This window comes from Eurytemora carolleeae, unplaced genomic scaffold (genome assembly GCF_000591075.1).
Source record: "Eurytemora carolleeae unplaced genomic scaffold, Eaff_2.0 scaffold356, whole genome shotgun sequence".
In the NCBI taxonomy this organism is placed as follows: Eukaryota; Metazoa; Arthropoda; class Copepoda; order Calanoida; family Temoridae; genus Eurytemora; species Eurytemora carolleeae.
This window is the reverse complement of record NW_019396250.1, coordinates 261,877-316,354: the sequence shown is the minus strand read 5'-3', so window position 1 is coordinate 316,354 and position 54,478 is coordinate 261,877. Positions and strand designations below refer to the sequence as shown.

At 33.3% G+C, this 54,478-nt stretch overlaps 1 protein-coding gene across 1 annotated transcript; it reads left to right on the top strand.

The window, feature by feature from the left end:
* The first annotated feature begins 450 nt into the window (after positions 1–450).
* On the top strand, positions 451–33,557 carry LOC111699377 (uncharacterized). Its single transcript, XM_023470049.1, has 43 exons — positions 451–516; positions 900–1,029; positions 1,326–1,420; positions 2,021–2,084; positions 2,303–2,478; positions 2,781–2,896; positions 3,092–3,173; positions 3,255–3,710; positions 3,778–4,134; positions 4,228–4,297; positions 4,685–4,767; positions 5,838–6,188; positions 6,333–6,743; positions 7,017–7,368; positions 8,059–8,132; positions 8,806–8,956; positions 9,473–9,691; positions 9,908–9,979; positions 10,430–10,594; positions 11,215–11,302; positions 11,507–11,595; positions 12,339–12,399; positions 14,579–14,669; positions 15,202–15,446; positions 15,682–15,868; positions 17,068–19,024; positions 19,214–19,259; positions 19,478–19,558; positions 19,867–20,014; positions 21,230–21,309; positions 21,568–21,631; positions 22,583–22,692; positions 24,064–24,158; positions 24,596–24,730; positions 25,306–25,483; positions 25,658–25,755; positions 26,640–26,655; positions 27,004–27,080; positions 27,976–28,087; positions 30,008–30,065; positions 30,441–30,475; positions 31,199–31,693; positions 32,863–33,557. Exons 1-43 carry the CDS (start codon positions 474–476, stop codon positions 33,343–33,345), a joined length of 8,496 nt encoding a protein of 2,831 aa, XP_023325817.1. The 5' UTR covers positions 451–473; the 3' UTR covers positions 33,346–33,557.
* Positions 33,558–54,478: the final 20,921 nt, after the last annotated feature.

Below are 54,478 nucleotides of genomic sequence, written 5' to 3'. Positions count from 1 at the left end.
GGAGTAGAGGGGCAGGTAGTCCTGGTTTGGTTTGGTGTAAAACCGGTTTCAAGGCTGGAAACATTTAAACATTAAAAACGCAATTTTAAATTTATTCTAAAAATTATTATCCATTTTCTTATATATCGCACTTTTTTTTCATTTAATAATTTGATTTAACTTTATTAAAAAGTTTATTTGTGTAATGTCGAAGACGACATATTTGTCTGTTAAAGAATTTAACGGGGTGTTCCAACGCGTACAAGTGAAATCAGACAAAATTCACGAAACCAAAATAAACTTGCTTTTTTTGTGCGTTTTATGATGGAAGTTCCTCTTTTTGAGACAAGTTAAACCCTTTAGACCATGCAATCATGATAACTTAATTCTATGGATGGTTGGTGTCCATTTTCTTTTTTATTTATCGTTCAAAATGTCTGTACAATTGTGTATAATTGTAATTAATTTTTCAGATGTTCAAGTTATTTTAAACGATGGATGGAGACAGGGAATCTCCGACCTCTTCACCAGCGCCAGGTTTTCTATTTTTTTTTTTTCAAATACCAGGTTTAATTTCTCAACCTAATGATGTTCGCAGATTACTTTTTAATTCAGCCATTAAATGAATAAAAGTTTTCCACTGTTAAGGTGTTTAAAAGATGATCGGCCCAGCTACATTTTAAAACGTATTTTAGGTTTCCTTAACTAATATGGAAATCGCTTGGGTCCGTCCTGGAGAGCGATTTTTGGACTCCCCCTCCTTTCAATTTTGTACATGACTATTTATTTTTCAGCAAATTTATTATTATTTATTTTTTTTGATAAATAATGGGTTGTCCCAAAAGTTGACAATTATGTTTAAAAGATATCTGTTATTATTAAAAAAATATGTATATTTATTATATCATAAATGAATATAGGGGTTGCTGAAGAAATGGATGACGCTGAAGAATCTGATATTACTGATGGAATAGACGAAGCTGATGGACGGTTTGATGAACTTGACGCTGCTGAAGCTCTCCCTGCTTCAATTCAAGAATATGATTACAGGGAACAGTCTTCTCAATTCAGATTCTTATTATTATTATTATTCTTTTAATTATATTTGCACTATTTTATAATTTACAATCAATTGTGGATGGTATAAAAGCTTTAAATAAACATTGCTTGGCAGCAACAGATATTCATGTTTTCGTAGATTCTTTGTAGCTTTTGATGGAAAGTTTGAGAATGGGACTTAAATTTCCTTTAACAATGCTTTTCGAGCTATTTATCAAATATGGCCCCCAGAAAGTTTTATCTAAATAACTTGCCAAAAACCAAACCCAAAAGACTGACTTAAATAGATATTCGGGAGAGAGAAGCACTGGTCCATCCTTCTCCTTCAGTAGGTCACGGAGATCAGGGTCTCCAGATCTGGTATCAGAGTCCCTCTCATCAGGTATCCACTATTCACAAGATCTATGTCAGATCTGGTATCAGAATCCCTCTTAATAGGTATCTAATATTTAGTATATCAATGTCAGATCTGGTATCAGAATCCCTCTTATCAGGTATCCACTATTCAGTAGATCAATGTCAGATCTGGTATCGGAATCCCTCTTATCAGGTATCCACTATTCAGTAGATCAATGTCAGATTTTGTATCAAGATTATCTATTAAACAAAGGTATCCCTATGGACTGAATATGAACCAATATATAAAAACCTGAAGAGAATGAGAAATGGTCCCATTCCTGGCAGACTGCCCAGCAGTAAATCTCCTTCCAAAAAAACGGGGCCATTATCTTCAGATAAGTTTCGAGCGTATGGGGATCCCCATCCCAACTTCATAGGATGAAGGGTTGACATTTATTAATAAGAAAAAATAATTGATTTAAGCGAAAGCACGGTCCTAATGTATGTAAAGGATATTCTTAATTCAGACAAGGTACTGGTATAAACTTATTTAAATACCACCTACAGGATGAAAACAATAAAGTACTAGACCTATACATTGCCTCCTATTTTATATCAGATCCAACCATTATTTATTTATGAGGTTCATCCTTTCAATATCTGGAGAGAGATCCTGAACCTGTTTCTGCATCTTTATCCCCTTATAGGTAAGTAGTATATCTTTCTTCGTCCTGGCATTAATATACTTCCTTTTCTTATATATTTTGAAGTTGAAGATACAAACAAGGCAATAAATTCCTGAAAGGTTGTTGATGAAATCACTTTATTCATCATTAATTTTTTTAAATTGGCATATTATTAAGAGGGTAGTTCACAAATGAATGGCATTTCCGCTGAAACTGATTAACTTGAGGAATTATTTAAGATTGCGTAGAAGGTCCCCAGAAAGGGGAACAGTCTCTGCATCCTATGTTAACATAAACGTGGATTCACCAGAAGGAATGGAGTGTGTATCTGCCTCATTGTCTGAACCAAGCTTAAGATTCTCTGAAGAGAGAGAGGCAGTGGAAGATTGTCCCTCTCCAGCCCCTTCTAACTCAGGTAGTAAGTTCAGAAGAGAGCACAATAATTTATTGGACTAACTTTGTTCTGTTGGGGGCTAAGAGGATTTGAAATTAAGGAATTAGAAAATCTGCCTTATTTTACTGAAAAGAAAAAAATGCTAATGCATATTTATTATATTAACTTCTATAACTTCTCTTACACCTCCTTAGTGGTCCTAGGAGTAATCCAAAAACGAAACAAAAAAATTCAAAATAGTTGAAATTATTAATGCTCTTTTAAATGCTGTTTTGAATTTATAATTCTATTTAATTAGTTTTAATTTCCAGAAATAAATTTAGGGTTAGATGTCACGTTTGAAAATGGTCCTGTCCTTAGACATCAACTTTCAACCTGCACCCCATCCAGTTCTGGATCAATCTTATCCGCATCCCTTTCCAACCTTCAGGAACCACAGGTTAGTCTCTTCCATCAATCTTATCCTCATCCCTATTCAACCTTCAGGAAATCTTATCTTTTCTGTCCTTTGGGAGATGGAAGGTTTGTGAAAATGGTTTAACTGGTTTAGGAAAAGTTGATGCCCCCTTGTTGTATTATTCCTCTTATCATATTGTTTTGGCATTCACACCCAATTACCTGTTACTATTTTTAGACATCAGATCTGGGAATGGATCCTATATTTCCTCTTGATAGTGGAGAATCTGCTTCTCCTTTCTCATCTCAGGCCCCACCAGGTATACTCTAACCAAGAACACCTTCTTTTTGTCTATAATATTTTAAGATTTTAAAGCATCTTTTTAAGTTTTGTTGTTTAGTTTCATCATGGCCTGGGAATCAGGATCTTCCAATATCGTCAAGTTGGGCTGAAAACACCTCAGAATGGCCTGGATCACATTATGGGCGAAGAGCAGATCATTCGCAGAACAAACAAGAGGAAAGTCAATCTCTGTTTAGGAATGGAGTTGGTCAGTCTCAGTTAAGAAGTGGAAGTAGCCAATCACAGTTCAGAAATGGAGTGAACAAATCACTGCAAAGGAATAGTGCAGAGCAATCTCAATATAGAAATGGAGTGGAACAACAGCAATATAGAAATCAAGAGGATCAATCACAATTTAGTGCAGACCAATCAAACTACAGAAATGAAATGAACCAATCACAGTACAGAAATGAAATGAACCAATCAAACTACAGAAATGGGATAGACCAGTACAGAACTACTACATCAGGATGGAACTCAGTTACAGATTGGGAAACATTGCCAGGAACTTCAGGTGAAGAATGCGGAATGGTTTTATTAAAACCTTTTTTTAAATGAAATCAATGATATCTAATTTTTAGGAGCCGCTTCAATATCTTTGCGATATGGAGCAGAAGCAGCACCTGTAGTAGCTTCTAGATCTAGACCTGTAGGAGCAGGAAGAGTTGAAGGTTGGGAAACAGCAGGAAGTACTAGTTCTAGAAATAGCTTTAATCCTTCTGAAGCAGGACCTTCAATCAATAGATCTTCTGGTGGTGCCCACATTTTGAACACAAACTCATCTAGCAGAGGAGCCAGTGGTTCAGTAAATTCAAAACCTGTAATGGTTTCCAGCATGAAGGTTTTAGACACTGTACGGTCTGCTCTTGGTCTACCAGGACAAGTTAACTACTCCAGAAGTTTACCTCAGCAAACTTGCTCTATTTCATCTGCTTCAGGTTCATTAGCCATTGAACTAAGAGAAAAATTATACTTTCGAAAAACAAAGATGCTAAAACTAAAAAAAAAATTTCACACTTGTAAACTTTTAGATTCCTTGTTATATCAACAATCTGATGCAGGAGAATCAAATCACTTATTTTCATCCCTTACTTTCTCCAGGTATTTCAATAAGGGGCTCCAAGAAGTGTTACTTTTACTGTAGGTTGAATAATGATAATAATAATAATAATAAGACCTAGACTGTTTGGCTTGAACTAGTATCTTTGGAGGTTGAGCTTTAATTCTTTGATTTTGGATTTTATATCTAGGTCTGATATAGTGTTTTGCATACAAACTCTTATTTAAAGGACCTAAGACACCAGTTCAATGATACCCTTTCGATTACAATAATGATTGTTAAGATTTTAGTTTTAGTTAGGACAAGTTACAGGTGTATTTCTATTTGTGGTTTGAGCATTTGTATTTTAAGTGAGGGAGTTCATGTTACAGTTTTGCAATGGTTTTCCATTTAAATTTTAGATGAGTTTACCTTTATTGTTTGTTCAGGATGAGTAGCAGGATTGGAAGTAGTGAGATATCTCAGTATTCGCCTGGATTTGGTTCAATGAATAATGAACCAGCCCAAACAGGTTTCATGCATTTATAATTGAAATCTATACATTGATTAATTCTTTTATTTTATCAAATTGTCTTAACTAATCAAACTATTTTGTAAAAATTATGACCAGAGGGTCATGAACAAAGATAAAACTAGCTGTCATGTAGCCTATACTTCTAATTCAACTAGGAAAGCTCAGCTTTAAACGACCATTTTGAATATTATAGAATAGGTTTACACAAAGTTTAAAGTCTTCAATTTCTGTAAGGATATTCAGTGGTATTAATGCTAGGATTTTGACCTTTTTTACAAGTGATGTCATAATGTCTTATTTCGGCAATTGCATCTTGTTTGATGGGAAACTGCAATTGGTTGATCTAACTGATCTCAATGGTTTCAGGACTCACTGGTTCATCGTACAGTGAAAAAAAATAGAACTCAATTTACAATCCTTAGAAAGTCAAAGACTCCGCTATGATTTAATTGAAACCTACAAAATTATTCGTGGTGTTAATAATGTTGATAAATGTTCGTGGTTTTTAATGTTAGCAGATACATCAAAAAGAATTACAAGAATGTCAGAAAATCCTCTTTCACTTTGTGCCAATTTTTGTAGAACTAATATTCGTAAACATATTTCTTTAGTCTAAAAGTTGTTTGTAACCGTGTGATATAAAAGCTGCGCCAACGTCGTTCACTTTTAAATCTAGATATAATAAATATTTCTAAAATTCTAATCTGCTCAAGTTTCTATTGTTGGGACAAAAAGAACCAAAAAAAGATTACATAAATCGAAAACAGAAACACAAATTTTCAAAAAGGAGCAAAGTCAAAAAATAAAAAAATTTGAAAAAAATGTACCAAAGAAGAAAAAATGACTGATATTTTTAATCTTCATTCACTAGATATTCGTAAATATTGAATATAATAATTTTTGCATATTAATGGGATTTATTCATCCTTATGAATAGCATGACAACAATCTCAAATTTTAATATATACTCCGCCAAGAGTCCTGAAAACAATCATAACATGAACAATTAATCTTTTTTACTTTTTTTTGGTTGAAATTTGCTTGCTATAATGATTTTTTTTCCTAAGGTGGATCTGTTTATGGATCTGGAGTTGAGAATATAGATTCAAGATTGGGTGAAAGAGGAAGACATGAAGGAGCAGCTGGATCTGTAGAGGATCTCGGAGGTGTAAGAGGATATGTTGAGAGTCAAGGAGGTTCTGATAGAAATCATGTAAGTGGAAGTCAAGCAGGAGCTTCAGGGAGTCAAAGAGTAGCAGGTGGAAGTTCTGTCCAGGCTAGTGGAGGTCTAGTCATATCAGATTTAAGTAGAAATGAGTGTTATGGAGAATTGGGAGGAGCTAGTGGAAGTCAAATGTGTGCTAGTGAAAAAGGCGAGGATGGCGAGCAACAACCTGGTCCCAATTCAAGTGTGGCAGGTATGATATACTTCTTTTGAGGATGGATGCTCATTTTATTGTTTAAATTTTGTTCTTTCATCTTATTGATACCCTAAACTAAACAAAAAATTCATTCTTGTTTTTTCTGATTTAAATTCTTCTGCTGAAGTTTAATTTTTCAAGGCTCAAGTCGAAAGAATTCTCCTTCCACAACCTCTAACTCCTCAAGAGCATCAGCTAGATCAACTGTTACTACAAGATCAACACCAGCCAAAAGATCAATAAATTTCCCGGATTCCCCAGCTCCGGAGCCTAAACGATCAAGGCTGATGCAGGAACAGGTTAGACCGGATTCTCCCAGTGTTAACCCAGATTCTCATCCCTCCAGGGATGAGGGAGAGGCAGGAGGCAGTGGTATTAATCTGGATGTTCCTGATGATGACAGGTGTCTAGGAGGTGCTGATGGGAACTCTATTGATGGTGGTGGTGGTGGGGCTAGAGAAGAGTTAACTGGAGTGAATAGTAGTGAACCTGCTGCCTCCTATTCTTCACATTTATGGCGGAGTCTGGATAGATTTGCAGAAACTGAACCAGGTAATTGTGTAAAACTGTTGAAGGAAGTTGAAGGAAGCAAAGGTATGGTCTTTATTTGTTTGAACATTTGATTATGTTGATTATTAGATACTATGATTATTTAAACTGTGATAAGCTGGAAGCTGCCGACTATGGCAGTGTCCTAGGTAATACTATCCATCTTTAGGACTTAGACCTGGTAACTATTTACTTATAGTAATAGTATTCATTTAAAAAATTTATCAAGATCTGTTTTCATTTTTCTGATTAATTGATTAATTAAAAATCCTTAAGGTCCAAGTGAAGCAAGATCTGTCTCAAGTCCTAGCAGTGAATCTCGAGGAACCAGATCTAAAGCTGACCCTGCCTCCAGGCCAGGTCATAGTAGTGGCCCCAGCTCAATACAGGACCAGGGACCTAGTCCCAGTAATGATTATGGACCAAGTCCGAGTAATGAGCTTGGTCCAAGTCCAAGCAGTGAACTGGGACCAAGTCCAGGGGATCGGAGCAGGGTTGGTAGTACAGATTCAATAGTTGCAAGTCCAAGGTATGAGGAGGACTGGGACGGACCTAATCTTGTCTCTGGGTCAGAACTCAGCTCAGGACAAAGTAATCCTATCTCACGAAGAACATATTCAGAATCAAGGAAACTTTGGAATAATTTTTTTTCAGTTCTAACCACACCCCCCCCCCCTTATGAATAAAAAACTCGTAAAAGGGACTGTAAAGGAAAAATGAAAGTGGGTATAGGCGGAAACCTAAGCATTTTAGGAGTTGATCAAGACCATGAGAGTTCTATCTGATGTTCTTGTCAAGAGAAATTGATATAAAACTGTGTCAAAATGAAATGAAAATCTACATATTTAAAATTTTGTATAAAAATAGTAGGCTTGAATGGATCATATTCAGCAAATACACAACCATGCTGAAAATGACGATATCCCAGAGAAGCCTAATAAGAGCAAACCTAAGTTTATTAGGCTCCTCTGATATATCGTTGTTTTCATATTGGTTGTGTATTTGCTGAATAGGATCCGTTTAAATCTACTATTTGTATACAAAATTATGTATATTTATAGATTTTCGTATACATTTTACGCAGTTTTATATCAATTTCTCGAGAACATCAGATGTCTCATGGGTCTCGTTAAACTCCTAAAATGCGTAGGGTTTAGTCTATACCACATGTCATTATTCCTTTACAGTCTCTTTAATAAATTTTTATTTCAAAAAATGATTTCTTTAATGTTTTTCTTTCATCATAATTTATTTCAATATGTTGATTTTTCTTAAAAATGCATTTTTATTAAAAATTGTATTCCTTTGTAATGAATAGTGAGGCCGAGGGTACTGTTACCTATAATAGAGACGCGTACATGTTGCCGTTACATCTTCATATATCTAATCCAGGTGATTAATTGATTGTGCGGATTGATTGATATTTTGATATATTGGTCAATAATTGATTTGAGTGATTTTTGTCCAATTGATTGATTTGAAGATGATGGCGTGTTGGCAAGATATTAATTAATTAATTCATATTCATTCATTCATTTATGCTTTATCTTACCAAGGGTAAATGGGGCAATTATTTTATGAAAATGCGCAAATTCATCTTGCACCAGTTATAAAGTTTTACTTAGATACAATTAATTTTTTTAAAACTTTTTTTTGTGTTGATCAAAACACTAATGTAAAAGAGAGAAAAATTCGTGAAAATAAATCAAAATTGGTATTGAAAAAAACGGGTATTGAAACACTTCATTCAGAATCGTTAAAATTGTAAATAAAACCTTAAAAATGAAAATAAAACGGGGCTTGGAAAGAAAATAGTGTTAGCCTGAAAACAAGCAATTTTTTTAATTTAAAAATGTAAAATGTTAGCATTACCCTCCCTATTGAGTATTGATCCACGTTTTTCATTATTCGATAACTGAATGAGTTTTGTTGTTTTTCAATTGATTTTCTTAAATGAATATTGCTTTTAATTTGAGTATAAGTTTATCTCAGTGCATAAAAAGGATTTTACATTTCGAAGAAAAAGTTTTACCCTTAGTGAAACCATTTTATTTGTAAAATACAGAGGAGGGAGGTCATCATGATTCTGGAAGCGAGGTTAGTGAGTCTGGACCAGGTGAGGTTGGACCTGGACCTAGTCAAGCTCGCCACCATCAACCTCAACCTCCTTCACCCTCGGAGAGTGATGCTAGTGTTCCGGAATCCAGTCAATACAGGTTTATACTAAATATTGTTCTTGTTCATGTCTTTCGATGTAATCTCAAGTGTCCTTTAATTTAAATAATTACATTACATACACATTTCAGCAAGCATGGGTCACTTAAACCTTCATATATTATGTTTTAAAGACTAGGAAGAAAATGAATAGAATCGGTCTCTTTTCACGATATTTTTTATTCCTCTTTGCTACTCTGATACCGTTATTACCGTTCATTTACCTTCTTGTTAATCTCATTTTATGCAACTGAACACTTTTCATCAAAAATATTAATCATTGTTTTCAATTAAAGGTAAAATAATTGTTTATGTTGTTACTTACTTTTTTTTATTCAGAGCTGGGAACTTTTAATGTTTGGAAAAAGTTAACTCATTGTCATTTCTTTCTGGGAAATTTAATAGTTTGTCTTTGGTCAAATCCACGAATTTTTATCTTTTCACAAGGAGAGAATGAGTTTAGCTCATCCTGTCCAATTAAAAGTTCTCAACTCTAAATATATCTCTGACAAATGTAGGGAGCTTGATACGAGTCCTCCAAACTCCCCGTCTGGAAGTGAACTTGACGAACCCGGACCTAGCTTCAGTCCTCTTCACGTCTCACGCTCCCGTCCTGCTCTTCCTGGTTCAAACTTCAACAATCCGGCCTCCAGCTACCCGGCCTCGAGCCATCCGGCCTCTAGTTTTAGCAATCCGGCCTCGAGATATCATAATCCTGGGCCTAGTTACTACTCAAGGCAATAATTGTATCCAGCAATAGAAATGTTTTTTATTTGTAAAGGGATATATAATTATTAGAAAATCATTTTTCTCTGTCTCCCTCTTAAACTGCATTTTTTCCCATAGATGTTAATTAAGCCTGTATCCTGTAAATCCTTGATATGAGGTTTTATTCGCTGAAGTGCGTTAAAACTTCTTGTCTTTGTAGTTTGTTAACAATACAATGAGTGTAGGTGGGTTCAAAGAGCAGAGTTTGGTAGAGAAGCTGCACCTGCTCATAGAGCACCTTCCCCTGAACCTTACAGGTATACTTTGCCCATAGAACACTATATCCCCTGAACCTTGAAGGTATACTTAGCTCATTGAGCACCTTCCCCTGAACCTGATAAGTATACTTAGCTCATTGAGCACCTTCCCCTGAACCTTACAGGTATACTTAGCTCATTGAGCACCTTCCCCTGAACCTTTCAGGTATACTTGGCTCGTTGAACAATGAACACCTTCCGAACCTGATAAGTATATTTAACAGCAACAACTCAAGCTCTCTTAAACTTAAACGGAGGGAGCTCAAGCCTACAACCTAGATTAAAGGTTTGACAGCGATTATTATTATTATTATTATTATAACCCATAAATCATAATAATGAAAATAATAAGTTTGCAGAATACATTAGTTAGGTTTTATTTTAAATAATGTAAAATGTTTAGTTTTATTTGCAAAATAATACTTGCAGCTAAGCTAGTTTACTGTCTAGGTATAGATCCCGAAATCATTACTCTGATCAGTGCCTGATCAGTTCCTCCACGGGACCCTCCGATTCTAATCCTACGACGCCTCCGACCCCGGAGTATATCCAGTCTAGGGATATAGATAATGATATATCCTCTTCCCCTCGTCATATTCAACACAGAAACTATAGGTAAAAAAAACAGACTTTTAATTTAATCTGTCGCCTTAAAAGTAATTCCATATAGAGAGTGGCATGTACGATTTTCAACGGTACCATTAAATTTAAAGCTTTGTCTGATCAAGAGTGCACAAGATTTCAATTACCTTCTCTTTGAAAGTTGATTATTTTAAATTATGGTTGTTGCTCTACAACGTGACTTGCGCATTTCTGCTCCAGAGCTATAGGAGGAAATTGTCAGAATTAAACACAATATTTAATATAGGCGAATCGGACATTCCCCATATTTAAAGGAAGGGTCACCTGAATTTACAATGACAGTCCCTTCAAAGTCGCATTTGATTTAAATTGATATTATTTGATTTTTCATACGGAAGCGGAATTTCTTGACTATTGAGAAACGACTTGAAAAGCTAGAGATCCCATTCATCTAATAAAGGTCAAAACGGCTGAACCGATCAGGTCCACATTTTTTGTGGCAACTCACGTGACCTTTACTAATTTTCGAAAAGCATCAATCAAATATGAAAAAGTCACGAAAATGTGAAAACTATTTAAAATGGCAAATTTCAGAAAGCTGAATTGTTACCAGTCCTTTAGCTTGGTTCTTTATAATTATGTATCTATTGTAGAATGGACGAGGACAATGTAGTCGACAGTACAGTTGACAGTACAAGCGGAACTTTTATGATTCCTTCCCCTGTATTCCAGGGAAATGAGGTAGGATTTTTATGAGTCCATTTAGGTCCTTTAGGTTTTCTTTTAATAAGAATTTTTAAGCGAGGTCAATATAAGTTCTAACTTCTAACTATTTGTAAAAGAAACTTGCCGAATATCAGATTGAAAAATAAGTGTATCTTTATCCATATGGAACTTTTGAAACGGAGAGTGACTTGAAATTACGTTTAAAATATCTATTCCTAGGCTGAACATGACGGAGACAGTGATTCTGATATGAATGATTCTGAATCTATTGCTGGCAGTGAGGCCAGCAGTACAACAGCCAGCCTCAGGAAACTTATATTTTAGATTCCAACCAGTGCCATGTTTTAAAGAGATCTATATTTAACTTCTTAGAGGTGTATACATATATTTTGAAAAATTAACTCCTTCACCCTTCGAGAGATTTTTTTTTGGGGGGGGGGGATAAAAAGTGGACATTAATCCGCAAGTTTTTCCCCTGGTTAAGTCATTTTATCCAAAAATGCTTTTTACAAGTTACAAATAAATCACTGTTATTTAAATCTGGGAAGAAATCATCATCATTGGAGTATTATTGGAGACCCCCTGGCCGTCTCGTTGGAGACCCCCAGATTTTCATTGGAGACCCCCACATTTTTATTGGGGACCCCACATTTTCGTTGGAAACTCCAATATTTTCGTTGGAGACCCCCACATTTTTGTTGGAGACTCTAATATTTTTATTGGAGACCCCAATATTTTCATAGGAGACCCATATTTTCATTGGAAACCCCCATATTTTCATTGGAGACCCCCATATTTTCATAGGAGACCCCGTATTTTCATTGGAGACCCCACATTTTCATTGGAGTAGGGAGCGTATAACGGGAGGTAGGGGGAAGGGAGTTTGTAACGGGAGTGGTGGGGAGTAGGAAGCTTATATATAAGAAAATTTGTAGCTTATGGGGTGAAAATATAAGGAAAGGGAATGGTTTTCCATAAAAACTAAAAAAATCCTAGAAGTGTGAGTAGCGAGCAAAATGAAGAACTTGAAATAATATATTTGTTTTGTTAGTGAGCACACTTATAACATGCCGGGCTTGGACGATAACGAGGGAATCTCTACCAGTGGACAGGTAGATTTTAGACGCCATTTTATTTTTCATCATTATTTTTCTTCTTGACAGACCCGTCCCGTGTTTTAATGTAATAAGGGTCGACACTCGACACTCATTGTCACCGAAGTGTTTCCAAAATGGCTATTTCCCACATTCCAGTGATCGGCGTTTTTATCTATTGATATTGAAGACAACTTTTCTATTTAGGTTTTATTTTCTAACAAGCTTTACAGTTTACAAGTTATCAAAAAGGAACTGTTAATTGTCAGGTTCTCTTTAAAGGGCGGATACAAGGCGGAGGAAGGTGGGGGTACCTTCGTGGGGGATACCCTCGCACCACCCCCCTGACGGATCAAGGGGGGGGGGGGTGACGCCAACCCTCTGAGATTTTGAGGCAAAAAATGTTCCCAATTTGATAAAATAATGTTCTTAATTTGATTAATCGTATGTTTTTCAAGTTATTTGAAGGAATTATGATTAAATACAAAAACAAAAAAACTTGGTATGTCAAATCCTAGAAAAGAAGATACGTGCTTAGAATTAGGAACAAAACCAGGTAAGTTAAGCAATTTAGGATTTTAGGAACACGGTTCACAAAAAAAATTATGAACATTATAGGTTTTAAAAAGGAACAATACAATAACACAAATGTGAGGAACATTGACTATTGAGCCAGCTAGGAACAATAAAAAAACTAGGAGCTTAATGCATGCATTAAAAACATAATAACAATAAGTGAAATACATAATCTAAGGAACAATAAAAGATTGTTAAGAAATGAGGAACACAAATTAAGGATTTAAGACAGGGCTTTAGGGTCTAGGGACACAGTATTAGGAATAGGAACAATAATAGAAATATTAAGCAAGATACAAGTAAGGAACAACAAATTCAAGAACTAGGAATGTAAGTCGTAAAACATGAAATAATGATCAACAAATGAGATACATCTTACAGGTTTATTAATCAAGGAACAACAAATGCAAACATACATATGCGCATTGTGGTAAAAACGTCATTCAAACTGTACATGTATTTGGAACAGTAGTCAATAATATGAACATAAAACAAGTTAAGACTAAAAAGAAATTACTAGGAAAGATATTTGCGTGTAAATTAGGAACAATATTGCAATTTTGATTGAGTAGTAAGGCCGAAACATTACTATGCATGCAAGTTATATAGGAACAATATTATAATATAAGTCTTCTCCGGGCCCGTATCCAAGGAGGGGTGCAAGGGGTCAGGTGCAACCCCTTTCTCCTAAAATGTGGGTGCAACGGCGAATTTGGACCCCCCCCCCCCTTTAAATAAGTTGTTTGGTATATTCTTTTCTTCAAAAAAAATTTGATTATTTTGTATAGTATATTTACGATCCGAAAAAAATGTTTGATAAAGCTGTTTCCTCAGACCAACAAAGTAAAACCTTTTTTTTTTGAAAAATATTTGTCCTGAGTCAAGATTTTCTGATTGAACTGGTTTGTCGTTCTTTCGCTTATGTCGATAAAATGTAACAAATAAATAAATAAACTCTTCCAGTATGAATTAAAAATTCAATTCCTTGAATTTTGCAGAAACTTAAATTGCCTCAGTTTCAACATTTTGTCCGGACAATATAAAATCAGTGAACGTGAGTAGTAATATCAAAATTATCAACATTCAGTGTCATCCAACATTGTAAAATTTAAGATAACAATTATGAAAATTTTCTGTTTACAATACGAAAAACCAAATTCAGGGAAAATCGAATTTTCATTGTAACATTAAGTTCAAGCTAAAATTACTTATGTTTAAAAAAAAAAATAAGAATATTCTACATAACATTTAATTTAAGCTAAAACGACTAGTTTTCATACCAAAACTTTAAACAAAATTCTACGCAAGGTGCCCCCTTTCAACCTCCTGCCTTGCTCAGTACGTTTCACTCAGTGATCCTGGGCCCATATTAAAACACCTCAGAATTTGTTTTTCCTAAATAGAGATTTTTTTGTACCTAAAAAATTCAAGTACCTCCATCGCTGAACTCCTGTGTCCGCCCCTGTTCTCTTTGTTTCCATGTTTGTGTGTATGAATGCTGTTTGAAAGATTGGTAGAAATTTAATTTGAAATCGAAAGTCGTTTGATATATACGACAGCGACTCTAGTTCCCATGTTTTTACGGAATATGCCGGCTAGTTCTGAATCTTTAACTATTTAGGTGGATAACGGAACGTTCCGTCTTGTTCCGAATGACTATGAGGTTGAGGGTAGAGAGGGTAGAGTAGGGGATACGGTTCCGGATATTCAAGGTACAGTATTGTTCTACAAAGTAACGGAATTCAATGAGAGTAGAAGTAAGGAGAGGGCGGGTAGAGTAAAAAAGTAAGGAGAGGGCGGGTAGAGTAAAAAAGTAAGGAGAGGGGGAAGGGTTTGTCAATTAACTAGATTTGTTGTTTTCATTCAAACCTATTCTAATGTAAAATGTGAGAAACCAGGTAAGGGAGAGAATTTTAAGGGGAGGGAGGGTGAAGCTTGTATCAAGGGAAGGGGGAGAAGGGAGTTTATAGCGGGAGGTAGGGGGAAGGGAGTTTTTAACGAAAGTGCTTGGGAGTAGGAAGCATATAACGGGCGTGGTGGGGAAGAGGACGCTTATAACGGGAGTGGTGGGGAGTAGAACGCTTGTACCTGGGGACAGGGCAAAAAAAGCCATTAAGGGAGGGAGGGAGGGAGGTGAGAGTCGGGGCTAGTAAGGGGGCAAGGGGCGTAAAAAGATTGCAACAGGGTGGGGAGTTAGGCTTTGAAAACTTGCATCCCTGTAGTTTCTTTTATTTATAAATCTAGGAAGTATATCCTCCGATGACGGAATAGAATCCCTGGGTCAGTGCAGTGACCAGGAAACTAACCCCAACACCTTCAAGAGACCCTTCAACAGAAAGGGCAGGCTTATAGACAACTATGAAAACGAACATGATCCTGTTCCTGGACCTTCAGGTTCTCCGGGTCCCTACTCAGGGTCCTCCCCTGGACCATCCCCTTCTCCCTCTAGCAGAAGCTCAAGTTTAGACAAGATACCTGTCTACACACAGGTACTTAGATCAAATTTGTAAATTAACCTTTTAGATAATTTTCTTTTTCTGTAAATCTTTATTTTTTTTATAGTTTTTTAAGATTTTAAATATTAACTTCTTTATTTTTCAGTGGAAAAAAATTAGTTGGGGGGAAGAACTTTTAAAAAGAAAGTAAAAATGTCAATATTTTCCGTTTTCTTTTAATTCATAAAAATGATTTCAGAAGTTTATTGAATTTTTATGTTTAATTTAGGGATCATTATCTTTATCCTTGGTTAGCTCCGGGTCTGATTCATCAATATCTCCGCCGTCAGCACTTGGCTCCGCCAGGCCCAGTGTTTCCCTGTTCCCAGTAAAGTCTAGTTCTAAGGGAGGGCGGAGTGAAGGCGGAGCTCGTAGTTTAGAAGATGATATTGCAGGGAGGAGCTATGCTAGCTTAGGTAGGAGATAGTTATAGAAACTCATTCATTCACCACATCTTGACATTTACCACTCATTCACTCTCGCACGCATTCACTCCCCCACTCAGGCATTCGCCAATTCATTCACTCATTTACTAATTCACTCATTGACTCACTCTCTCATTAACATATTACTAATTTACTCATTACTTCCACACTCATTCAATCAACCACTTATTCAATCCCTTACCTATTCACTCCCTCACTTATTCACTCCCTCACTCATTCATTCATCATTCGCTCCAACAAATCTTTGAAAATCTTCATCCTTACTTTTAAGCACATTGTACAGTGTTCAGTGTCACTATGTACTGTACATTTTACAACCCTGTGTCTTTGTGTACATATTCCTGTGTAAGTTATTTACATTGTTTTGTACTGTCAGTACTTATTCATCTATTTTAAGGTGCACATTATGCATTACTACACGCATGATTCAAATATGAAAAGAATTTTATTTCTTAAAAAGAATTTCTTTTATAATCCCATTTTCTTAGAAAACAGATTTTATCAGATTTGTTTGAATCTAATCTTAATATCCTCCAACTGATAGTATATTTTTAGTTAAAATATGATGCGGGATAATTTTAATTACCTTTAACTCAGAATTTAAGAGTTGTCTCTTTCTGAGCTCAAGTTTAAGGTTGCAGTGAAAGTTAATAATAATTATATGCCTTAATTTATTAATAGGCAAAATCATTTTCCTTAGATTTTTGGATTTTCATGTAAAATAGTGTTTCATACAGTGGTAGGCGATTGTATCAAAACAATGAAGACGACTGTTTTAAAGTTTTGATCTAAGCTTTTTTCGAATTAAAAGTTTGTAAGTAATCAAAGAAAAGCTTTTTTTGATTTACAGCTTCTCTTGGCCTCTATGTTTATGTGTATCCAATAGCCATGCTGTTTAAAAGCTTAAATTAAATCAAAGTCGTCTTCTTTGTATTGATATATTCGCCTACCACTGTTTGAAAAAGGCTAAAATTTTAACTTTAATCTGAAAAAAAATCGTTTTTGGTTCAGTTTTTGGACGTTCCTTCTCTCCGGGATAAAATATGGCATATATAAGGAAAGCAAATTTTCAAAATTTTTGACATACTTTTTAATTGTTTTTTTTTTTTTCATAAAAAGATCAGAATTGGACTTTTTTATTTACAACATTTCTGACAATGTATTTTCAGGAATAGGTCTAGCATTTTCTGGTCTTCCAAGTAGTCTTGTGGTTAACAATCATACAGAAAATAAACCTGAGAAACAGATTTCTGGACCTCTCTCAAAGCGTCTTCGGACCCGGCACATGCAGGAGGTTGCCAACCAGGGTAAAGACGAGGAGGTTGATATACAACTTGTTGAGAAGGTTGAACCCAAACCTGAACCAAACCTTGAATCCCGTCCTTCTGTATCTGTGATACCCATCCCCAGTCAAGAACCTGAGCCTGGACGGTCAGGTCGGGATATTATACCTGTCAGGCCTTCTGAGAACCTTGAGGAGGTGATTATCCTTAACCCTAGTCCTGCTCAGGGTACACAGGAGGAAGGAGAACGGCAGGGTGATAACCAGGAACGGCGTGGAGAGAATCAACTTTTGCTCGGAGGAACTCAGCAAAGCTTCAATTTAATTATCCAATCCAACAACATCCCTTTAGCCGAACTTAAACCGAAAAAACTTTTACAGAAGAAGTCTGCCATGGAGCTTAGAGAGTTGTTTGATTTGGATTCTCTGAAAAATGATGCCTCTGATCTTCCTTTAAGTATCACAGATGCTATCAACGATGTTGAAATAGGCGGGGAGGAGAATCTAATGTTTAATAGTGACTCAAAGTTAATAAGATATGATTCTAGAATCAGCCAAGAACAGACAATGTTTACGAATGGTGGTAAAGGATTTGATAATGTTGTAACTAATCAATCTAGTACTATTATGCATGACAAGCCAAGTGCTAAGATTTCATCAGATTCAGAGCCTGCCCCAATCCAAGCAATCCTCTCAACAAACAAATCATTCCTGTTTAACAGTCAACAAGTTGCATTGTCCAACAAACCATCTTCTTCGTCAAGCCAAGTTACTAGACGGGAAAATCAACCAATGTACTCTACCAGTCAATCGTTTGCCCCATCAACACTCTCCAGTTCATCTTTGATGTCTACAAGTCAGTTTGTCACATCTTTAACAGAAGAAACACCATCTACTCCTGGATCCTCTTCTAGTTGTGACCATGCTGACAGTGACCTGCCAATAAGATCCGAGCATACTGACAGAAATCCAAAAGAGCAGTCAACTATTGGCAAACATATTGATTGCACGTCATATGATAGGCCACATAGAGTCAAGCACGTTAACAACTTTCCATTTGTTGATCCGATTAAATGTGAAGATGTTGACAGTAGGCAATACAATGAGCCAGTCAGAGGTGAGTCAATTAAAGGCGGTCAGGTTGATAGTAGCCCATATAGTCCGACAATAAGAGGAGTCAATGAGGATTGTGAACAGTATTATGAGTCAAACAAAGGTGAGCAATGCATGTTAGAGGAAAGTGTAGTTGATGAAAATGATGAGACAGAAAAAAATTTTACAATACAATCTGGGGAAGGGCTTATCACTCCTCCTGACTCTCGGATGCAATCCAGAGAATACGATACCATCCCACCTTTGTTGCGGATAAACTCCGGAGAAGAGCTTATCACCCCGGCTATGTCCTGGATACAATCTGGAGATGAGCTTAAAACCCCTTCTGTGTCTCGGATACAATCTGGAGAAGAGCATAATACACCTGATCCTGAACCTCAACTCCACCATGACCCTCAACCTGGTCCTAGCTCCTACAGAGATCACAGTGCAGAAGAATCTTGTTATCAAACCAGAGCTAAATCTTCCAAATCTTCAAAATGTCTTGTAAAAACTGACACTGAAGAGTCGGCCGTTAACGGGATACAACTGTTAGTTGCTCTCTCATATTCTTGTCACATCTGCGACAGAAAGTTTGAGCGGCAGTGCTCTCTATCCAGACATTTGACCTTGCATCAGTGTGACAAGAAGTTTAAATGTGATGAATGTGGGCAGAAATTTTCCCACACTTATAACCTTGAACGACATAAGAATAGAGCTCATAATCAGGATCCTACAGGAGCTAGTGTCAGGTATTACATTTAAACAATGTACTTAGTGTAACGCGCAGGCTCTTTCTTTTAAATAGAAGGACTGTTTATGCTTTTTCCTTTTTACATTCATAAGATATAATTGTTTCTCTTATTATTTATTTTAAGTTATTTTGTTACACAATGATGCTGACTTTGTTTTCTTGATTTTTCAATAATATTTTTTACTAGATGTACAAATTGTGGATTATGGTTCTCAAATAGGATGGTTCTAAAGGTAATTCATTTTTGTACCAACTTCTAAATCAGTTTTTTAATATCATCAGTTTTTGTGATCACATTCTTGTCAGCAATTCTTAAATTAATCCGGACCTTTATTCTTCAAAGAAATTTTTATAAGCTGGATCCGCATTAGAATTAAAAGAACTCTTAATTACCTATATCCGTCAGAAACTAGAAACATATTCCCGCATTTCAAGATATTTCTTTTGTTAGGTTCACATGTTCTCCCATAACCCTGAGAAGGATCAGCAAAATTGGACTGTACAGGACGCCATAGCACAAAGCAGCCAAAAGGTAACCTAAATATTCATCTCAGGTTGGGTTGATGGATTGATGGATTTATGAGTTGATGTATTGATGTAATAATGGATCGTTTTATTTATGGATTAAGGAATTTATGGACTGATGGATGAAGGATTAAATGATTGATGGATTTTTTGATTGTTTGATTTATGGATTTATGAATTTCTGGATAGTTGGGTCGATGGATTTATGGATTAAGAGATTGATTAATTGATCGATCGATTGATCGATTGATTGATTTACTGATTTACTGAATTATTGGTTCATTGGTTAATTGGTTGATTGATTGAATCTACTAGAATGGTGATGAGAGGGTTGAAGAGATGAAGTTTGAATGTCCCTGCTCCGGGTGTGGTTTACAGTACGACACCTGGCTGGAGTTGGTGGAACACACCCAGGAGCACGGAGCTCAAACAGTACCTGGAGATACTTCAACTCAACGCACAGGAAACTTAACAATACATACTTTAATATTCAAGGGAATACTTCCTTTGATGATATTTAAGGGGGGGATCTAAGTTAATGACCATCTTTTGGTTTAGAGGATTCACATCTACGAGGTATGTATGTTGTGCAAAAAAATAAAGGTACTGCTGGACATCTCAGCCCTGTAATTTTTGTATTTCTGTGTAATCCGCCTTTTCCCGGAGGTTGTTTAGCTCCGCTGTCGCAGCATGCTAATTTTTATAATACCAAGACTGTTTTGTTCTTAATATTTTTATTATTAATGTTTTTATGACTGGAGAAAACAAGGAATTCAATCTTCATAAACTCATAAATTCATAAACATCCAGAAGACGGCTATAAGAGATTGCTGTATTACTCCTTTTTTCACTCTTTAGAATTTAGTCCAACATTTCTAATGCTAACTTCAGACAAAAATGTTGATAAGATAGAATCACTGCAAAAGAAAGCTATTCGTCTTTTGATGGGGTTACCTAGAATAACTCGCACAGCGGAAGCTTTTTTGGGCTTTGAACATACTCCCCTTCAGAAAATTAGGAATTTTTAATGTTATTAGATTTTTATTTCAATTTAAATGAGACCAATTACCACCAACATTGAAAAAAGATTTCACATTATCAAAAAATATCAAAAACGCACAACCCACAAACAGTCGACACAATATTGAAGTTTCTCAAACCAATTTTACAAGGCCTCATAGTTGATGATTTTTGATAAGTTTGACATCTGCTATGGTGCTTCAAACAAAGTTGTAAAGCAAGATTTGGGAAATGGCAAATATTTGAACAATATTTGCTCCAAATAGGTCCCATGAAAAGATATTTATTTTTTTGCTCTAAAGTAGATTACAACTATAAAAACCTTTAAGGATCCTTACTACAATAAAGGCTTTTATGACTTTTAAGGTCTCAACCTTTAGACTTTAAGGACCTTTTTGGGGGAAACGGTGATTTTAAGATTTTAAGGGGAAGTTGATGCTTTGTAGGGGAAAATAAATGATTTTATTGGGAAATTAAATGATTATATTGGGAAATTTAAATGATTATATTGAGAAATATATGATTATATTGGGAAATAAATGATTTGTTGCGTTAAGAGGAAATAAGGGGTGGGGTTTCTCATACAAAAAAAAATATAAACCCCTGCTTCAGCTATATATGATTATTGATCAAGTATAGTTAAGGATTCTTTTACTAGGGTCCCATAAATGTGAGCTCTGCTGGAAAATATTTGCAACAGAAGAGCGATTAAAGAAGCACATGAGATGCCACATGAAGGTAAACCCACTCAATGGTGTATTAAAAGGACAGTACATGCCTGATTCACAACAGTGCCTTGTTAATTATTGAAATAACAAAGAGATATCGTCGATGGTTTTTTTGAAAAGAAAATGATCAACCATTGGTCCGTAGAAGTCAGGGTATATATGCCACGAAATATAACATGCAACTCTTTAACTAAATCAAAAGCCTAATTAGTTCTGAACCCCTTGGAAGTAAATAATTGTTAGATCCTAAGAATTGATTATTTTGCAGGATGAAAGAAAGCCCCTGGAGTGCCCAACATGTGGGAAACGTTTTATCAACAATAGTGCTCTAGGTAGGCTAGGAGCTTTGTAATTGGAAGGTCGAAGGGGGGGTGGAGATAGTGACAGATTGGAAAAGAAAGTGGCATTTGTGGAAACAAAGTGAAAGCTTGGGAAAGAAAGCTTGGGAAAGATAGGGACAGAATTGGACATGAGTAGATATGGAACAACAGGGGAGGATTATTGAAAATTTGGATAGATGAGATTGGATTGGGAGAGTGTGGAGTCGGTTAGGAGAGAAAGGATTGTTAAAGATAGGGGGAAGATTGTGATAAATTTGGAGAGATACGCTGATTGGCGGAGAAGGGAGTTGGGATAGGAGAAGCGAAGAAGGGAAATGGAATGGGAAGTGAAAGTTTGGTTACGGAGAAAGTGTTGAATTGGGAGAAATAGGGTTTGTCTGAAAAAGATCTAGTTGGCGGAGAGGGGGGGGGGGTAAGATTGAGATTTATTATCAGAGAGGACGACGGCGGGGTTTGGAGCTAATTTCAAAATATTTTTTTACTCTAAGCATAAATTGTGAAATTATTAAAATTCATGATGATAAAACAACCATTTATTGTAGAAAATTTCAAATTCATGTTAATAAAACAATAATTTATGTTTTTATTGTTTAAAGAGAAAATGGGTGGAATACTTTTAAACCTTCTAATCATAACCTAGACTCCATTTTATTTTGATGCGGATACAGATACGGAACTGGATCCGCCCTGAAAAAAAAGGATCTGGATCTAGGTCATTTATGCAATATTTTTAACGAAAGAAGAATTTTTAAATAAAATTTTCTTTTTTTCGCTTATTAATATGCTTGAACTTTCCTGATTCAATAATCGCTCTTCTTTGAACAGTTTAAGATTTGGGGTTTGAGAGTAAAGGTGTTTTACAGTTTTTTGTTGATATTTTGTTAATCCAATGTGCACGGATCCTAAGAGCTGCTTCTAATGATAAAAATTTGTTTCATCCAGGCGGTCACGTAAAGATCCACGCTGCTCCAAACCAAATGTATGACTGTCCTCTGTGTGGTGTAGAATTCGAGCATATATCAAGTCTCAAAGATCATGTTCCTTCTCATAAGGTTAGGACACATTCAGCTCGCAACTATTGAATGCTAACTATGTTCCTCAGAAGTTCAGTCGGTTCCCCACCAAGGATAGAACTTCAGAGACGATTGTATGGAATTTATTTAGTCCGTTTCCTTTCATTCAGGTTTCCTTGTAGGCCAAAACTGACTTATTTCTGTGCTTATTCATTTAGTAAACCATCAAAACAAATCAATTAAATGCAGAAACCAAAATTAGGCTTTAAATTGTCATATTTTAAGAGTTTTGAGTCGTTTTTACAGTATCATCCTTTGTGGGTAACCCTGTACAACTGATTAAATTAAGCCAATTTTTTATATAGTTTGCGAAGTTTACAATTACACAAATGAGAGCTCCATAAACTTAAAGTTAAAAGTATCTAGGGTGAAATTGGAGTTGTTGCAGACACGCAATATCTCAACCAAAGTGTTCCTACCTTTGGTTTTAAAACTAAAGATAAAAAATATTTGTACAGCTTAATCCAGAAAAATTGCGCTGTAAAAAATAGAATTTTTATAATTATATTCTCGATAGCAATAATTTATTTCTGTGCAACCTGATATTGTAAGCCATTTGTATTTCCATTTTTTACTAATTATAATTTATAATAATTTATAATAAAAATAAAAATATTTATAATAATAATAAATGGACTGTAAAGGAAAAATGAAAGATAGGATAAAATCTGAGAATCTCAGGCGTTGAACGATACCTATAAGACATCTATCTGATGTACCTGTCTCGAGAAATTGATATAAAACTGTGTCAAAATTATACGAAAATCTATATACATGAAATTTTGTATAAAAGTAGTAGCTTTAAACAGATCATATTCAGCAAATACGCAAACAATCTAAAAACGATTATATCCCACAGAAACCTGGAACTCTCAGGTGCGCTCCTATAATAATTTTTTTTGCTTTTTTTAAGAGATATAAATGATAATATTTAAAAGTCCTTATTACGTCACAAGAACTTCCACCAATGAGAGTGCGGTTTACTGGTCACGTGATACAGACTGAAATAACGTGACCAGTATACTGCACTGCCATTGGCTAAAGTTATGGTGACGTAATTCGGACTAGGCGGACCATATGTAATAATATCATCAATTATATCGATAAAAAAGGCAAAAAAAAATAAAAGAGGAGCAAACCTGAGATTCACAGGTTTCTGTGGGGTAACTTCGTTTTCAGATTGGTTGCGTATTTGTGGAATATGTTCTAATTTCATATATATGAATTTTCGTATAAATTTGACACCGTTTTATATCAATTTCTCGAGACAGAAACATCAGTCCCTTAAATAACAGATTTCATAGTTAAAATCACTCACTCTCAGAAAAATACCAATAATTTATGTTTTAGGTAAACAATAAGTTTACTTGTCCAACCTGTAACAAGGTGTTTGATGAATATCAAGCTGTGAGGAAACATATTCGGGCTTTTCATTCACAAATAAGGTTTTGAACATTTTTGATTTTGCTGGACTTTCATTAATGTCTATTTTTTGTTTCTTTATCTCATTTTTTTATCCCACACCTCTTTGGACTTTTTGACCTTATTTCATTTCATTTATCTTATATTTTTTATGTCTTATGACCTAATTTGACTCTCCCTCACCTTATTTCACCCTATTTGACCGAAATTTACCTAATTTTCCCATATTTGACCTTGATTGACCTAATTTTACCTGTTTGGAAATATTTACTTACTTGACCTTGACATTACTTGACCTTACTTGAAGTTCTTAACCTTACTTGACATTACTTGACCATACTTGACCATACTTACCCTTTTTGGACTTTCTTGACCATATTTGACTTTATTAGACCTTATATGACCTTACTTGACTTTTGTATGACCTGTTTGACCCCCCTCTGTAAAGGTTTCTATCTAGGTACACTTGTGATATCTGTAGAAGGGAGATAATGGGTAAGACCAAATATGATCAGCATCTACGCACTCACTCCTCAGTAAAGGACTTCTCCTGTACTACATGTGATAAACAGTTCAAGAGGAAAGACAAGCTGAGGTTAGTGTTGATAAGATATTTTTTTATTAAGAGAAATTTCTGGATCCCAACCCACACATTATAAAATACCCTACTCTATTTGTCCCAAGATAAAAAGGCCCAAACTAAAATACAAAAAGAATTTCAAAGCTTCCTAATGGGAATTTCCAAATAGTTCATTTTAAAGGTGAATCTTTCCCATTGGGGATAATTTGTAACAGATCATGAACTATAAACGGACGGGAGCGCAAGCCTTGACACTGCAGATTGAGGGTTGACAGCAATTATTATTATTATTATTATGTTAGATTTTTCTTGTGTTGGGTTTGAGTGGTCACATTGATTAAACGTAAGAGGGGGGATAGAGTTTTCATACATTTTATCTTGACGTATCAGGACCTTTAAGGAAATATAGAACAATTGGTAAACAATAACTTCACAAGCTAACTTTCCAGGAAATTCCGACCTTCAGTATGTTTCCTTATAGTGTGGTCAGCTTTCTTGTTGTTATTATAAGCCAGAATCAAGGTTTTCTAGTTTTAAGTTTGGAAAATGGAAAAGTTTATTATAATATTTTAATATCTAACGTTCTTCAGTGCACACATGAAGAAGCAGCATCCTGTAAGTGAACGAGGAGATGTACTGCATGAACCCGGAAGTGTACTGCACTCTACTCCGGCTCATCCTTCTCTTGCAGTACAGGGTTCAGGTCTACCCGGTACTTCGGGCCCGGCTCGACCTCATGTACCGGTACAGGCCGGCCCATCATCCAAGGTTAGTGAAATTTTAATTAAGTTTTTGTTTAAATAAAAGGACTGTTGACGGCATTTTAAACACTACAAATCATGTCCGATTCACAAAAGTACCCTTTAAACCTTTCGCATTGTATAAAAATAAAAGTTAATTTATGGTAAAATAAATTAGTCATAAAAAAAATTTCCATTTAAGGTTGAGCCCACGGACCTGGATAAGTTCTTGTATAAATGTGAGATCTGCCAACTCGGGTTCAAACGACGAGGAATGTTGGTCAATCATCTTGCTAAAAGGTAAAATTTCAAAATGAATAAATGGGACTGTTCATTTCACTCCTGTATGTCGAGTCCATTAGCGCCTGATCCAATCAGGGTTCAGTCATGTGTTTGTTGTCTGTTCTGAACCGATAGAAATAGTATGACTGTAACATTTATCTTTCTATCTATCTCATTATCCAATCAGAGTTATGAATCCATCAATCACCGCTATCAGTAAATTGAAATATTTACTTCTACTGAAACTATAGTAATTTAGTTGGACTTACGAAACTTAGACTGAATTGTTAAAACTTACCATTTTTTGGTCGAAATGGAATTTTTGATGAGCTAGCTTCGAGCCACGATGAGCCGGGAGCTGCCGACCATTGCGCTGTTGATCGGGATTTAATGTTTGAGCCCACTCTGTCCATTTTTAGGATTGATTCTAGTCTATTTACTTTTATAGTTATAGTTTACATACTTTTTTATCCTGCGATAGCCTCTCATTTCCCATCAAAATTTGTCAGTATTGCAAACCTTTACCTTCTTGCGTTTTGAATATTATCTATTTTTTACTCTGAACCGGGACCTGTCTGAGTCCGAAGTCTAGCTACTGGCTACAGTATTCAGTGTGATTTAAAAAAAAAAAGATAACTCTATTTGACCCATTTCAGCTTAAATTAATCGTTTATTCGTTCCCTCATCTAAAGAATAAGAGAATTTGAAGAATGAGACATTTTTCATTCAAATGTGTCCACTTTATCATTCTTCAATTCATTGTTCCTGAAACCCAATCTTTTTTAATAAAATAGGGAAATATATAATCTAATCTAGACACCCTGATATCCCTGTATCTATATCTATGTTATTATCTATCCAGACACCCTGATATCCCTATATCTATGTTATTATCTATCTAGACACCCTGATATCCCTGTATCTATGTTATTATTTAAAAGAGGGCGGGGTTGAATGATTTTTGAAGAAAATATTCACACCTGAATTTAATATTATTTACAACTCATGGAGTAGAAAATTTTTAAAAAAAGCAATCTTGCAAAACCAAAATTAATTTTATTTTTGATAAATTTTTAAGTATTTGTCCAGAGTAAACATCAAAGAAATAATATTTGCTTACTAATATTTAATATCTTGCAAGTAAAGAATTATATTTTTATCTTTATAAATACTGGTTGTAAAACATGAAAACAATTATGAATTATCATTGTTCTAAATATATTCAGTAATGTATAGTTGCACTGTGTACATCCCTTATATTTCTAGGTGTACAAGTCTAATAGTAAGAGGAAGGTACATATACAGAAAAATCATCCAGGAGAGGCACTTCCGGCCAGTACCAGGTTCATTGTTGTTATGTACTGTTTATTGCCGTGATTGTACTGTACATTCCTGTTATGTACTGTATATTGCTGTGATTGTACTGTACATTCCTGTTATGTACTGTATATTGCTGTGATTTACTTTACATCGCTGTGATGTATTGTAAATTGCAGTTATGTACTTACCATTGCTGAGATGTACTGTACATCGCTTTGATGTACAGTTAATTTTTTGTGATGTAGATTGCAGTGATGTGCTGTACATAGTTATGATGTATTGCACAGTGTACATAGCCGTGATGCACTGTACATTGCAAAAATGTACTGTACATTGTAGTAATGTTATGTACATCGCAGTGATGTACTGTACATTGCAGTGATGTACTGTATATTGATGAAATGTTCTGTACATTGATGTGATGTACTGTACATTGATGAGATATACTGTACATTCATGTAATGAAATGTAAATTACTGTACATTTTTGTGATGTGTTTTATAATGCAGTGATGAACGTTACATTGATGTGATGTATAGTACATATTATCTGATTTACTGTACATTTTTTGTAATTTTAAATATCCATCATATAAAAGTTGGCATGCCCTATCACAATCTTATCGTTTAACCTTTCATTAATAATATGGAAGATCTATCGTTTTTCTGGCTTGAAATGTGCCTGATTTTGTCATTTTCCTATCTTTTTTTTCTATAGTATAAATCCGCAAGTCAATTAAAGGAAGAAAATAGTAAATTTTTCAAGTAGAAAAGCATGGATATTTAATATTTATTCATTTTTGATCAGTCATAGTGTTTAGGGTACTGTGATGAATCTATATAGGGTTGGTCACATGGAAAAAATGTTTTAGAAAAAATCGATCAAATTTTAATTTAATCCCTAAATAATCTATTCCAGGGAGGTAGGTGGTGAGGAGGGTAATGAGGAAAGAACATATTCCCTTGCTGTTGGTAGTATCACTTCCAAACCTCATAATTGTCAGTTCTGTCATAAACAGTACGCGAGCAAGGTTGGGTTTTCTTCTATTAATATTTTAGGAAATGTATCAAAGTAAGGCATAAAAATCCCCCGAGAAATCATCAGAAATTGGATCAATTCATTATTGGGTCATTTTGATATCTACAATGAATTTGAACACTTCATTTAAAGGGAGTGTTCGCAAAAAATAAGCGCTTTTGATCGCTACTAATCTTACTTCTATCTGTTGCGTCTATTAGGAGAAAATTGTTAAAAACGACTTATACCGAAGAACGTAGCATCCATACAAATTCAGAAAGTTGCAGTTTTCAACACGGATCGCAAAAAAATCAATTTAATGCCAAACAAATCATTCAGATATTACAACCAATCGTCATCGATTACTGTTCAAAGCATTCCTAAATAGTTGATATTTCATAATGTTTTTAATTTTTCATGATCTAAGAGTTACTTTTGAAAACTTTTATTACTGTTTCGAAGATTTTTGATAATGAAGACGACATTTTCATATTTTCTAGGAGTTTTCGAAAATCCAGCGCCAGCGAAATATTATTTCAAAAAACAAAATCAAAAATATTATGAAATATTAGCTTTATACGAATGCGTCGAAAAATAATCGATGACTATTGTTTGTCATATCTGAATGATTTGTTTGGAATTAAATTGAGTATTTTACGGTCCGAGTTGAATGTTGCAACTTTCTGAATTTGTATGGACGCTACGTTCTTCAGCATTAGTCATTTTTAACAATTTGCTTTTGAAAGACGCAACAGATAGAAGTAGCGACCAAAAGCACTTATTTTTCGCCGTAAGCCTGTACCCCCTTTCATATTTCGCGAACACTCCCTTTAAAGTGGACTTTTGTACGGGTCTAATTAAAACCTTAAAATACCACTGAAATTCTTCACTTTGCGAAGTAATTAAAAATTTAGAAAAGAAGGGGCTGCAGATGTGAAGAAAGTAAAAAAAAAGTTCGAAAAAAGTTCAGAAAGAAATTCTATTCAAAATCACCACAGTTTTTAAAGTGGCTTTTTTTCGTCCAATGTAGAGCAGAATCATGTTAATGATATTAGAACAATTCTAGATCCATAAATCTGATACATTTTGCACAGTGCACACTGCACAGCATGCTTTTACTTTTACATATACGCATACTGTATCGTTTATGGGGTTTAAGAAATTGAGTCTTTTCAACATTCTCTCATACTCTAATTCCTATATCTTTGCAACCCAATGTCGTAGAACTTGGATATTTCAAACTATGAATTCTGATAGATCAAATAATCTAAGTTTGAAATATCTAAGGTTCACTATTAGGATTCCAAGATGTTGGGCCTAGAAAAATTGAGTTTGTTGCAAAAAATCCAATACTTTGTAATTATTTAGTTTTTATTGGTTTGATTCAAGGAGTATGAAATAGAAAGGAGATATAACTGAAGCGGTCCGCCCTACCATATGATTATACATGCTTTGCAGACGGTACTTCATTTGTATATGAAATATTCAGAATAGGTTATTGTATTCACGGTAATTGTACATCAGACAAATATTTCTTATTCAAATGAAGTATTGTCTGCAAAGCATGTATAATCATATGGTAGGGCGGGCCGCGCCAGTTTTATCTCCCTTCTATTTTATACTCCTTGGTTTGATTGGTTAAAAGATACAAAAGAAAACAATTTTTTCTTCAATATTTGGTCAATAATTTTGTAAGTCTTATTTGTTTGTTATTATCTCAGTTGTTTTAATTTTTTTTTTTTTTCTTGCCTTTATTAATTGTCTCTAATTTCGTCTCATTTTATTTAGCTTTTTATAATTGAAGTCTTTTTTTTTGTTTTTTGCTTTGCATAAATTTATTTTGTACAATTTTTCACCACTGCACTTTTAGTTCTTTTATTGAGCTTTTTTCATTTTTGTATTTATTTTAAGGCATTAAACTTTTTTATTTCAGCCTAAACTGTACCAACATCAGCGGAATGTTCACTCTCAACCTATTCAGTTCAAACAAGGTAATTTTCCTACTTCAAGTTAACTAGGGGCTGATATAGAAGCACTAAAGGGACTATACACGTAATTTCAAGTGACCCTGGTTTCAAAGAGTTGCATGTCTGATACACGAAGGTACCCTTAAAAACTTTATTTTAACAAAGAGGAAGTACAGTCATTTTTCTCTAGATTCTAACCAGTTGAATTTTGACAATGTCTTTCATTTTCTTTTAAGCGCACGTCACATTGAAGAGAAACAATTATTGAAAATGATCCGTTTTCAGCTAAAAAAGTAAGGATATCTCCTTCAATTGGACCTGCCCTGCCCTGTCAGTCCTTATTATTAAGTTTCAATTTCCAATTGTTTACAAACTTTCCTTTATATTATCATATTTTAGACAATACAGCCAGTACCAGCAAAGTACACAACAAGGTTAGTTTAAACATTTTTTTAAATGGTTACCCACAAAGGATGAGTGTTCAATGACGACATAACTATCTTTTAATAATTATTCCGATTTTAAGGTTAAGTTTTTGCATTAGTTTTAAAATTTTACATTAAATGATTTGGCAAAGACAGAAACGGTTTTAAAACTGTTAGGGAACAAGAATGAAAAAATAGAATAATTCCGTACATTTATTGTGGGTAACCTTTCATTCATTTAATTTTTTTATCTTCAATTACAAGCACTACTAGATCTGTTAAGTATTTTTAGATTTTGTATCTGTCATAATTTCCTTTAATGGTTTCATGATGCAATGCGTTTTTACTTCCGTCTTGGTGTATTTTTGTATCGTTTGGTTTGGCTATTTTTAGAATTACAATTCATTTCGGTAAATTTTACATTAACTTGATCCGTATCCTGAAATGGAAACGTTAAATTGGCATGGAACTGAATCCCAGAGCATTAACTTTTAAATTCAGGAGTTCAGATATATGAGTTCAGATTTTTAATTTTCAAATCGTTTCAATAAATGGGCAAGGCTAGATCGGCATTGTTGAATACTCAAACATTGATGAATGAAGGATGGGTTTAAGAAAGAATTAAAAAAAAATTATTTAACTCTTTTTGTTTCCCTTTAAAGTTTCCTTAAAAATGTTGGAGCCCTAAAAGAGAAAAATCTGTGTTCTTATCTGTTATTTGTTCTTAATCAGGTGTCGTCTGAGCCTAGCCTGGTAAGCCTAGAAGATTCAAACTCTTTCGACGTCGAAGGAAGACTTCTAGTCGATCAACGGAGTCAAGACGGAGAAGATCATTTCTCACCTACTCCAGGACCTTCTAGACCTAGACCTGGACCCGGAGATGGTTCAAGGATACTTTATAGTCCTACTCCGGGTTTCAGATCTAATAGGATAGACAGTTTAGGCTCCAGTAATGGAGCTTCAGCCAATTCTCTGGAGGAGTTAACTCCGATAAGAGAAATCAACTTCAACCCGGAGTCAAGGTTAGACAACTATGAGAACTCTCCGCTTCTCAACTCTCTCCCAGAGAACTTGAACCTGTCGGAGGACAAGTCCCCCGGAGAAGGTTGGATGCTGGCTGACTCCGGGTCTGGAGAACATCTGTTACGATCTAATAGAGCTGGAGGAACTAGGGATGTGATTTTCTCTTCTTCAGAGTCCAGGGACCAACAATATCTGCTTATTCAGGTATATATAAAGTTGTAATCTCTGTTTGTCTGTTTTTTTGGTTGTTTGTTTGTTTTTCCGATCATAACTCAGGAACCCCTGGACTGATATGCCTCAAATTTTGATTGGGAAACTCAGGAGACCCACGGTAATGTTATTTGCTTGGTTAAAGATTCTTAGTTAAGTGGGTCGACTTTCAGAGCGAAAAGTTAGTTTCCCGGTAAAATCCTACAAGTGCGGGTAAACGGCGGGAGTAACTTTTGGTTACCTTGGCAGCGCTGGGTTCCCAAGCTAGTCTTATATATACTTTGCTTGTCTGGGTGATGGTCTGTTTGTATCCAATTAACGGCTGAACTGATCAGGCCCAAATTTTGTTTGGAACCTAAAATAATTCCAGGAAAGGTTTATAGATGATCAGAATAAAATTTTGAAAAAAAACGAGAAGTAAAATAATAAATTCGCGATTTTTTTGTTTTATCGAAGAATAATATGCTTATATATTGAGCAGCAATTAAAAGTTGAAAAAAAAGATTGGCGCGAAGTGCCCTGATACCCTTAAGATTTTAACTTAAGTATGTATACTTAATTGGGGGGGGGGGGGGTAGGGTTTTTGTTCATTTTACTGCAGTAGTTTTCTGATAAATAGGCACTAGTTGGTAAATAAATCTGGCTTCTCTCCCATCGGAAGAATCAAGTTTAATTTACAATCTGTGCTATACTCCTAGCTGTCCATGTAAAATGTGTACACACATCCTATTCCCCTAACTGTATTATAACAACCTTGCATTAAACTCTAAAAACATCAAGGTCTTAAAATCACGAAACCACAAAAAAATACTTTGATGATAGTTACTTGTTAGTTATTACAAATCTTGGATATCTGAGAAAAGAAAATTCTGGAAATTCTCTTATTAATTACTTTCCGGCCTTTTCAACAAACCTATAATTATTTTATTTTTATAAGAAAGCCTGGGTTAATAATCAAGATAAAAGCAAATATTTAGAAGATTGTTTTCCTGGGAAATAGAATAACTTTTTGATTTAATAATCAGAATGTTCTTTTCTTTTTTCATAAGGAATAGTGAGGTTAAACAAATCCCAGACTGGGATTTCGGGAGAAAATCAGAGTTGGAGGGGGGGGTTACTCGGGGTTACATTTTCATGAAAATTAGTAAAATATTTTATTGCAGGGAGCGGACGGTCAATTGTTTATACAAGGCGGAGAGGAGGGTGGTCATATTCTCCATCCTGCTGAACTTGAAGGAGGTCATATTCTTCATCATTCTCAACTCGGTTGTCACGCCCTTCATCCTTCGGAACTTCAAGAAGGTCAAGTCCTACACCATTCTGAACTTCATGGAGGTCAAGTTCTTAATCATGCTGAAGTTCAAGAAGGCCAAGACCTTCATCAGGCTGAATTACAAGGAGGTCAAGTCTTACACGATTCTGAGCTTCAAGGAGGTCCGGATCTTCACCATGCTCGACTTTCAGGTGGTCAGATTCTACGGCATGCTGAAACACAAGGAGGTCAAGATGAAGGTGACTTACAACTACACCAACTACAAGATGGACATATTCTGCATGAAGTAGATGTTGAGAGTGTTGACCACCAACTCCAGGAAGCTGAAGAGACTGAAGGTAGAAAAGATGATTTGGGGAAGCTTTTTGTTTGAACTTCATTGGAAAAGTATGTAAAATATACTAAGTAGAAAGCTCAACCACCCTAAAAAGACCACACGCAGCCCTTAATCCTTGTTTTTTGCTAGTTCTTATAATTCCTTCTAATTTTGGCGAATTTATTGTTTCTAATTATAAGTTACCAAGGTTATCTGAACCATTTATATTTAATGTTTATTACAAATACAATTTATTTGCACACAATGAATTATGTACTAAATTAAATTTATATCAGTTGTTTGAATCCCTAGAATTTGAATATTGTTAATCTATCACTCTTGTAGATTTTAAAGAATGAATTTATGATGATAAAAAAACGATGTTTCCAATGTTAATAGAGTTAAAAGGGGCCATTGGTTAGTTTCTGATATCAATAAGTTTTGTAGCGCGGAATTAGTTTTTTATTGCCACAAAGATCCTGTCTTATTTTTCAGAATAATGGCATATATTCTGTTTTTTAAATTTTTTTTTGTTTTCTTAAATGTCAAAATATATTTGTGTTACATGAAGTAAGCCAAATCATGACATTTTAAAGAAGTATCTTGAATGCTCCCTCGGGTAACACCGTAGCAGGATGGGTATACTAACCGTTCAGACAGGAAAGTTTTCTGTCAAGAAATAAATGCACAAAAACTTAATGGATTTTTTTCACTAAAAAAATACCAATATATCTGCTTTTGACATAAAATACAATACAATGCGAAAGCGGACTTTTTTCAGTGACTGATATTTTTGAGAATGTTGAATTGTATGTGTGTTTTCCCATTTGGTTCACCTTTTAAAGGGACTGTAAAGGAAAAAGGAGAGGGGGTATAGACTGAAAGCTAATCACTTTAGCTCTCGATCTCGACCCATGAAAGTCATATCTGATGTTCATGTCTCGAGAAATTGATATAAAACTGTGTCAAATATATACGAAAATTAATATATATACAATTTTGTATAAAAGTAGTAGGTTTAAACAGATCATATTCGGCAAATAAGCAACCAATCTGAAAACGATGATATCCCAGAAAAAGCTAATTGTAATTTAGGTTTACTTTTATATTTGTTGTTTCTATTTTCAACAGATTTCATTCATAATATTATTTTTACGTCCGTTTTACTTGACCAGAAATTCCACCAATGGCAGTGCAGTAAAGTGGTCACGTGATACAGGCGGAGACACGTGACCAGTATACTGCTCTGCCATTGGTGATAGTTCTGGTCACATGATTTAAGTTTCAGATTTTCAAAATTTTACATATATGAATTTTCGTATAATTTTAAAACAGTTTTATATCAGTTTCTCCAGACAGGAACATCAGATGTTATATCTATGTCGCGATCAAGAGCTAACGTGATTAGCTTTCAGCCTATACCCCCTTTCCTTTTTCCTTTACTGTCCCTTTAAATACTTTTTTTTTACATAATTCTGGTTTCTGGGACCTATATTGTATCCAAATAAAGTTATATAACTTTTAAAATGATGTTATGTTATAAATTATTTACTCTGTGATTTTTATAAAATAAATGTATTTATATAAACGATTTTTATCTTTTAATATCTCACAGTTTGAACTTTTTAAACCTGAAACCAAATTCAATGAAAAGTAAGATGCTACGTACCCCAGTCTAAAAGTTGCATGATCCGAGCCGATACAACACGTACTGTATTAGCTATCCGTCGTACTGTCCACTCGGCCTACCTAGTTTAGAGTCGGAACTTATATGTTATAAATCTCGGGGTCATGCATTTATCTTCATCTTGTGTAGATCTATGGATTAATTTAATTACTCATCGATATCCCATGAAGGTCATACCTCGAGCCACAGGGATAGATTTGATTAATAAAGCATTTATTATTCAGTTTAAAATATAAAAGGTTGCAAAGATATAGATATTTGTAAATCAGATTCAGATTGTGTGGCAAAGATATAGATATTAGTAAATCAGATTGTGTGGTAAAGATTTTTGCAAGATGAAATAATTACAGTTTTCGTAATTCGAAAAATCATTTACAAAGATGAAATTAAAATTGTCATTTAGGTCCCCTGTTCATTAGGACACCCTGTATCTCAAGCTTTGTAATTAAATAAAAATATAAGTATGAAGTTTGTTAGATGAAACAACGCCTAGCTCCCTTATTCTAGCCATGTGTAATCTGCATAATTCCGGATTTATAATTTCATGAACATTGTTTATTTTTAATTTATTCTCTCGAAGTCTTGCACCAGATTAAATTTAATCTCTGTGCTTTGCATCAACAAAAACAAAAATTAAAAAAAAAGAAAATTATTAAATCTCAAAAAAGGTTTTCAACCATAATACAGTGGTAACCAGAAAGCAGTGAAATGATTATCTTTTTGGATCTTTTGCTATGGATATCTTAAAAACTATTACACGACTATTTTTAAAAATGTCTTGATCAAGATGTTCGCATTATTTTACTATTTATAGCTTAAACCCCGTTTGTAAAAAAACTGCTTACATGATTTTTTGCACTACTGCGAATTATAGACTTTTTGAAAGAACTGGAGCAGAAGGGATTGTAATTGAATTAGATACACTCTGAATAAACAAATAAATAAATTCAGTAAACCAATTTTTTCTTTAAAATGTTATGAAATTTTTCCTAATGCTTTTATTTTAACACTAAAACTCCTACTAATCTAACTTTAAACAATCTGTCCACTGTGTTTGCACACCTATAAGACTTTCAAATCCTACAAACTATACATAAAACATGAGGAAATACACCAAAACAATATTTTGATACAAATATTATACTATGATCTCTTCTTGTTGCAGTGTAATTTTTCTTTTCTTAACATCTAAAACATTTGTATGAAATTGTCTAAAACATTGTAAACTTCTTTCTTATTTATCATTATACAATAAAAGTTGTCAGAAAACTTTTCCCAGGAAAAGAAAGATCGAGGAACAAGAGAGAAGAATCTATACAGGGTGTCCCAATAAACATGGGAATTAAGAGACGAATTAGAAATCGTCTTTGTTAAGAATTAGTGTGATATTACCAAACGTCAATGGTAGTAAAGTTATATCTGCTAGCAAGGAGATATTGAATAGAAGGAATGGCGATAGGGTTTCCGTATACTTTGCAAAGTGTACGGAAACTCTATCTATTCAATATCTCCTTGTGTTCAGCTTAGCCTTTATTTAGGTTAATTAGTCTGTACACTATGAACTCTTTAGGGATAAAAAATAAAGTCCCTTTTTCTGGAGATTTCAATATTTTTTTCGGATTTTTTCTGTGTTTTGTCAAGCATAAACGTGGACGATATAATTGTCTGAATTTAAAGAAAGCAGTGTTCTAGATATTTCAAAATAATGACTAATTACATTTGTTTTGGTTTTATTATAGAATTGTTGAACGTATAATTTATCTTTGAACACATTTTTTCAAAATATTTGACATTATGATATTTATTTATTTCGATCTGATTTAAATATAATATTCAAATTATTTCTAACAAATATCTTTTATGCGAAATATTTCGTGAAGTGATGATGGTGTCGTTTAGAAAGAAAAAAAACGCTGGACGAACGACTTAGATCGTTCAGAGAAATAAAAAAAAACGATCGATCTATTTAGCCACAAACAATTGGGAAATTTTATTTTCAAAATCCATATAACAAAGTGCTGATGCATCCCTGTGGATACATATTTCTAGACTATTTAGAAAGTGATCTCACATTTTTACGAATGGGTTTTAGGTGTAGGACAAATGTTAGTTTCATTAGTTTCTAGGATGTTAATATTAATAATAGTAATAATAATAATAACAAAAGGTTTAAGTACCCCTCCATAAACAAGCCGTCCCCCCCCTCCCCCGATTTACGCAAAAGTTCGTTAATTAGATCGACTGCCACTACCACATTATAGTTTATACACATACATCTAAACAGTTTGTTTTTAATCTTTGTGACAGAATAATAATTGTCTTAAAACATTTTTTTTAAAGTGAATATTTGCAAATTATCTTTTTTCCATCTCATAATCTGAGTTCGTTTCCCTTATGTCCATTTGACAGTCCAAATTTTTATTTTGAATAAACTTTATTGTTTTTTCATTTTTTCAATTTTTTTTATCGATTTTGATGGTTATTATATCGTTAGGACTGACGAGGTCAGCCCAGACCGAAATATATTTTCAATAAATGTGGAACTAACATCTCCTTTTTTTACTCTAAAGAGGTTTGGTCCATCACCATCACTGAATTTTTATATTCATTCAGATATACTGGATAGTATTTCAAGCAGAAAAATATTGAAAAGATTTGTTGAAAAAACCCAAGGATTCTGTATTTTGGAGGCAGTACTTTTAAAGATTTTCATTATCTTTTTAAAACATCATTTTGTAAATTTCTTTTTTAATTTCTTCAAAGTTCAGAAAACTACGAAGCATTTAATTAATGTAGAATCAATTAAGAGGTTTTAAGTACGTGACTGCACACATGATTTCACAACAATACCCTTTAAAGCTTAGTCTGATCAAAAATTGCATTAAACATCCTTGTTTCTCATTTTGAAAACTGATATTTTTCATTTGTTTCTCTTCAAAAGTGACTTATACATTTCTTGCTTCAGAAAAGATGGAGAAATTATAAGGTTTCGAAGGTACTTAAGACATGCTATACTCTATAAATGGAGGGTCACTTGAAATTACGCAATTACGTATTCCATTTAAGTATAATTACATCGTATGGTAAAATCTACTTTAAAATCTCACTTTTGCCCTTAACTAAAAAAAGTTTCATTAAAAAAGCTTTAATCAATACTAGTGCCTACAGCGTAAATATGCATTTGATATCATTATTTAAACTACAATCTGTATGGACCCTATGAAAATATAGATATTTTTTAAAGAAAAGTTTCCATCTGTATTTTTCATCCCTTGAAACTTAAACCACAGTATTATGAGGGAGTGTCTGACGAGTCCACTTTTAGGAAAATTACATAAATAATTTAATAACACTTGTAATATGGAAATGTGAATGTGATCGAATAGTTTACATATTAAAATACGTATCCATATTTTTCAAAAAAGGGGTTTTAAGGGGGGCACAATGATGCCAAGTGGGGACACAAACACCCCTATACAATTGCTCTCGTCTGTCCCAGGGCCAGAGAGTAAGTTATTTCTTGACAAAGGAATTGAGTTTTTGCCATAAACTCTGAGTTTCTAATTTCAATATCGTTGCAACCCAATGTTGTAGACCTTTAATATTCAAACTTTGAAAGATATTAGATCAAATAATGTAAGTTTGAAATATCAAAGGTTTACATCATAAGGCTGCAAAGAAATAGGTTTTACAAAAACTGAATTTGTGGCAGAGACTCAATTCCTTTCAATTTTTAAAGAAAGATCTTTCAGCCAGGTACTGTTGAAAATTGTTAACAATTCTATTTTCTCGTAGAATATGATAATAAAGGTATTTGTTCAATGCTTATATAGCTATTGCTGGTGGTATGTTTGTCTTTATGTTTGTAACAGATAAACGTCAAAACGGCTGAACCGATCGGGCCCAATTTTTTTGTGAAACCTCACATGATCCTAGGGAAGGTTTCGATTTTTTTTAATCCACGGGGAAAAATCGATAAAATATCAACAATTAAAAGTTAAAATCGAAGATGGTCGCGAACAAGAAGTCAAAGATATTAGGAAAATGCTGGCAAAATGGTGATGACATGTAGTAATTGTTGTTTAGTTTTTTATGCTTATATAATATTTTTAAATATTTTTTCCATATTCTAAAACTTGAAATCCACCATCTATTTGCAGAAAAATCCACAAAATATGTATTTATATGTTCGTTATAGCTGGCCAAAGGGCAGAATCTTATTGGCTGACATTTGAGAGAACCCGTCATGGGTGCCCCGGGGGGCATGACATAGGTTAAACAAATGTTAAAAAGTTAACTAAAAAGTCAATTAAAAACTTTTGATTGAGGAAAACGACGGTATCTTCACACATTTTTGATGAGGTTAAGGTTTCAAGGTACCGCTGTGAATCGGATCACTTGCAATTTAAGATATTGTTCTTTTATTCTTTCTTCTGAATGAAGTTGGGACTTGTTTTTAATTTCTGAAATAATTGATAAATGTAAAAAGTTTAAACGAATTGTAATTCTTTTTAAACCAAATGACTTATTTCTAAGCTCTAAACTAAAAAGTTCAAACAGAAAAACAAAAAAGTTTGAAGTATAAAAAAACAAATGTTTTCTTTTTCCAAAAGTATAAAACTATATTCCTTCCCCCTCCATCAAATTCTACAAATTTCTAATCTTTAAGTCATTTTTGATAAAAGGTTTTTAATTTGTATCAAATTTTCAATATACTTTTTGCATAATTTTCAGCACTACTAGAATGTATAAATATCCCCTGAACCAATATCTAAAAGAGAGCAATCTTAATGGAAAAAAGATAAAAAGTTGCAAGAAAGAACGAAAAACACCTTAAAAATTCATTGATTTTTCTCAAGGATCTGAATACCGTTGACTTTGATTTTTTAACTTGTATCGTCAAAAATCATTAGAAAAATTGTATTTTATTTCTTGTAAATATTGAAAAACATCTGCAAAATTAACGTTTCTAAATTCAGTATTTTGAGAAATTTTGAAGAAATTTAAATTTCGCTCTTTTTAAAAAAAAGTTCATAGAATTATTATGAGTACCACAGGCTCCATTAGCTTTAGGATAATAAACCATGGAATATTGATCAATCCTACCATATATGGCCTAAATATATTGCACTGTGCATGGGTTTAAGATAATCTAAGCAATACAGATAAATTATAGTTTAGCTAACAAGTATGGTCACATGCACAGCAGTATTCTAGGGATATATTAAACTTAATTTTTTAATACTGGTGCATTATTCTCCTTGTAGAAATATACAAAGAAATAAGTAGAAATATAATATAGTATATTTATTCTGTACTTAACTATTTTAGCAGAAGAATTTAAACCATAAATTTTTTCTTTGATTTGTTTCTCATCTTATTCATTGATAAGTTTGTTTCCTGCTTTATTTTTGGAAATTTTTGAAATTTTACATTCCTTGCTCTGTGTGCAAGAAATACAAATTTTGCATGAAAAGTTTTCTATTCTATTCTTGCCAAATCTAACATTTTAAGAATTGACAATGGGAAAACTTTGTAATCCCTTGAAACTTAAACCACAGTATTATGAGGGAGTGTCTGACGAGTCCACTTTTAGGAGAATTACATAAATAATTTAATAACACTATATATTTAAAATAAAGATTAGATTACCTAACAATTTTATAATGCTATTAATAGTACCAAGCCACGCCGTCTTTCCGACGGCATCAGACGCTAGGGATAGCGCGGGTTCATCGATCTGAACGTGAAGATATGGGAGAGCCAGGTTAGGCTCACCAGTTCGCTGCGATCTCTGACCGATCACGGTACATGAAGTAGTTCTTTTTTCAAGATGTTTTGTCTAACCGTTTGATCTATTGTCATTATAAAATAAAGAATTTGTTTCGTGTTGATTTGTGTTATAATTCGAGGTTCGTGAAGTTAGTTTTTTATCATGAATATTTATTGAGTTCATTTTATTCAAGCCCTATAGTATCATTTGTAAATTTAATCGGTACTTTTTAGACTTGATGATTATTTTATATTTATTAAGATATATCTAAATATATTTTAGCCTTTTAAGCACTTCCAAGGTACTGCATGAATTTATTTTTCTAAAATTGAATAAAGGAATTTTCTAATAAAACCGATGATATAAAAGGTCATATTTCAAAGAAATTTGTTTTGGTATTTTTTTCTGCGGCTTTAACATTCCTCAGGAACGAAAGTAGGAAAAATTAATTAATTATCTTAATGAGGCATATCTTCTGGAATAGAAAGAGAAGGTCTAATTCATTCAACTGTACTGCTGCGACTTTGTGATCTTGTAGCTTCTCTGATTTAGATTTTACGAACAAACCTTTTTGTAAATTTCTAATTTGTAATCGAATAAATTTGTATTTCTTATTCTTATGCTTAAAATCAAAACAATAGATTTGAATTTTTTAAATTCAAATTCAATTCGAAGATATATAGAATTTTCCCAAGTAGAAATCTGCATAAAAATGCTAGTTTATCTTATATTGCTGAATTTGGCAACCTTACCTTAATACAATTTTTTAAAATAAATTTAGTTTTTAAAGTTTAAAATTCATTAAAACTTTTTTTGTAAATAAAAATTGTAAATAAGTTCTGATTTTTCAATAAAAAAAATTGTTGCTGCAAATTATCTGCTATTTTATTTTTGCTGGTGCAAATATTGGATTTAACATTTTTTATGAAATAGTAGTAAATCAACCTTAATTTTTGCAGTTTGTATTGCACTACAACATTTTGCTAGGGTCATATTTGCTAGCACCATGTTTTTTTTGCAAAATAAATCCAGAAAACATTCCTCATTATATAATTTAATCTTAACTTAATATAAGTTCTCTATTCCCCCCTCTTCATCTTTTCATGCTTTTGCCTGTGCGAGTAAAAGTTTAGAAACTTAATATTTGAATAATTATTTTTTTAAACAGTTTAAGTTTAACATTCTATTTGTTGCAAACATACTGCTATACATGAAGAGGTTACGTGTTAATATGTCTGTAGTCTATATTAGCTGTAGGGCGGTTAACAACCGCCTCATGTCCTAGATTTGCTTGTTGTTGCTGTAAATACATTTATTTTTAAACTCTCTTGATTTATTGCTGTCAATCAAAGGATTTTAATTTTAATTGTAACAATACAAGGTGACTTTATTTTTACATAATCATCGTGTGTGAATAAAACATATTTTAAGGTTTTTTATATATTTTTGTTTCGATTGTAAACTAGTTATGCTTTTAAAAATTAAGCATATATTATATAATTGATTTAATCCTTTTAATTTAATCGGCGTAAAATGTTGGGTTAAGAAATGGGAAAATGACCCAACATGAATTTGTGGATGAGGTTTTTAGAAACTCATATTTAAATTTTGAGATCTATTAACATTATGTTTTTTTTTCTATATAATAAGTGTATGACCATATTTGAATTCAGTTTTGATCTATTTTACAATTATGACGATTTTATCAATAAATATTTTCAGCTTACGTTTAGATTTAGAGTTGTATCATCAGCACTGTGTTATATACATTTTTAAAATAAAAATTCCCAATTGTTTGAAGCTCAACAAAGACAAGTGTAAAATTCCCCAAATTTAAAACTTGATTAAAAGGGTTTTATAAATAGTTAATTTCATTTTTTTTGTAGTTGAAAAAAATATGAAATGTGAAATAACAACAATTATAGCCAATAGTGAATTAGAATTTTACACTATGAAAAATTAAAGAAACGCTAGCATATTTGTCGTAACATACAACAACTTATAGAGATATATCATATTTTGAGATTTCCCTGCTATTCTGCTCATAAATTTAAAGAATTTCAGATTGATGTATTGCTTTTTATTGGCTATAGTTCTAAACTATCGAAATTGAAGGTTTGAATAAACTCAATAAAATTTCAATTTAAAAGTTGAAAATATAGAATATCTGTCTCCAAAAACCAAAAATGTTAACATTTTTTTTACCGATTTAATTTTCATTTTTCATTTCATTAAAGGGAAAATCAACTGAAATTAGTCCTGATTATTCAAAAGTAACAGAAAGAAATTGACTCTTTGCCACAAACTCGGATTTTCCAATCCCAATATCTTTGGAACCCAATGTCGTAAACCTTTGATATTTCAAACTTATATTTTTTGATCTAACAAAAGTCATAGTTTGAAATTTCAAAGGTTTACGACGTTGGAATCCAAAGATATAGGGGTTAGAAAATCAGAGTTTGTTGCAAAGAGTCAATTCCTTTACAAGTTCGCCCTTTAAGCCTAATCTGATTAAAAATTACATGCCACAAATCAAAAACTATAGATTTCATTGTTTCTTTTGTGAAATCAATTAATCTAAATGTTTACACCAACAGGTTGCAAAGATATGGGGAATATAACATTTCAGTTTGTGGCAGTGGCTTAAAACCTTTTTACTAAAATGATGCAAAGGAATTTAGTTATTGTTACAAACTCTGATTATCTAACCCAAAAACATAGAGGTCTTAGAAATTTCAATCATTAATGAATGTTTTCAAAAGTATCTCTCGGATCATAACAAATAAATAGAAGTAAGATTAGTAGCAATTACCATCGAATATCTTTCGACGTAAGCCTATACTCCCTTTTATTTTTCGCTATTCTCCCTTTAAAAGTAGAAAACTCCTCAAGATCCTCAAGATGATGTGAAGGATTCAAAGACTAGCATTTGCTTTGATCAAAATCAAATAGATTTTACAGGATATAATCTTGAAATAGATTGAAGATCTAACTGTTGTAAATGAAAAATTGACAAAACAAAGATAAGTTGAAATAAAATAAATGACCTGGGATCGAATTGAACGACTTTAAGCTACGCCACTGCACCACCTATCTACCGGTAAACATTTGAACCACCGATATTAAGATAAAGATTTAGGGAGGATTTGATTCAATTATTCGAATTTGAACCGTCGGATGAAGTTAAAATTCATTAAATTCGGCCCCTGTCCTTCAAAGAAACTTAGAAAGAATTTTATTTTAGAAAACACATTACGAAAAATACCAAAGAATTCCTTAAACCTGTTTGCTTTTCGTTTCTAATTAAAATGTATCTATTTATTAAACTGATTTTTGCAAAAAAATTAAAAAGTACGATTCCAAAAAACAGGACTGTATTCTTGTCAAAAGTATATTTGGGACCGGAATTAATCAATTGCAAGAATTTGTTTAATTAATAGTGTTGCCGCAGTTTAACTTTATATTATCAAATTTTGAAATATATTATCAGTCAGAGTGTTACAGAGATCAATTGAAAGCTAGAATATGCGATATTTTCCACAGCAGGTTCTTGTGTTCATGTACTTTACATACCACATGACCAATCAGCAGACAAGTACAAGTACTGTAGTGTACATGGCAATATCTTCAAAAATAGACTATATTCAAAAATTTTATTGTTTCATGTTAAAAATCGGAGTATTTCTTTAAAAGTTGTGAAACAAACCCTGAATGGGTATTATTTTCAACAAGTGGCCGTTAGATGGCAGTAAATCCTGAACTGTAGCATGGCGTGTCGGCACACTATTGCCTATCCAGGTAGAGGAGTAGCTGTGTTAGCTGTTCAATCGGTGAATTTTCCGCATCAGCTGACTTTACAGTAGTAGGGATGTCTAAAATTTTGAACTTTGAATCAGTGATTCAGAATCTGAGCCAGTGAGCACTTGAGAAATAGTTGAACCGTTGGTAGAAAGTTCAGCGACCTATATCCCATTCATAAACTTCGGTCCCTGAATTCTGAAGTTTGTTTGGACCACCCTTATTTACTTCTTTCTTCTCTCTTCAACTTTAATCTATTTCCTAATTCGTAAGTTTAAAAGAAAATACAGTTCTCAAGATGAAATTGTATTTTGTAAACAAAAACAAATATTGACACTCTTCACTGCAGTCTGCACTAGGGGGGATCTAGGGGGAATCAATTTTGGCATTTTTATTTGCAATCAGAAATCTACCCACCTTGGTTAATAGTTAACATAATAAATTGACTTGTTGTCAAATTTTATTTTCTAAGAGATTCAAAAAAAGTCTAAAATTCCTACTTCTTACAATCTTGTTTTCTTGTTTACGTGTTAACACAAACATGTCTTCAAGTCATTTATATATTTTTTTTTTTACTTTTCATCTAAATGAATTTGTAGATAATATATAATATATAATATATAATATATAATATACAATATATAAGTTTGATATGTCGAACAATGAAAAAGAAAGCAAAGTTGAGCTTAAAAATATATGAGAATTCTTTGTTAACAAATTGAAACATTAATCTCCATTTGCATTGCACCTCCTTTTCTACTGTCAAAATTTGAATTTTAAACTGTTGCTTCGAAATCGCCATTTTTTTCACCATTCTCAGATAAAATATTTTTTTTTTGATTTTTTTTTAAAACCGGAGCAATTTCAGTAATAAAAAATAACAATATTTTTTTCCTCAAAAAAATTTGTCATTATAACCATTTATAAACCTTCCCTGGACCCATTCGGTTCAGTCGTTTTGATATCTAATGTACTTTATTTAATCTAAGTTACTATTATTCTATGTTAAAAAAATGTGTTCAGCACCAAAGGGAAAACAAAAATTACATTTATTAAAATGTTTTCCATCTCACTAATCTTCATTTTAATTAAATTGTTTTTGAGACAATGATGTAAATAATTATGTTACATTTATGAAACCACATTTTTTTCTGAATCTAAAGGAAGAAGAAACTTCTTTAAAAACTGTTTGAAATGAATTAATATTTTAATCTTAAAAAAGATATTTATTGGAGCTGAGCAGAGCGTCGAATTTCTGTGTCTTTGTGTTTAGATAACTAGGAGATGTAAAAAAAATAAAAAGATGTTACATTTTCCCCTCTAACATGGACGTTTTCAGGAATTTTTCCAGCGGGGGGGGGGCTTACATTTTTTTTCTTTCGGGTTATTTGGTTATTTTTGAATTTCAAAACATTCTTGTTTTCTCAATAATTCCCCATCATAACTTTTCATAAAGAGGAGTTATGATTAAACATTTCAATCTTACGTTCAATTCACTTTAGTTTAACGTGTATGTTAATGTTAAACGGTGTTAGGTACTTTCCCAAAGGCATTTTCCCAAGGGCGACTTCCCAAGTGGAACTTCCCAAAGGTTAGGTTAGGCCCTCTGAGGCGATGCAGGCTGCAATTGGGGCCGAGAGCTGCGGCTAGGATGGACTAGGGGGCCGATTGCCACGGCTAGAACAGGCTGCGGGCCGAGCGCTACGGCTAGGACAGACAAGGGAAGTTGCCGCGTGAGAAATCCTTTGGGAAAGTACCTAACATTATTGTAACGCTCTTTAGAATACTTAGAAGACTTCTTTTGATTTATTGCCTTTTTGAGCATTAAGAAATATCTCTCAATTTTTTCATATAACTTTAAATTGAGGTTTAAACTGTCAGGATGAGATTTAGATAAATGTGTTTGTTCCAACGAAAAGAATTGGGTCAGGACAGCAAAATGCTGATTCCTCGAGGGTGGAAAAGGTAAACGACCTTGAGCCACTCGATATCTGTTCTTGAGCAAGTGATGTTAGCAAAATCTACAACCAACCCAATTTTATTGTAAATCCCAAATATTTGTTCCGAACCATACCATACTATGTTTCTAATCTCTACAATATTTTGTCATGAATTTTCTTTTATTCTTTATCAATTCAATTTACTCTCAACTTGACTCGAAGTTGTAATCTTTGTTTGTCTGTCTGTTTGTTTGTCCGTTCATAACTCAGGAACCCCTGGAACGATTTGCCAAAAGTTTTGATTGGGGAATTCGAGAGAACCACGGAAATATTCTTAGTTTGGTTTTGAGATTATAAGTTGAGAGTCAACTTTTATAGGATAAAATAGCTAAAATCGTAATTTACGACCAAGCGCGGGTAAACGGTGGGACTTAACAGACTACCCTTTGCAATGCTGGGTTCTTAAGCTAGTGTTAAATAACTGTGCACTCCGATTTAAACAATTCTTATTTTTCATTTTTTCCCAAAAATAGGTAAGAGAGCTCAATTTTTCTAAATATATTTATGATAATTCCTTTAAAAATGTGTTTATATGCATTATTTTAAATTTGATTCCAATTTTCCAGTCACTTTAAGAATTGTTTTCGTTTTAAAAGATAATTAAAAAAAAAATTCTTAGGCATTAAAAAAGTTTTTTAAAAATTCGAAATATCTTTCAAATTTATTTTGTCAAAATAGTCAGCATTTTAACAAAAAATATTTTGAAACAAATAAAAACATTATTTCTATAATTAAATACAAATTGGCAGTTTGTGGTTTTTATAGAATAATGTGTATGGCACTGAATACAGTAATACTTAGCTTCCTTTTTTTCGGAATAAAATATATGGGGTTCATGGCGGTATCTCCCTCCTTCCCTCATTTCTCCCTAAATATTAAACAATGGGCCGGATTCTATAAGAAACATGAGGAGAGGAAGGATATTTTACAAATTCTACGCTCATGTCCAACTTTTGTCAAAAAGTTTACAGTTTTATGTCAAAATCAGGATTATTTTTACAATTTGACATTTATTTTCATGTTAAAGGCAAAATATGAAAATTTAATAAGATTTATCGATAAATTGATAATTTGATACTTTTGTGGGGGGGGGGGAGATGGTAAACATCCCCCCATCTATATATTCTACAATTCATTGAAGTGAAACTTAAAATACAATTTTGAAAATAAAAAAAAATGTGTTTATTTTGTTTTTTGAATTTCTTTTTCAAAATTTAATGTATATCTAGATTCAGATTTTAAAACCAAGCATTCATATTCTTTACAATTCCCAATATCCTTATTTAGTTTAATATGTAATTACTTTAATATTTCAAAATTATTGGATCAAATAAATAAGTTTATAATATCAAACGAACAACCGTCAGAGATTGGACAATTTGAGTTTGTGGCAAAGACTGAAGGTGAACTTGATGTACAAATCATGTTCTTATAGATTTGTTAAACAAATTTTATTTCAGAGAGTTGACGTTTAGAGGGACTGTTAGCGTACTTTCAAGTAACACTTCTTGGAAAGATGTTAATGCCCGATTCACAACAGTACTTTTGAAACCTTTGGCTGATCAATAATGGTGAAGTCACTTCTGTAGAGAAACCACAAATAAAAATAATCAGTTTTAACATATTTTAAATATTAATATTTACTTCATACTTGACCAAACAAAGCTTTATTAAAGGAAGTGTTCGCGAAAAATGAAAGGGGGTATAGGTTTAAGGCGAAAAAAGCGCCTTTGATCGCTACTAATCTTACTTGAGGAGAAAATTTTTAAAAACGACTCACACCGAAGAACGCAGCGTCCATACAAATTCGGAAAGATGCAACATTCAACTCGGATCGTAAACAGATCAATTTAATTCCAAACATTCAGATATTACAAACAGTAGTCATTGATTATTTTTCGACGCATTCGTATATAGTTAATATTTCAAAAAATTTCTGTTTTTTTAAAAATAATTTTCGCTGGCGTTGGATTTTCGAACATTCCTGGAAAATATGAAAATGTCTTCTTCATTATCAAAAATCCTCGAAACAGGAATAAATGTTTTCAAAAGTAACTCTCAGATCATGAAAAATACAAAATATTATGAAATATCAATTATTTACGAATGCGTCGAAAAATAATCGATGACTATTGTTTGTAATATATGAATGATTTGTTTGGAATTAAATTGATTTGTTTATGATCCGAGTTGAATGTTGAATCATTCTGAATTAGTATGGGCACTACGTTTCCTCGGTATTGGTCGTTTTTAATAATTTTCTCCTTATAGACGCAACAGATAGAAGTAAGATTAGTAGCGATCAAAAGCGCTTTTAATTGCATTAAGCCTATACTCCCTTTCGTTTTTAGCGAACACTCCCTTTAAGGTTAGCGATGTGAATTGGAAATTGCCTTCTTTGCACGAAGAGTCACTTGCAATTACGTTTACAGTCCCTTTAAAGAGGAAGTTTAGTTTCCGCTCCAGGCAAAGCTTGGTTTCCACCCCATACAAAGCTTGGTTTCCACCCCAGACAAAGCTTGGTTTCCACCGCGGCCCAGACAAAGCTTGGTTTCCACCCCAGGCAAAACTTGGTTTCCACTCAAGACAGAGCTTGGTTTCCACCCCAGACAAAGCTTGGTTTCCAAGTTTGTTTTAAATAGTTTCTGAAATAACATAAACCATTATATGTATAATATACTGTATAATAATATAGTTAAATGTTCATTTTCATGTTCCTTTTCAACAAACGTATGAACAAAGCCCGTCCTTATGACGTACTTATGATTTTTTGGCAGTTGCCATTCTCTGTTGAGCGCAATGCTTCGTGAAATTCCAAAACAGAGAGAGGGGGATTGAATTTTGTAGATCCAGAAAAATAATATCTGTGGGATGCCTGCGTAGAGACTGGCAGCTGGTGGGGTCTTAAATGTAAGACATGTGGCCGCAGCGCTCGGCCCCCTAGCCTTGTCCTAGCCGCAGCGCTCGGCCCAGAAAGTGTCATAACTTAACCTAACCTGTGGCCGCAGCGCTCGGCCCCCTAGCCTGTCCTAGCCGCAGCGCTCGGTCCAGAAAGTGTCTTAAACTAACCTAACCCTAAATAAATACTACTGGATCTACAAAATTCAATCCCCCTCTCTCTGTTTTGGAATTTCACGGAGCATTGCGCGCAACAGAGAATGACAACTCCCTAGATTTTTGTCTGATAGATAGATAATTAGGACGCACTAGGAAGTTACGTCATCTGGTCGACCATTAGTGTTGATACGGAACAGCCTCGGACCAATAAACCATCTTCTTATATAGAGTAATCAGTTCTCTTGTCTCAAGGGTGTACTTAGATACTCATATAATATATTATTTACGTAACTTTGTAATACTTGCATCTCCGTTTTCACTGTTTAGTAGAACTGATTTCAGCATTCATTTCTAATTGGATGTTGAGATATTATCACCGTTGCAGTTTCTATTGGTTCTGAATTGTCACCAAGCAGGTGACTGAAGTTTAAACCCTCTGGGATCAAACGAGCTACCAGAAAGATAAATGATGTCTTAGATTTTTGATCTTAAAACTCTGCTCGACCGAAAATATTAACATAAAAATACCAAAATTTACATTATAATCTTACTTGAGAGCTGTGAAATGTAGAGAAAATATTAAAGAAATATTATGTGTATAAACTGTTGATATATATATAAAACAAATAGTTTTACACTATTATCTTACTTGAGAGCTGTGAAATGTAGAGACAATATTAAAGAAATATTACTGTTACAAAGTGTAATAGGTTGTTTTCAGAAAATTAGAATTTGCTCTTTAACCTGGCTTCAAGTAGTCTAAACCTGGCTTCAAGTAGTCTAAACCTGGAACCTGGCTTTAAGTAGTCTAATCCTGGCTTCAAGTAGTCTAAACCTGGCTTCAAGTAGTCTAAACCTGGCTTCAAGTAGTCTAATCCTGGCTTCAAGTAGTCTAAAATTTAAAAAATTATCCCGATATTCATATTGTTATTGAAAACCGTCAAATAAACGCAATAGACAACAAAAATAGAAGAAAAACAAATTTAACATTTGACGTTTTTATTGACTTTGGAGATTTATATTTGTTCAAAATTATTTGCTTGAAGAACCAATTTTGTTGAATCAATGATTCTTGAAAACTAGGATAAAATAAAGTGCAGAGCATTTCCTTTCTAGATGAACTAGTAACATCCGGCCATCACAAACTGGATTACAGCTGAGAAGTGGTCTTTCATTCTAAAACATTTTGCGGCATTTATCAAGCCTACCTGAAATTTATATGATTATTCTTGAAATGATTGTCAATGAATTTCGTAGTTCTGTTAATTATAAAATGCATGAATCTGGTCTGATCATGGTCTGCATGGATCTTAAAATACCGGAGACGTAAATCTTTCCTTCAGTTTAAATTTAAAAAAAAAATCAATAAATATAATTATCTAAACGTAATTTTTTTAAGATGCGATAATCTATCATATAAAAGATTATAATTCGTGATCAACAAATTAAACCCATGGATAGGTTTTTAGTTTCACAAGTCACTGATAAAAATACTTGAGTAGCATACTTTTCATATCGCATGAATCTCGTCTTTATGTTGATATTGAACTAGTAAAATTTTTTAAACAAGCGTTCTTGGGTTTATATTTAAAAAAGTGAAATAAATTACAGACACAGTGTACATCGAATAGCGTACAACGTACAGCGTACAGTGCACAGCGTACACATTTATATAAGTTATTAAACCTTAGGTCTAATTAAATGATGCATGGTGGGGTTTGAAAATGTTTACTGGTAAAAACTTGTAACGGAATATATGGGAGCGTTATTACTGTGTAGTTAGTTGCTCTGGGGGAGTTTAGGGAGCTTCTCAACTGCAGGTGTTGATGAATCTTCAGAACATCACGGAGCAGTCTGGAGCAGAACCGTAGAAGGCTGCTTCTGTAGGGAGCTGCTTGCAGTCGGTGTAGATGAACCGTTAGAGCTGTCTGAAGCAGAACTGTAGAAGGCTGCTTCTGTAGGGAGCTGCTTGAAACTGCAGGCGTAGATGAACTTTCTGGTCCAGGACTTGGTCCGAAAATGATAATTCTATTCTGATTTTAGAATATCAATAAAATCCCCTTTTGATGGTAGAGTTGGTTTAGAACTCCGGAGCTGCTCAAGGATTAACTACAACTGATAATATCATCTTTCCAAGATTTCAACGTTAGGTTTAAGGCGTAGCCTTAACCTTGAGTCTATACTTAAAAATACACAGTGTTCACAGGATGTTCACAAAAAATACAAACATATAAATACATTTTAACTATTCATAAGAGCACAAATATCAATTCTTAAAGAATCTATTACATTCGTTTGTGAATTTTACAAAAAAGGAGTTTTAGTTTATGTAAACACCCAGCAGAGTTCCCATATACAGAGCTAATTGATTCCAACCATGATCTAAGATTCTTTGTTAAAAATACGCACTTTGAACTCCGTTACAAAGTATCTGGAACTTTATGCGCATATCATTCTTATAATAGAGGGAATGATAAGATTTCGGAGTTGATTGTACGGAATTTGTTAAGTTCCTTATCTTGCAATTCAGGGTTTTGTGTAGGTCAAAAATGGCTTATTTCTGTGCTAAATCTTTTAGTAAACCATCAAAATACTCAATTGAGAGCAGAAACCAAAAAGTAAGCTTCAAATCGTCATATTTTAAGAGTTTTTGGGTCGGTATTATAGTCTCATCTTTTGTGGGTAACCCTGTAACTTAGTTTAGATTAATCATTGTAAACCTAAAGTAAATGCTAAAGTAGAACAGACTAAATAAAGACGACTAGTTGGACCAACACAATTATTTGGTTTAGTCAAATTTTCAAATTATTGTTTCGGGGCCCAATTTACTATTAATTTGTCCTCGCTACAAAAACTTGAAATGTGCAGGATTGAAAAAAAATTCCTATTAATCAAACAAAAAGAATACACTGAACACCCTAATAATGTATTGTGATAAACCATATTAAATAAGAATCCTCAATTGCACTTTTCTAAATTTTCTAAATTTTGAAATCTAAAAGATTTTTTTTTGACTCAGCTGAGAAATGGAGTTTATATAATTTGTCTATATCATGGAAAATAAGTTAAATTGCATTAGTTTCCTGTTTAATTTGTTAAGTTTGTTTAACCCTCATTATTTAAAATTATTCTGTTGTTTTAAATTACATTAATGAGAAGCAAATATTTACATAGAACAGTTTAAACTTTATTTGGATAAAAGGAGAAGTTGTATTATTAGTTTATAGTTTTTATTTCTTTTATAAACATGAAACTTTTACGTTTTATGGGAATTATTTTATCATTTTATTAAATGACCCAAAATTATAGATTTACTTTCAAAAAAGTTTAAATATTAAACATATTCATTCCTATATCTAAATATTAAATATATTCATTCCTATATCTAAATATTAAACATATTCATTCCTATATCTAAAGTTATATTTCCAAAACTTGAAATGTTGTGACGCTTTGGACTTTGATTTTACTTAACATAACTCATTCTTTGTGGCCCTGGACTTTTGCATTTTAGACCTAAAAAAGTTGATTTCCTCTTCGGTTTTAAAGAGGTAAATCGCAAAATTCTCGTAGATTTTTGTGCGAGTTCGCAAACTTTGAATCAATGTGTCACAAAGACAAGACAAGATGCAGAGCTTTTGTTTGAGGTCAAAATTGTTTTCAATAGAACTGAGTTTTTGTGCTCAAACTCAAACTTTCTAATCCCCATTGCACCACATTGTGAAAACCTTTGATATTTTCAATTTAGATTATTTGAACAAAGTTGAAATATCTGAGATCTGCGACATATGGTTGCAATCAGGCGCGTAGTGAAGGTTTAGCCTAGGGGGTGCCGAAACTTTTTTTGTGCACCCCCCTAAAGGTTGATGTGCACCCCTCTAAAAAACCTGTATTAAGAAGAAATAAAGTTTAAAATCTATAGTAATCTACACTTAAAGGCTGACTATTAGTCATCTGACCATAATTACCAATCATTTTAAATGAAACCCCTCGAAAAAAATATTGTAAATAAGATTAAGGTGCAAGAAAGAATTTTAGAAATAATCATAGAATGGACAAATTGTGACATTGTCGATTAATAAAAAAGTAAAAATTTTGAATATATATGTAAGTTTACTGTTCAATAAATGAGAGCCTGCCTCTGGCTCTAGGGGGGTGCATGTCTAGGGGGGGCACAACGCGTCTGGTTGCAATAATATATGGATTGAAAAATCTGAGTTTGTGTCAAAGACTTGATTCATTTCTAAGCAAAACAGTTTAAACAAATTATTTTTCCGAGTTCAACGCATTTATTCTTTTTGCATATTCGTCTCCCACAGTTAAACAGCAATGTTTAGATAAACAAAAATATCGAAAAAAGTAAAACAAAATGTAACAATGTTCTTTTTCAAATTCTTCTAAAATCGGCCCATTACATAATACTCATCTTGTGAAAGGGTTTCATCGTAATCTTCAAGATTTTTCTCTTTAAAGCGTACATAGAAATTTCAAGCATAAATATGAATTATAAGAGATGACTTGACAATTTTAGATTTAAATTTATATCCAAGCATCTCAGATAAGTCATAGAGGATAAACTTTAAATGGTTTCATGTAGAAAATAATAATTTTAGAGTCGCCTGATTTTGTACATGTCTATGCTTGTTAATCCCTATATACGCTATTTTTTAAGGAGGGGAAACTGGGGGTTATCTAACTTAACGCAAGGATTTAGAATAAGTTAAGATGAAAAAATGAACCCAAAAATTAAATGTAATATGTAGTATTATGAATATTATTGGAAATTACTTTTTTTAACATTGTATATTATATTTTATCAATCTAGAATCTTAGTGAACATTCGCTCTCAGAGACAGCAATTGATCAAAACACTAA

Coding starts and splice junctions, on each gene's coding strand:
- LOC111699377 (XM_023470049.1), top strand. CDS start 474: ATGGATGGAGACAGGGAATCTCCGACCTCTTCACCAGCGCCAG. Junction 517..899: donor GACCTCTTCACCAGCGCCAG/GTTTTCTATTTT, acceptor AAATGAATATAG/GGGTTGCTGAAGAAATGGAT. Junction 2,479..2,780: donor TCCAGCCCCTTCTAACTCAG/GTAGTAAGTTCA, acceptor AAATAAATTTAG/GGTTAGATGTCACGTTTGAA.